The 60,948-nt window shown below is 40.6% G+C and overlaps 2 protein-coding genes across 3 annotated transcripts in view; one reads left to right on the forward strand and one right to left on the reverse strand.

Annotated features, from left to right (window-relative positions):
- CCDC71L (coiled-coil domain containing 71 like) overlaps positions 1-507 on the reverse strand; it is a 3,178-nt gene extending 2,671 nt beyond the window's left edge. The window contains exon 1 of the mRNA XM_050324959.1: positions 1-507. This exon is cut by the window's left edge and continues 2,671 nt beyond it. Within this exon, the coding sequence (XP_050180916.1) occupies positions 1-400 (400 nt within the window). The 5' untranslated portion in view covers positions 401-507.
- A 25,459-nt stretch (positions 508-25,966) lies between these two features.
- PIK3CG (phosphatidylinositol-4,5-bisphosphate 3-kinase catalytic subunit gamma) lies at positions 25,967-60,651 on the forward strand. Of its 2 annotated transcripts, XM_050324144.1 has the most exons (12): positions 26,006-26,118; positions 26,443-26,668; positions 32,031-34,046; positions 38,335-38,400; positions 38,501-38,726; positions 42,590-42,693; positions 44,225-44,371; positions 45,604-45,694; positions 48,761-48,891; positions 49,452-49,563; positions 51,472-51,629; positions 56,796-60,651. In XM_050324144.1, the coding sequence occupies exons 3-12, from the start codon at positions 32,043-32,045 to the stop codon at positions 57,075-57,077; spliced, it is 3,321 nt and encodes a 1,106-aa protein (XP_050180101.1). In that variant the 5' UTR covers positions 26,006-26,118; positions 26,443-26,668; positions 32,031-32,042; the 3' UTR covers positions 57,078-60,651. The 2 variants fall into 2 exon arrangements, with proteins under 2 accessions (XP_050180099.1, XP_050180101.1); XM_050324142.1 differs by lacking the exon at positions 26,443-26,668 and having other exon boundaries at positions 25,967-26,118.
- Positions 60,652-60,948: the final 297 nt, after the last annotated feature.

Genomic DNA, 60,948 nt, shown 5'->3' on the forward strand with positions numbered 1-60,948 from the left:
GGGGCCGCTCCGAGGGCGGCGGCGGGTCGGGGACGACGGCGCGGCAGGAGGAGTATCCGTAGACGTCCTTGCTGCGGAGGATGACCGGGGAGAACTCGTGCTTGAGGCTGCAGAGGAAGTTCCACAGCTCCGAGTCGGAGCTCATGAACTCCGTGGACTTGGGCATGAAGAGCTTGAGGGCGTCGCCCAGCGCCTTGGTGCCGGCGAAGGAGACCTGCGAGCGCGAGTACACAACTTTCTCCGCCTCCCCCTCCAGTCCCCAGGCGGCGGCCGCCGCCGCTTCGCCGCCAGCTACCGCTGCCGACCGGGCTCCCGCAGCCGCCGCCGCGGCGCTCCCCGCCTCGGGGTTCATCTTCCCGGCTTCTCTCTCCAGCGCCGCCTGCTTCCTACTGCGGGTCATGGAGGCAGCGGGACGGGGTGGCGGGACAGACGCCGCGAAGGCAGCGCGGACACAGCGCCGAGGGCAGGCTCCGGCCGCCGCCGGGCGCCGCCGGGTGTGAGCCACGATCGATGTCCTGCGCCCAGCACAAAATGGCGCTTTAAAGTCCCGGGCGGGGCCTGCGCGCGCCCGCCCCCCCCGCGCCGCCCGTTGGCCCGTTCGAAACGCGTCGGGCGGGCCCGGCCCCGCCCCGCACCGCGGGGGGCGGCGGCCGCGGGGGGCCCCGGAGCCTCCGGCCCCCACAGCGAGGGGACCGCGGGGCTCGGCCGACCTGTAACCCAGCGCGACGCCGAGCCCCGAGCCCACCATCCCCAGTAGGGTGTCCCAGCTGGAGTCCACTTCCCTCAGGGAAGGGCGCGGCGGTCCCGCCTGGTGTGGCGAGCGCTGAGCCGTGTGCCGGCGTCGCGCCTCGCTCCGAGGGTGAGGATCCTCTCAGGGAGATCGACGAAGGTGGTTTGGTGACTGAAATGTGTTTGAGTAAGGGTTTGGTTGGACACTTCGATAAGCAAGCTCCCCGGACGAGGAACCATGAATATACTGAGGGAAATGACAAAAATAGGTCGACAGACATGATACAGTGAAGTCCTTCACATGATATTAAATACATCCGTCCTGTTGCAGTGGGGTTTTTTAACATGAACCTGTAGGCTGGTCAGTCAACAACATTGTAAGTCACAGAATCAAAGAACAGTCAAGGCTGGAAGGAACCTCTGGAGGTACCTGGTCCAACCTGTCTGCTCAAGCAGAGCCACCTAAAGCAGGTTATCCAGGATCGTGTCTGAATGGCTTTTGAATATCTCCAAGGATGGAGACTCCTCTCTCTGGTGATGACTGATAGGACATGAGAAGTCCGAATGAAGCTGCGTCAGGGGAAGTTCAGATATGACATCAGGAAAAAGTTCTCTGAGAGGGTAGTTGGTCACTGGAACAGGCTCCCCAGAAAAACGATCACATCACCAACCCTGTCAGAGTTCAAGGAGCATCTCAATTATGGTCTTTCTCATATGGTTTAGTTTTAGGTATTCCTGTGAGGAGCAAAGAGTTGGACTCAATGATCTTTGTGGGTGTTTTCAATATTTCTGAGCAACCTGTGCCAGCGCTTGGTCACCCTCACAGTAAAAAGGTGTTTCCTGATGTGTGAAGGGAACTTCCTGTGTTTCAGTTTGTGCCCATTGTCTCTTGTCCTGTCACTGGACACCATGAGAAGGGTCCAGCTCCACCCTCTCTGCACCCTCTCTTCAGATACCTGTATACACTGATGAGATCCCCCTGAGCCTTCTCTTCTCCAGGCTGAACAGTCCCAGCTCACTCAGCCTTTTCTCACAGGAGAGATGCTTCAGCCTCTTCATCATCTTTGTGGCCCTTTGTTGGACTCCCTCTGGTGGGTCCATGTCTTTCTTGTACCGAGGAACCCAGAACTGGACACAGTATTCCAGGTGTGGCCTCACCAGCACTGAATAAAGTGGAAAGATCACCTCCCTCAGGCTGCAAGCAATACTTTGTGTAATGCAGCCTAGGATACTTTTTTGTGGCAAGGGCACATTGCTGGCTCATGTTCAACCTGGTGTCCACCAAGACCCCCAGGTTCTTTTCTCCCAAGCTGCTTTCTGTCAACACTGAGATATTTACAGCATCAGTGGAATTGGCTTGATATCCCAACAAAGCATGTCCCAAATGAAGCAGTAAAAACTTGCATTGGTCGAGCCCTTTGAGAGTCACCACCTCTCTGAATCCACAGCACCATTTCTTCCTGCATGGCGTTGCTACAATTGCACAATTTTGTCAGCTGTTGTGAAATCCCATGTCCCTCTAGATCATGCTTTCCAATACTTCAGAAATTGCTGTCACAGGGAGAGTGTCTTGTTAGGTTCCTGGATTGTTGCAATTAAACCAGAGCTCTTTCCAGCACCCAGAACAGCAAGGTGTCAGCAAGGATAGCAATGGTTTAACCTTTTGCTACAAATCCTGCTGGGGGTTTGATTAGACCCCTAACTAATTACTTTCTCTCAGCACTGGTAAAGGGTGAGGAATAACATTTTTCTTTGTAGACAGTCTTTGTTCTGTAATTAATCTTTCAGCTTAGAATAGGGAAATCTTTTATTCTCAACTCATCAAGAACTTAAATTGGAATGTCTAGAAATCCAGTCAAGTAGGAGGCAGAAATTCTGTGTAAGAAATTATTCCTTACTGCCAGTGGAAATAATTAATTTTCTTCACAGTATAATTCAACCTGTGTTCATGGGAAACTCAAGAATATTAATCCAAATAACCATTTAAAGTGGATATTAACAAAGCTATTTTAAATCTTCATGGGGACAATCTTGAGGTACAGCCATGTTCTAAAACAGCTTTACAAATGACCTATTTTGTTAAAAGGGAACCTTTTCCAAAATGATGGTGTTAGTGCCATTTTTAATGATTCATTTCACAGCATACTGTGCTGTAAAGCACAGTCATGTAGCCAGATTGATTTAAGTGAAGGAGATGTCCTATGAAGCAGAGCATAAAAGCCCAGAGCTGGAAGCATTAGGGGCAGACATCTCTTGATCCAGCCATGCTGCTGTTAGTCACACTCTGGTGTATGAGGATCGCAGCTACAGGGTCACCACAGCTTATCAAGTGGCTCATCACCTGCTGGACCACAAGAGCTGACCTGTGCTCACGTTCTCAGTGGCAGGAGCTATCGCACTATCCAATTCAGCAGCTCACCTGACAAGTGGGCCCTCATTAAACTGCAGAAATCCAGTTGCCCGTTGGCCATAACCTTTTTCCAGAAATCCCAAACATTTCTGGCATATGACTCAAAAATCATGGACACAGAGATGGGGAATTTTCAGCAAGCAGTAAATGAGTCACTATAAACTACAAGTGAAAAGAGAGGTCAGCACATTTTTGTCTTAATCAGAATTTATTCATTATTCAGATTTTTTTGCTTCCAGGATGGGCAATACCATTTTAAGGCATGGGATAAAGTGTCACTTTTACAACTTCATTATGAGTTTTCTGCAGTGTAACACTCTAGTTTTAATACCCTACACAGTCATCTCAAGAAAATCCACAGTAATTGGCTATCTTTAAGTAATTTCCAATAGCTCAGTACAGTAATAACGATGATAATAAAATTAATAATTCTTTGGAAGTGCATAGCTCTTCATTTCAATCATACTACATCTTATAAGCATTAATTACCACTCACAGTACTCATGAGTTATATAAGTAAATATTGCCTTTCCTTAATAGATGAATAAAGTGAAAAAGTGGATCAAATGGCTTGACTAAGATGTGTAGACTCGATTACTTTAATTTTCTGTAGTTCTTCTAACAATCATTATTCTAAAAATACAGGAAATGTCTACATTGGAACAGAGAAGAGTAAAAAAACCCTGTAATCTTTGTTCTCAATTATTTGTTAGAATTTCTTTTCTTTATAGAATTCTTGAGAATGACAAATGAAGTAGCAATTCAGAAATTGGTACACTAATTGCTACGCAACAAGGACATTTTATTTTCTTTAAAAATTCCTTCCTAGTACCACAAAAAACTCACAGGTAACTGATAATTATTTTAAATGCTAACAATCTTATGATCCCACCATTTTGAGTCCTGCTGATGAATCCTAAAATTCTGGATATTAAGTCGCACCACTTATGCTGCTGGGACTTTTCCTCCAGCATACTCTTGCTCTTCTACCCAGATCAGCAAGAACAGGCTTACTGTCAAATGTCTTCTTCTAGTATCTTTACCTCTGCTGTTGAGAGGTTGCATTAACTGGCAGCCTGCTTCAGTTAATTTGATTCCTAAATGTCTTTAGCATACTTTCAGGAAAGTTTGCCTGGCAGTGCAAACATGACTCCACATCCATTAGCAACTAAACTTCAGATATTACCCATTAGTCATCAGGTTCCTGGGTCTGAGAAGTGCTCAGACAAGCATTGGCAAAATTCCTGAAAATACTTTAAAAACCAGACAAAAGCAAATAATTTACAAGAATAGTTTCTCAAGCAGTTATTTGAGGGAAAAAATGCAGAATCACTGTGTGTAGAAATCACAGCTGCAGTCAAAAAGGGAAATAGGGTGTTAGGAATCACTATGGAAGAGATAGAAAGCAAAACAGAAGAGAGCATTCTGCTGAATGTAAGTCCATTGTGCCTCCACAAACCTTGAATACTGTGCATTTCTAGTCTTACTATCTCTAAAAGAATATAGCAATGATACAAATAAGGGCAATTGGGATGAGTAAAAATATGGAACAGCTTCTCTATGAAAAGAGATTAAATAGGCTAAGACTCTTCAGCTTGAAAAAAACAGATGGCTGAGAATGAATATGATAAAGATTTATAAAACTGTGATAGTACAAAGAAGGCAGATAAGAAATTATTATGTCTTAGTTTTCATAATCTAAGAATGACAGGGAAGCAGATGAAGCTATAAAGCAGAAAACTTTAAACGACCAAAAAGACGTGGTGGTGGTTTTTTTTCTGCTGACTCATGATTCCTCAGTGGAGCTCAGTTTCCAGCTAAGTTGTGGGTCCCAAAATGGAAAAATGTACCCTAGTACCTTTACAGGCATTACAGAGCGCACCATTCAAAATGATTAGACATGACTGAAAGAAAAAAGTCCATCAATAACTGTTGCACATGAAAACCTTGGGCTTAGAAAGACCATAAGCCAAGGGCTAGGAAAGGAAGGAAGAATATATCTGTGGAAGTAACTCTCAGTGTTTGCAACATTCTCACACACTTTCCCTAACCTTCCTCTTCTGGCCTCTAACAGACAGGGAAGCTGGACTAGGTGGACCCTGGAACTGGGCATCAAAGCTTGTTCTACTCTATGGACCTGTTAGAAGGCAGAAGAGGGCATCCACATCAACCACATGCAGTATTTCTTTCCCAGAGCTGTACTGTTTCATCAGCTTGCAGCAACTAAAGAAGATATTCTTGAGCTAAAAAGGAACAAAGCATTTGCAGAGAAAGAAATGCAGAGGTTACAAAATCCACCAGCAGTGTCATGGTTTTGCCCAGCCAGCCAGCCCCTGGGGCTGAGAATGGTTTTGTCCAGATAGATTTCCAGACAAGAAGCCAATTAAAACTCTCAGTAACGCCTTTGCTAATTACATCTTTAAGAAAACAGAAGAGAAGGGTTGTGTCACAGTTGAAATTAAGGGCAGCAGCCATGTAGGAGAAAGGCGGCGGGCCCGAGGAGGGCCAAGGCCCCCTCCTCCCCCAGCTTGGGCCGGGGGGCAGGTGCGGCACTGAAGCCTCCCTTTTCTCTTGTAAGAGAGTGAAGAAAAAAAATTTAAAAGATTGACTGCTTGGATGAAGAACTGCTGTAAAAGAATTTCAGGCAAAGAGATAAGAGACTTCCAAGGCCAGAGTTGCAGCAGTAGAGAAAAGTTAGAAGGGGGGGCTGTTATTCCCCCCTTTTGCTCTCTCCTTTCAGCAGGGAAAAGACTAAAAAATAAAAAACCCTGCCACCTGTGAAAGATTGTTGGGGTGAGGAAACCCCCCATGCGGCTCACAAAGGAGCTTGTGGATGTACCAGAGAATCGAGACTTCATGAGAGGGACTGAAATGAGGCAGAGTCCTGTTGAAAACTCATGACCCTGAAGGGATGAGTCTTACGCTGGAGCGAAAGATGGCTCGAGTAAGCTTGGGATCTGAGTGAGAAATCCATGCTGCTGATACTAAAGATTTGAGACCCTTACACTGGAACAGAGAATGGTGTGGGTGAGACGCTGGAATCCGTGTGTGTATGGGATCCGCGCTGCAGTTGAAAGATTTATGACCCTGAGAGAACCTCACGCTGGAGCAAGAATGGCTTGGGTAAGATGTTGGAATCCGTGTGTGTGTCGAATCCGTGCTAGACCCATGCTGAGAAGTCTATCAAGAACTGTTCTCCCATGGGAAGGGGCCTCCATAGGGAACAGAGGTGGACTTATAAGCCATTATCCCCTGTAACCCTGTGGAAGAAGATCCATAGTAAGCCAGTGTCCCCTTGCAAGCCTATGGAAGAAAAACCTTCAGGACCTGAGTAACCCCACAGCCTCCAGTCTTAACCCAGGAGGGGGGTAAGCCCAGCACTGGAGGCCGACACAAAGAAGGAAAAAGAATTCCAGCTGCAACAAGAGTGCTGCAGAGTTACTGGAGAGAAAGCTGGAACTCCGAGAATGGAGAAAAGGACTGCTTCTCCTCCTTGGACTGATATAAAAGGGGGGAGGAGTATTTCTGTAAATACTTAGTACTTTTACTTAAGTAGAAATTGTTATAGATGTAGTTCTTTAGTAGTTTTTATTTTGATAATAATAAATACTCATACTATTTTCCCCAAATCTTGTCTCTTTAGTCTGCATAAACCTTCTCTCAACTAATAGTAATTGTGTGGGGAGTGTGAAAGCAAATTGACCCAAAGCAAAACCACGACAAGCAGCCAAGAGCCACACTCAGGCAGGGGCACAGCAAGAATGGAGCCCGAGGTAAAGTGTATTCCACTGGCTCTGATCATTACATGCTCATTTTTCACTTTGTTCGTTGCCTCAATACAATTTCAAAATGGTGACTGACTACATCAGAGGGGAAGAAAGGATTTTTTTTTTAAATAAGCTTTTATTTTAATAGCATTCATTGTCAGTAATGTTTGAAAGAGGAAAAATTCTCCAACATATTTCAGCAGAAGACTTTGATACACTCAAAAAAACACTGAAGGAGAAGTAAAAATAAAAATACACAAAGAAGCATGCTTTGTGATACAGAGAGCACTCCTGGAAGGTATTTCAGCAGAGGCTGTTTAACATTTGTTTTCACATTCTGGGAAGTTATCTGTATATGATGAACATAACCATACAAACTCTGCATCACTTGTGATGTCATTGCCCTGCAATTAATAAATGCTGATAATGGCTGTGTTGGTGGTCACTACAGTCTTGAGGGTCAGCAATGGTCTCTTGGTCTAAACATTAGGCCCTTGAGTTTTATATCCAATGTGAAAACTTGTCTTGCAAATCCTGTTATTATTTCATCTTATTTTTCTCTTATTCCTTTCAGTCTACCTAAGCCATCTGTTTTACCTCTCATGTTGGCTTTGACTGTATTATTACCAAATGTTCTATCTTTTTTACTCCTAGAGCAGTTCAGGTGATGTTAACGTTACTGTAGACAAAGTAACATTACTTTAACCACTGTGTCATCTCTGGAAAATCAGTGCAAAAGAGACATGCTGACACATACATCGTATTGTCTTCACCAAGTAAGTTGGTAAGGCAAGTAATCAAACAGTGGGACGTGGTGTAGGTAGAGCATGCAGGTTTTGGAAACTGAGTATGCTAGACCAAGGGGGAAAAGCCCCCCCAATTCTGATTATACAACAAATGCTTCCACAGATTAGATTATTTCACAATACCTATTCTGTTTTCTTTTGTGTTCTTCCCTACTTTGTTCTAGGACAGCTTCCAAACAAAGCTTCAGAAGGCAAAGCCTTTTTTTTTCCTTTTTCTTCTTTTTCTTTTTATCTTCTTTTTTAAATTTCTGGTTTCTGCTGGTATAATTTCTGCTGGAACATTCTCTTTTTTCTATTTCTTCAGTTACTTTCTGTCTAAAATATGTTTCCTACTGTAGATCCTTCAAATGATAATCCTCATTTATAAAACAGAAATATAATCTGGACTACTTTCCAATATGGAACCAAGTGGTATGTTTTTAGTATTATCAAAGGTGTAAAATGAGTCAGTCCAGTACTGCTTTCTGAATATAATTCCATCATAAGAAATACGTTGCTTAAGAACATGGTTCTCACACATCACAGACCACGTCATCTTGTAATATTGATCACACTGTTTCCTGAGGCACCCTATTTAAAGTACCGTCACTGTTGGAACAAATGTGAATTTCATTCACTTGTCTCAAACCAGACATTTTTTAAAGCCTACTAGCAATTATTTAATAACCTTATTAATTAAATCTTATTTCTTGATACCGTGTGGCTGAGCATGTCAGTTCAGGAATTCTTTTCGTGATATCCTCCAGCCTGTGCTGACATTTTTCTTCCTACCAGATTTGTGCATTACCAGATGAGCTGACAGGACAAATTCACTCCATAACAGAGGGAGCTGTAATTGATTTTTTTGTTTTGTTTTGGGGTTTTTTTGGTGGGTTTTTTGTGTTTTGTTTTTTTTTTTCTTGTTTAACTTGCCACAGGATACAATGCAATGTTTATCCTGGATTTATGTTTTATGCTGCCCTAGGGGGGACACAATACATGATCCAGCATAAAGTCCATGGAGAGAAGATACCCTCCAAAATGCTCTGAGTGAATTAGAGAAAGGGAGTTGATACTAGCTCAGCTTTGTATGTCATATGGATACAGCTTTATTAAATAGATACTTACAGCAGTTTTACTGTGTCACTGGACCACGTCTTAGTCAGGTTCACTCTTATTTGTTCTCTTTGTCCCAAATGAATCCTGCAAACCTTACTGCCCGCTGTGTTTGTTTTAATGGGAAGCGACAGAAACTGGTCGTTTTTTCACGTCGCCTCTGGCAGAGGACAGTAAGCTTCAGACACTTTAGGTGGAAAAGGGTCTTGATCTCTCTGTTTCAGTGAAAGTTGTAAGCAGTCAATTATCATGTAGATGTTGGCTGTTAGCATTAACACCTCCTTTTGAATCTCTCTTTTGTTCTCGAAGTTAGGCACGGGCTTCAAAAGCCTGGAAGGCTTATCCCCGAACTGCTCCCTTGCTCCTACCAAGGGCCCCCTGTCCCCGCGGCCCCCGTTTGCAGCGCCGGGAGCCGGCACGGGAGACCTGGAGTAGGGAACGAGGACGTACCACGTCACCTCACATGAGCTGAATTCCTTTACTAAACTGAGATCTTGCCCCGATTTACACCTGCTAGAGTTCCACCCATACTACTTTTAGCTGTATCGCTTTCTATTCCTTGAAAGTATTTTTAATGTTATTCAATGCAGATCCGGTTCAAACCCCTCAACTGTGATTTATAAAAATTTCCAAAAATATTCGAATAATTTATCGTTCTGTAACACTTGGTTGATAGTATTCTTTATAATCCTTTTAAACTTCTTGTGAATTCATGCCAGCACATAATAAATATCAAAATTGGGTAATGTGAACACATCATTTTGACCATTTTTTAATAACATATTTACAAAGAAAGAATAAAAATAGAATGATAATACCTTGAGAACTGGGCTTTTAGATTTTCAAATGAAAGAAAACATTCTCTGTAGCTGTAGATACCCTTCATTTCGATACAGGCACAGTGACTAATACTAGCTGAGGTTCTGACCTTACACATGATCTGCATTATTATGAAGGTTCTCCAAAAAAAGGCGATTTCATTCATACTCATGAACCTGAAATAGCTTCAGGTGGATGAGTAGCTCATTTACTAGTATTTTTAAATTATCTTTAAGAAATACAGTGAATTTCTTAATGTCTTTGTTCTCACAGAGATATGTGTGAGCGTTATGAACCAGCACTTGCATTGAATATTTTTCAAAATATACAGATGCCCCAAACTTTAATTGTAAAGTTAAAAAATGAGTAAACAAATCATGTATATTTGATTCCCACTCCCCTCAGGTACCTTTGGAAGGCTCCTCCAAATAAGAAATTATAGTTATTTAATCTTTTACTGATTTAATTCAACCCATGGTAAGGCCTAGTGTGGTCAGTCACTCCAGTTAGTGTGGCATTTCAGTTTAGTTTATACTGGCTCCTGTTCAGTTTAAGCTCAAAGGGCCATTGTTGTTCACATTTGAGAGTATCCACATACAGGCTACTAATGGTTTAATCAAAGCCATCTAATTAAGACAGAATTTTCACTGTTCATTAGCATTCTTTTACATCTGCATTTTGAGTTGCAAGTTTTTGACACTGGGAGCCTAAAGTTAAAGTCTGAAGTTAATGCATTGTCTGGAGGGAGCTGCTCAGTGCTTGGCATTTGCAATTCATGGCCTGAGCCATTCATTATTCCCTTGCAGGCAGTGAGAACTGCAAATGGTCCATCACTTTGGAAAAAGTGAACATTATTTAGAAGTGTAAATGAAGATGCCAGAGGCTAACCTCAAGTCTTGTCTGAAACAAAGACTGGCGTCTCTGCTCTGTAGCAATGTATTGGACATCTCGTAGCAGAGAAACACTAAATTTATCCTCAGCATTACATGTTATATGCCCCAGGACCATCTTCCCTTTCATATTCCTCATACTCTCCATTCCTTTTCTGGCATTTTTCTAATCTAGATTCTTCCTGGTCGTCCCTCCCTGACTGAAAGCTGAATCACTGAAATTCCTGCCCATTTGCTTCCTGCTAAAATGAGCCGGTATTTCCAAAAGCACCGCTTCCTCCCACTGACTAATCTGGTACAATATCCTACAATACAGGTTTACTTTGCTTGCTGCGTGTTCTGTTTTGTCCCACAATGCTTATAGAATCAAACAACTTAGTTACAAAGTGAATATGCTAATATGTAGATCTTGATATGTATGTGCCATATCATACAATAGCAAAGGAAAAATAAGTTGGGAAAAAAACAATAGAGAAAACTGAGAGTCCAGGACTGATGTAACAATTATTGATAATGAACTGTTGCTGAAAATGGTTGCCAGACGTAATCTCTCTTTCCATAAAATTTGGCCAAACAAAACCAAAACAAATACCCAAAACCAACCAACCAAACCCAAACCAAACCAAAACAAAATAAAAAACCAACCAACAAACAAACAAAAATAAACTTACCTAGGCAGAGATTGTAGAATGGCTTTCCCCAGTGGCAGGCATTTCCTAACAGACAGTTCTTGTGCCAGGAGAGGTTAAAACATGTGAATATGGAGAGCTGTCCAATTATAGAAAAGTGGAAAGATTAGAAAGGGATTAGAAAATGAGCAGAGAAAGACAAGTGGATTGCAAGGAAATGCTTCACCTGATAGCAAACTAAATCAGATGCATTTTAAATCACTGAAGTGTCTGGTGTAGGCTAGCTGTCCGCATGGATATGGGCATTTCAGCCATTTACCTCCATTGATTTTAGAAAAATGTTATGCTTAGTTTAGATGGGAGTCCTCTGGGACTCCTCTGATTAAAGTGAAATTAATTCTGTCACAGTTTTAGATGTATTTGCAGTCAAAACTGGTCATTTCCTCCTACCAGTCTCTTCTTTAAATTAACCTACATCACTTATGTAACACCCAGAGCAGAAGTGGACAGATCTGTGGCAAAAACAAATTGCCCACTGCTAAATCAGTTCAGCTTCTATGCAGCCTTCTCCTATCCCTCCTTATGGACTATCTTCCAGTTCATTAGCTTTCCTAGAAATCACTTACCACTTCATACTTGTGAATCAATCCCTAGTTACTTCCACTTCAAACAGCATCTCCAAGTTCTGATCCAGAGATGCACCACTTAGCTAGGACCAGTAAAAAGGAATTATTTTCAGCAGTATGTCATGTGTTGATATTAAAGATGAACAAACCAAGCAAAACTAGCTTAAAGAGTTTTCACTGGGAAACCCTTTGGATATATAGCTCCTAATACAGACTAGAACTACTGGTTATCTGGCACATGCATGTTACATTTGAACTCTCCTCTTATCACTCAACCCAGTTGTCTCAAACTATGGTTAATAGAGTGTAGAATTTCTTTAGTATAGTTCATTGGCACTACTGCATTTTGTAGACCTGACTAATCATGCACTGGCAGAAAAACATGAGCCATGGTCTCCCCAAAGTGTTGTAAGTCCTGAGATGTTGCTTGCTTTAAATTTATCACCAAAATAACTATTCTGAAAATTCTGAAGTCCACAGCAGGATAAAATATTTTTAAAATTTTTAACATATACATATCTTCAGGACAAACCCCCTCTTTCCTGTCCAAGCTCAGCTGATGTGGAAATATAGTTCACCATATCTAACAGTTTCTGCATTTGAAATGCAGAACTCTGTAAGGTGAAAGAAATGGTGCTGGGGGCAGCACAGGCAGGCTGTTTCACCAGGGAAGGCACGGAGTGCAGGAACTGAGGGTGACAACAACGCTGCCTCATCTATGAGGTGTCAGGAAGTTGAGATGACGAGTCCGGATCAGGAGCAGGTCTGAAGGCAGTGATCAGAGTCAGCCTCAGGCCGCTGATCAGCCAGGAGGTTCTGTCACGTTGAATCAGGTCTGAGGCCAAGTCAGGAAGTCAAGACAAACCAGGGTGTCAAGGTCCAGGTCAGAGGGAGAAGGTCTGAGAGGAGAGGCAGACACAGCTGCAAACCAAAGAGCATTAACATAAAAGCAGCACCAGAGGGAAGGAGGCCCTCTCTTCATTTCCTTTGCAACAGTTTTTACCAGTGAAGAGGCTGAGCTTGACTCAGGTGGCCAAACTCCTTGGAGCTGGGAGAGGCATTGATGGCTCTGACAAGAGCTTATTGGGATAGACTGAAGGTCCATCTGTGACAGTGGCCAGCTGTAGTAGTGGCTTTACCCTCTTTTTTTGTCCTGCAAGCCAGGCACTCTCAATGAACAAGAAGCTCTGCACCTAGCTGTCTTCTATGTTTTCTTCTCCTCTAATACCGAAGTAAAGGGAGGCAGACACAAGTAGAAGAACCAGCACCACTATGGCAGCAGCCCTCCAACACCAATATCAATAGTGTAAGAATTGCCACCACCAATTTCTGAAGTTTCACCTCTCACTATTTTTGAGAAGAGACAAGGACTGCAACTACTGCTGCACCCAACACCTTAGTACAGCAAGCCCCATAAATTGTGACCTGAAGAAATAGCTCCTACCATTCCCAAATTTTCCTCTCTGTTCCCAAGGGCTATGGGTGTTAGCCTTGTTTTGTTATGTGTATCACTGCCTTTCTCAGCTACTACTTCTCCTGTCTGTCCAGCTAATGCCTCATTTTTTTACACACACAAACCCCACTCACCTTTCATTTCCTCTCTCTATAATATTTCTCTTACATGCAGTTCCTTCTGCTCTCAAACTGTTTTCATTTTCTTCTTTGCTCCTTTTTTCCATTTTTCTTTCACCTGTCACCAAACCACGTCCCTCCTTTCCACCTGTCTACAGAAAAAGGGTTAGTTGCATTGTATCAGAGTGCACTGCTTGCCTCCTGCCACTTGACATGGTTAGGCGGTGGCATTGGTGGAGGTTCAGCCAGCAGTGGTAACAGAAGTGCTGTGAATTCAGCTGGAGGGTGGAAATTGTGTTAGTGCCATGGTGGTGCTCCTCTCTTCTTTCCCTGTGCAAGGGTTGTGGTGGTGCAAGAAAAATGCTTCCATTTCCCTCTCATAGTACTGGATACTGAAGGAGAGAAGATCCTGTTACCACGGGTGGTGGTGGCAAGTAGTGGCCAGCAGCTGGGCTAGCATCAGCACTAGGTGAAGTGCTGCTGCTCTGGAGCAACTGAGAGGCCCCAGAGTTCTCCTCCAAGACTGTGCTCAGGCTTCCCCTAACCTATCTGAATTTTTAGCATTCACAACATAATCTGCTCAGGAGCAATGTGGGTGTCCTGTGCAATGAACATGGTCTGGCAACCAGCAGCTGCGGTTTAGATTCTCAGGGCGTTTAGATTCTCTGGAAAGAACTGCAAGGAGAATAGGAACTCTTTTAAGGAGATACACACAGGAAGGCTAAGGGCAATAGTACAGAAGAAACTAATTTTATTAATAAACAGACTGCATTACTAGTACCACAAACTCACAGCCTGTGAAACACAGTTTATGGGAAAGACAAAGGGGGAATGGTTGTGGGCTGTTTCTCATCATACAAGATCTAGAAGACACAAAATCAAATTCTCAGGTGGCAAACAAAAGAGACACTTTTTTGTGCACTGCATAATTCAGCTGTGGAACTAACTGCAAGATGCCATGGGTTTCAAAAGCTTACATGATTCAAAGAATAATTAGACAAATTCATGGCTGAAAATAATCTACCAAGCACTATTAAGAGAAAACACACCACAGGATCAGGCCTTGGCCTGGATGTGCTAGTGACAAGCCTGGTTGTCTCTGCAGGATTAAGCCCAGAGGATAGCCTGGAGATGTCAATCCTCCTCCAGGTACATAAGTGGCAGTTGCTGTACTGATGACAATGCAAATAATAATTAACATTACAGGGCTAAATAAAATTATAGTTCTGAAGGATACTGCAACAAGGTGGCCTAATTTGAGGGTGAGAAGCATGGCACAGACAGGGGCCCAGGGTTCCCCTCTAGCATGTGAAAGCTGAATCCTATAAGGAAACTTGTGATTTTTGTTTACAAACTTTGCACTTCTTAATTTTAGAAGGAATAAATATTGGTAAAAGGCATCTGTCATCACTGAAGTAACCCATAAGCAAGCCTCAGAGACTACAATTAGAGAGGAGGGGGGCAGGAAGAGAAGAAAATTAGATTCTTACCATAACCAGTTTTAACTCAGAATATGTTAATATAAGGTAGTACCTACTGAACCAAGTAATTCACCAAGAGGAAATAGAAACCTATAAGGCAGACAAAAATATCCAACTTGTCTTGTCCTAATGCAGCAAGTGGAGGCTGTAATCATATACTTACTTTAGGTATCTAAGTTAGATACTGCAGATGCCCATGGAAAATGCATGAATCTTTAATTAAAGAAAAAAAAATATGCCCTTCTACTTTCAGATGCTCTGAATCTGTTTTTAAAATACACTTTGGTAGGCAGTGTGTGTGTGCTCCAGGATTACATTCTTGGACTTTTCCAGGCACTGATGTACAGTGTACTCTTCCATTTTCTAAGCCTTAGTTGTACTGAGGTGACACAAAAGAATTCTTCTCTATCCATTACAAGCAGAAAAAAATTATTAAAGGCCAGTAATGAGAGAGTAATCGCACCTCACCCATGACAAATGGACATCAGGATCAACACAAAGCAAAGGGAGAATACAAGAGCTATCACCCTGAAGACACAGATGTCTGTCACTTCCCTAAAGATTTTTTGACAGAACGTGGGCCAACCAGGTTTCAGATGCTGTACAGATGTTCACTCTGGTTACCTGTGGGAAACACTGAAAAATGCTGGAATCAGGCATCCTGTGTGCCAGGACAATCAGATGTGTTCCAGGCCATCCAACTGTGAACAGTCAACCTCTCTATACTGAGTGTTGCTCTGAAAATAAGGCAACCCTTAGGGATCCTGTGCTTCAGTTAATGCCAAACAGCTGCAATCCAGTTTTGAGTTCAGCATACATATTTGTAGATAGTTGTTAGCAGCTGGCTAGCTGTCTGCCTGCAAAGATTTCAATAATATCAAGGTTATTTTATTAACACTGAATTACTTAATGAATGGATTTGGTTATGTGGCACATGGCTGTATGAGCACTTGCAAAAAATGCAAGCCATTGAATCCAAACCATAAAATAGCTACTTATCATAACATAAACGTCAGACAAACAGTAATAACACAACTGACTGAAAGCAAAAGGGAATATGCCATCTTCATTGTACAGAGCTTACTCTTTCACACAGTCTAAAGTGTCCTCATCTGAATTCTTAACATTTTTCACTGCAAGGTGTGAGCACAAGACATTCCCTGTTTATATCCCTACCCACCCCCTCTGAGTCATTTACCTCCTGGGTGTCTGTTGTATATCACTGATGCCTTAATATTACCTCTGTACATAAATTTCTTCCTTCTTCTTACGGATACATTGGAGGTCACTGCATGCAGCAGCAACACAGACGACATTGGCTTCACTGGTGTTGTAAGAACAACCACCCTGCCTTTGGCCCAGCTGTACTGTCTCCCGTCACTGCAGAGTGGCTGAACACAGTAAGACCTTTTTCCCCACATGGGACAGCTGATCTGCCTGTGCTGTCTCCATATCTGGCAGGAAAGGACTGAAGGCAGGAGCATGCCCTTGTGGAAAATCCTTGGCTGAACATGTCAGCAATCTACACCCACTCCAACAAAACCAGGCCAAAAGGCAGGTATTTCCCTATTTCTAGAGGGAAACAACCAGCTTCTCTGCTCTCCTCTCTTTTCTCTAGGAGAAAACAAACTTTACAGCAAGTTTTTCTTCAGCTTAGGTATACTAAGTGAGTGTCCAAGAGTCACATTTCCCAGCAGTCCCCTGCACTGAGGGTCCCTGCTAGAAATAAGTTGTGCCCCCAGTGGTATTTGGGATTTCTTCCTAAACAGTGAAGGGCCAAGACCATCTGCAACTTAGCAAATACAGCCCCTCTTCCATTGCCAGTAGATGAGGACAGAGAGGCAGGGAGGGCTGTCCTACTACCAGCTCCAAAGGGTCTGCTCATGCTTCTACCTACTCACACAGATTTTCTGGAAAATCTTTTAATCCAAGGAGGCTTTTTTTTTTTGCATTTTGGTATTATTCTAAATATATTTTAAACTTATTAATAGAGGTCAAACATTTTAAAATTTCATCTTTCAACTAAAAGCTAGATGTTTCTTAAAACATTCAATTTGCTCCAGAAAATCCTTTTGTTGAGGCTAGTATTGCTTACGGCATACCATTCAACTTCATACTGTTTAGCAGAAACTTCTCTTTTTAAAAGCTCATTTCCCAAGTCAGTATGCAGTTTCACTGATATGTTTTTCTTTCTCTTTTTGGAATAACTTGTTCCCCTTCTCATATTACTGGAAAAGTATTTATATTTCATAACCATTTGACTTCTTTTACTGAACTTGATAATATCTTGACTAGAATCTTTACATCTGAATCTAATAATTTGCCCTGGACTCTGTTTTCCTGTGATAGGGATAACAATTATCTTATGAGCTACAATAGAAGCTGGCTCATCAGTAACCCATCAGATCTGCTGGTGGTGTGAGGGTGCAGAGTTTTACCATGTTCCATGGTGATATTCTGGCAGATAATACTCTGTCATAGATATCCCATTGTGTGCAACAACTGAAGTGACAGCAGCTTTCATTTAAGAGTTTTCAAAGACTTTTACCTGAGAAGCTGGGAAGAGAGAAGATGACTGTAGAAAAGAAGAGGGTTTGAAGAAAAAGGCTAGGCTTCCATTGGATGCCTGACATCACACATGGCTGGGTCGGTATTTCTGATATCACTCATGCAGACTTTCACGCCTGGAATGGCTATCTGGTTCACAAAGCAGCAGAAAGAATGTAAGTTCCTCAAATGTAGCCATTTGAGCAGCTGAGAGAAGGGAAAGTGCAGGGCTTATGGAAAGGTTCAACAAAAGCATGTGCAGTGCTCATGCTCCTGGGTACGTGTATAAGGAAGGTAAATATTTTGCAGAAAATGAAGTCAGGAAGGGATGAAAAAAACCTGAAATTAAAATGGAGTCAGGAAGATTTACATTGCTGGGAGATGACAGTGGCCAGGAGGCCTGAACCAGCCTCAGCATCAGCAGCCACCCTGTCAAGCAACACATATTCCTCAGCGCCAACTTCAGACCAACCCTGTGTGAGAGAGAGACCTACATGTTAATGTCCTTAAGATATCAGAAGCCTCACTGGTCTATGTGGCTCCCCTGGATACATGAGTTTTTCCAGGCACCCCCAGCTGTAACCCCTGGCAGAGGCAAGTTGAAAAGTGTTTGGAGATCCCAGGTCCCCATCTGAGCTCCTTAACCCAAGCTGTCTGTTCAGCTCTAGCAAAGCCCTGGCCCAAAATGTGGTGGGCAGCTGGGAAGCAGCTCTGGCACAGCAGCTGTGACAGACTGAGCTCTCACGTGGAGCCTGTCCTAAGAAAAGAAGTCACTCTCTTTCCCATCCTGCTCCTCTTTGCCAAGAACTGGATTTAGGTGCTTACATGACAAAATTTACCTGATGATTGGGTGGGATGTGAAAGCTCTGCTAACACTCATATTGGATGACACATGCAGTTGCAGCACAGATGTGCCAAAATCACGTGACCAACTCTCTTCCACAAAAACACACAATACTTTCTATTTCCACACCCTAAGGATCTTTAATTACTTCAGATATTCATGACTGGAAAAAAATGAAGTAACTATGGGTTGGGTTAACTATGGGTAACTCTGGTGAGCGACATTATTCTCCACATCCCATGGACGAGCCGGGGAGACGCCGAGGCAGAAATCCAGGACCCTTCTGGCTGTCCCGGTGATGCTGCTGCCGGCCCAGCAGGTGTCCCCACAGCACCAGGGTCTCTGTCCCGGGCCATGACGCAATGCCACCCCGGGCCGCGCGGTGGATGACGTCACACCCGCGGGCGGTGACGCAGGTGGGAAAATGGAAGGGGCAACTCCAAAGAGCAAAAGTTTGTAGGCATAACTTGGCTTTGCGTCCTTTGGCCCGGCCAGCGATGCCACTGTTTTTGGCACCGTGGCAGGGCAGTGATGGCTGGGGAGGGCCAGGTCCACTAAAGGTGACCCACTTAATTGCCTCAGTGGGAAAGTGGGGGCAAAGGACATGTCCCTGGGGGGGATGGCAGGTCAGAGAGGTTTGGTACCAAAGTTCTGGCACAGGGATGTCACAGAGTGCGTTTGTGGTCAGCTGTGAGGTCCAGGTTCATGCCAGCTGTGTACACCTCCAAAGGCTGATCTAAAGCCTCCTTCATGGGCTGAATCTGGACTTGTGTTCAATTTCCTGGCAAGTTACACTGCCAAAAATTGCACATGTATCTCTCCAAGCACATCAGACACAAGACCTTCCCTTGTCCCTGACTGCAGGACCTGTGACTGATTTGCTTATCTCAAATTCCACAGTGTTTCAATATACATAATTTGGTTAAATTAGATTATCAGACTAACTCAGATGCAAACAGCTGGTTTCCTCCCTAATCACTAGCAAAGAGAATCCCTTCTTTTTGTACTCTTTTCATGGAATTAAGGCTGGAAAACAGGGTAATGCCAAGCTCCTTTGAAATTACTGCCATCAAAAACAGTGCCACCATTGCACATGCACCCTGTAGGCACACAATCAATCCCTCCTGGTCCTCCAGCATTCTTGGGTCTGCACTTTTATCCCTTAACTACATGGAACCCTAAAATATATCTTTTTTTCCTCTGCATGTATCACTTAAATAATATTTTTGTTAAAAATGGCTTGTATAGTCATTGGCTTCCATACATTTTATCTGCCCTAAGTTTCAGTAAGGTTAGTTCATGGCAGTTACCTCACTGGTCCTGGAGCATCTTGCAAGCTGAATGTGGGATTTCACATCAATCAGTTTCATGCCTTCATTCTTAGCAGATGGACACTGCTATTAGTATCTTGCTTTTTATCCAAGTGAAACTGAGTTAACTCAGTTAACTCAGCCAACACTGTCTCTTCCTGAGCTATTAACACAGGCAATTCATGTAATGGGCATGCAACAGTCAAACCATGGTCTTCTGGGCTGCTTCCCCTCATTAGCAACCTCCTGGATGCAAACCCTCAACTCCTAAACTCCCAGCAACACCTTTTCAAATGTCCCTTTCATCTATGACTATTGTGATGCCAATTAATTGAAACAGAGGTAAAAATACAGAAAATTATTAATCAAAGTGTGGTTGCCATTTTCAGTGCTCAGCCTGTCAAGACAGAGCAGTCATTAGACTCTTCCAGGCTTCACTTTTAGAGGAAAGTCTGAGAAGCCCCATTCTCTGCAGAGGTGGTGACACCCAAGGGACCATGCAGTCCTGTGCCAGCAGGTCACCCTTCCTCAGGGCCAGCTCAACAGCACTGAGCCTCATTCATAAGGACCAGCTTCCCTAGTATCCTCTTGTGTGTCCCTCATCTCTATATCCTTAGTCATGTCAACCTACCATATATTTGGGGGTACTGTTGAACTTTGGAAAGACTGCAACATCTGGTCTATCCAATACTAGGACACCCTCTTGAAGGAGGAAAATCACACCATCTCAGCCAAAGCATTTTGTTACTGAAGACACATGGGAAAAATACTGGAAAAGAACATCACCTGCGCACAGAACAATTGTCCCCTGCTGGGATGAAACAGAAGGCTCCTGAATGTCAGCCTCATTATGTGAATTTAGGAAGACTTCCCGTAGCTTTTGAAATGCATCAAAGAGACTCTGAATGTTGTTCAGAAGATTATTATTGTGTGCTATGTCTGCTCAGTAGCTGAGAGACAGCCAGGTGAACAACTACGAAGAAACTCAGTGCCATGCCCTGCCTGTTTTCAGCCACGTAGCTGCACACAGGCAAGCTGGCCCAACTCGACCAACATACTTGGGATAGGTGTCCTATGTGCCTTGGAAAGCATGATCTGGCCATCTGACACATTTTAACTGCAGAAATAGGAGATATAATTTCTAGCACACCTAGCAGGTATCCAGCTGCTACCTGAGGTGGTATGACTGCTGGCTGAATCATAGTGCACAGACAGATGTTGCTATGTTCCCTTTGGGCTTCAGGGTGCAGAACTGCAGATCAAGGGAAAGTCATAGCTTACTTTCTGGGCTCAGGAAGGGTGGGAAGAGCAGACCCTGACCAGCACTTGCAGCAGTTACTGCCTTCCACAAGAAACCCAAGCTGGGCTCAACTACTATGTCCTCCCCTGCTGAATAGCTCAGGCTTCATGCTGGGAAATGCAAAAGACTAAAGAGGCTTTGCAAAAGTTTGATGAAGAGGCCTGGCTTTCCACTGCTAGCAGGGAAATATGGGGACATGCATTTTATAGATAATGCAGTATTTGTGATGGTAACTCAGGGAATCCTAAAATACACAGGATGTCTGGCAACACCAGCTGTTCTATCTGGGTGATGTTCCATGTTTGTCTTTAACCATTCCTGGCTGACACAGACAACAGAGGGCCATCTATACAGACCAGACTGACAGGTGATGAAGCCCTAATACCCACAGCATAGTGCTGTCCTCATTTTGTGTGTAAGGGTTGACACTTCCCATGTGGAAGTTTTGGTTCACAGCTTTACTTAGCTTCCATTTCTAGGAACCAAATATGCAAAGCTCAAGGTCTGAAACTGGTATTTTACTCCTCACGGTTGTGTTGGCTGGCTGGGTGTCAAGGCTTTGATTTGTCTCTAAAGAAAGCAGCTCTGTATTCCAGCGTGAGGACAGGTGTTTATTTTAAAAAGCTACCAGCATGATGAGGTACTGTCTCCTGTATATGGAGTGTTGTCACAGATTCAACCCTGACATCCCAATAGGATCCCCAGCTCCCAGGCAGGAGACAGTCCTGCTCACAGGCTTCCTGTACAAGGGATCCAGCATTTTTTAACAAAAGCCTATTATTCAGTCCCATAAAAACCCCAAATGTGGTGATCCAGACACTCTGCTGAGGCCACCTGTTAAAGTTGTTTGAGAAGATTAAGGATGTGATTCCAGAAAAGATCAGGCTGGGAAAGAGCTTTTTCTGAAGCTAAATTTGTATTCAACTAAACTGTGGAACAAATAGATTCCTCCTTGAGTGTCTTTTCCGTATTCCCGAGCATTATGACAGCAGATCAATTAGCCTGTGGGGTGCCTGAAACTCTGGTAAGCAACAGTTTTGTGTTTGAAGGATACATTACTTCAATATACAGGGAAATGCAATGAGGTAGTTTAAAGGGAAAGCACTTTACATTACTCATTTACAACAACAAAACCACAGAAATCCTCTGATAAAAGTCTACCCTTACATAGCTCCTGTGCAATGTAAATATATTTACCTCCTCACAGACAGGGGGATGAACCAACAAATGAGTACACAGCTGAGCAAATTTTTGAAGATTAAGAGCAATAAATATCAGGACAGGAAGATAACACAGCAACACGGTTCAGAGAGCTTGTCTAGAGAAACTTCATAACATATAACCAAATTAGACTAATTATTTTCAGTGTCAGAAACTTTCAGAGACTGAGGAATTCCTGCCTGTACCTTATATTTAACACTACTTAATATACTGATATTAGACTAGAGGACTTGTTGGAAGTGTGAACTCCTTTTCTTTACATTTCTATTTCTGACCTCTTTCATTTCCTCTGTCAAGTCTCAACACCACAAGATGATGCAACATTGCATCAACATCCCCTAATACTGAGACCTCTGTCAGCAGCCACAAAATCTTGTGAGTTTCCCCACCCCTTTAGAATAACCAGTGATCTTAAAGATCTGTTTACACACACTCTGGTACCAGAAGGAGTACCTCGCTCTCCCTGACAACCTCATACACATGTGAACAGACAAAAACAGGCATTCAAGCCAGTAAGATGTATTATGTGAGTTTTACATCTCGGTTGATGTGTGTACATATGTGGTACAGAGGAAACAGCTTGCACTCCCACCCCTGTGCTTTAAATACCTATTCTGAAGCGTAACAGCCTAAATCAATAAAATGGGAGACAAAGTCTTCAGCAGATGTACCTCTGAAGGCTTCTGAACACCTGCTGTTTCCTGTTTGTGAAGCTTAAGGTGCTTGAAGTGAGGGATTTTGTGCAGAATCTCGATCACAGGAGCAACAGTCTATCAGGAGAAAAGGAAAGAGTGGCTATTTCTTGGAGGAGAAGGCAAAGAGATAGACAAAACTCCTCTTTTTCTTGTTAGAGTTTTCCTGACACTGCTCTACCAAAGTTACCATATGATTGTGCATATGGACAAATCAACAGCAATGATGTCAATACAACTGATCACATATTTACAAGATCAGTTTTCACAGCAGAGCTGTAGGATAAAGGGATTCTGTCTATTTATTTTAAATCCTCTACTGAATGCACCATAAACTGTTCACACCCAATTAGAAAATTCCAGCTTATAAATTCTCCAAGAAAGGAGAAAGCTATCTACCACTGCAAGGGGATGCACAATGTATTTCCCATTTTCTTTACATAAAGAAGCAATTACAAAACTGAATGTAGCTATTGCTGGAACTAGGCAAGCAGGCTTTTATTTTGTTGTTAGAAGACCTACAAACTTACTGCATTTAATTTTTTTCTCTGCTGGCAATATAGAAAATAAAATCCAACCCAAACTACTAGATACTATTTCCTAAATTGTAATGAACCCAGTTTGTCAATGACAACGGAACAATCACATCCAGTTCCAGCATATGTCAGTATATAAAGTTGTTGCTGAGCATTTAATGTGGCTGTTACTCTTTATCGCAGTTCTCCATGAAAGAAAGAACATAAAAACTGATGTTTGACTGTGCAGAGGACACAAAAGATACCATCTTACACTTTTTCAACCTCCAAAACTACCATTTAAGATCATGACAGTGATTCCTTGTCATATTTTTATTACAGCTGGAACATAAAGGAAATAATTGCATTTTAACTGCACCCCACAAGATTATATTAGCAAAATGATTGTTTCTTTGCATGACTAATTTTGATTAAATCAGCTTCATTTAAATATCAAATTGTGTTCTTCACCTTCCTTCATTAAGCTATGGTATTCCTGACTGTTCTAAAGTTCCATTTTTGATATGGTAAAATATGCATTTTGATTTATTCTACAGGCTGTTCTTGATTAAAAAACAAACAAGCAAAAAACAAACAAACAAAAAAAACCCACACAAAACCAAACCAACAAATGAACAGATATTTTATGGGAAAAGGTTTAAGTCACATTAGGAAATGAATAGGAATAAAACAATGTTATAATGTGTATTTCCAAAGACTATACAACCTACAAGGAGAGCATCCTTGCTCACAGGAAAATTTGTATTACTTGATTTGCCAAAAAAGGCAATAAAGAAAATTGTGTTATATATAGACAAGATGAAGATTAACAGCAAAAATTTAGTATTTTATTAACTTACTCAACCCTGAAAAGACAAAGATTTTCAGTTTACCAACCTTTCTCAAATATAATAAGCAAAATAATATATTCTTGCATTGTAAATAACATTATGCTGACTTATTTAAAAAACGTTATACAATTCTGGCTGAAATCAACATAAAATGTGTCATTTGCTCTGGCTGTAAATTATTCCCTCTATAATTGCCTTTTGACAAATGACAGTCTTTTTATTCAGCTGCTCAAATTTCCATATGTTTGTGCATCCCCAAATAAAGTCCATGGATTTTAACAGGATTAATTTCCAAACTGGCTACACTTGTGTTCCTGGAGCGATCCATCTGGGGATCCAGCCAACAACAACAAAAAAAAAGACTTCCTATTTTGATAAGGCTTTCAGATGTCTTTTAAAGCATTCAGTAATACACATGCTGTGCAAAGCTGAACTTCTTTGACAGATATTACCCACTGAACCAGGCAAAACCAGGCATGAAGTGAATCTTCACTGTGTTTCCCCTGTGCTGCACACACATCCCATGATAGTTGTAAAAGGCTTTTGATTTGCTTTCATCTTTGTAAAAACTTGAGGAACCTGAGGCCAGCACAGTTATGATTCCTTATAGCCACAGTTCAGTGTAACATATGTTCATTTAGAAACTCCATGTTTATACAGTAGTTCCTCAAATACTTGCTGCTTCAGGCTGGTACTATGATTCTTAATGTCATACAAATGATTTTTTAAGTTGAAAGAATCCATCCATGCTATAACAACAATTATCTGGTTTTTTATAATAGCATCGGTATGTATAGCATACCAGTTATTTCCTTCTGATACTTTCTTTCTGTGGCAGTTAATAATAGTCTTTGTGGCTACCTGTGGTCTTGTGCAGTACTCCCTGAAGATGTGACCTTATGTCAACATGGCTTTCAGGGCGAGTGTGTGCACTCTGTGCCATGCAGGGTTCATCTGTGACACTCACTGCATGATCTGGGTCAAAGAAAATCTCAACATAATCATGGAAAGTTTTCTGTTCACTCCAAAAAAGAGCTGCAGAGACAGAAATGCTCAGCTCCATATTCAGAGCCAAACAGACAGCAGCTAGGGTGGGGAAAGAGTGGTGAGGGGGAGTTGTTTGTTTGTTTGAATTGGATGCGAATGGTTATTCCTGAGCTGCATTTGGAGCCCTGGCACCCTCAGGCTGATGAATTAATCCTCCTGCTGTGGGCAGTCTTGGCAAGGCCTTAGCTGGAATACTACTAGGTCCAGTTCTGGGCAGTGCTTTCCAAAAACAATGTGGCCCATTTGGCAAGAACCTGGAGGCGAGCTACAGGAATCACAGGAAGTCTAAGGAACATGACCTAAAAAGAGAGATCCAGGACTGCCCAGTCTGGAGATGGGAAAATAGTAGAAAAACAGTAACACAGCAACTTCGAAACAAAAAAAGTAGTTTTTTTTTAAAAAATAAGCAAGATGCTTAACCTGCAGAAGCCGTTGAATCAGACAGTATGAAAATCATTCCAAAGGAGAAGGGAAGCTTAGACAAACTGATTTGCCCTTGCCCTGAAGGAGCTGCCCGCACCCCGGGCAGACGGGGGGCACTGCGGGAGTGCCGTGGGCATGCTGGCTGCGGGGCCCTGGGCAAGGAATACCTCAGGAAGCTGCTCCCAGGGGGGTTTGCTGCCTGTACTGACACCAGGACACATCCTGCATGACTTATGCTGACGAGTAAAGCCACACCGCGGCTGTGGTGCTCCCACCCCGCCGGCGGGTCTCTCCGCACTCCGGCTGATGCGGCCGCGCCGGGGGCCGGGGCCAAGGCCGGGTGCCCCAGGGCCGCGGCGGGGCCGGGCGGGGCGGGGAGGCCCCACAGCCGGTTCCCTCTTTGCCCGGCGTGTGATTGGCGGCGGCTCCGGAGCTGCCTCTCCCGCCGGCCATGGAGCCTCCCCGCCGGTCCCCGGCCCGCGCCGCTTCCTGCTAAGGCGAACACCTGTCCGGAGCCCGGGCCGGGGCCGGGGCCGCCGCTGCGGTGAGTAGCTCCGTGCCGGGGGGTCGCGGCGGACCCCGCCCCAGGCCGGCCCTGCCCGAGGCCGGGGCTCGCAGGTGGCTGTGCCGCTCCGCTCCCCGCGGCGGCCACGGGCGGACCCGCCCCGGCCCCGCGCCCGCCGTAGGGCGCCCCCGGCCCCGGCGGCCCTGGGGGTCCGGGCGCGGCGAGGTTCGTCCTCCGGCGGGCGCTGCGGGCGGCGCCGGCCGCCATCTCGGGGCTCGGGCGGTGGGCCGGGGGAGGAAGGGAGGAAGGGAGGCAGCCCCGGCTCCATCCCGCCGTTCCCGAGCCTGGGGCCTCTTCCCGCAGGGCGTGTGCGGCTGGCCGGGGTCGCCCCGCTGTCCCCGGCGCCGCTGAGCCCCGAGCTGCCCGGCCCCGCGCGGCCTCGGTCCCGCCTCACGTCATGGCCCAAACTGGAGTTACGGAGTTTGATGGAAAACTCGCCGAGGAAGCTGTTGGAACGCTGAGTGAAACAATGCGAAGCGAAGGATCACACTAGATAGTGTGGCAGCAGTTCCCTCGGGTCCTACGATCTGTGAGTCAACTCCGCTTTTAAACAGTAAATAACTGTGTTTCCTCATCCAGCAAATAGTAGCCTCTTGTGTCTGTCTGGTACATACAGACCATAAAACCTCACCGCGCTACAAATCGTCTGAAATAATAGCTGAGGGCATTCGGGAGCTGGTTGCTGGTGTCGCTCAGATCACGGCGTTGGGAGTCAGCGTTGGGCACAGACTGGCAGGACAGGCAGTGTCCAAATGGCGAGCCTGTCCCAGCAGGAACCATAGCTGCCATCTCCGTGTTTCCAAATTCCACGTGAAGTGTTGCTTTGAAGGTAGATTGTCCATGGCTTGTGTAACGGCACTTAACTAGACATTGGCTGAAATTCTTACCTAAATTTTCTGAGCCGGACAGAAGTTACTCTTTGTTCCAGAATCGGCCCCAAATAGATAACTCATGTAGAAACCAAAATATGCAAAGGTCTGTAGTGAAGGCAGGGGGAGCCTGAAAGTGCTACAGCTGTAATAGCAGTCTGATTGAGTAACAACCTCCCGACCAAGCTGTATCTGCTGATTTGTATACTTTTTGATGTGGAATGTGACTGCATTACCTGTGAAGTTTACTTGCAAATGGGAACCTGCACTGATTTGATTCCCGTGAGAGCTAGGAATTGCTAGAGGATCTGTCAAACGGAGCAAAGTGGTTTTGTTGTTGTGTTCGTCCTTAACGTGTTAGTGCTGTATCTTACCTGCAGTGTTCAGCACTGGATCACCAGTAGGTGCTGTATCCTGCTGCAGGATAGTGCAGGCAAGTAGATGTAGTATAGTGCTTGGAAAGTTTTGGGTCATGTCATGGTAGTTTTGGTTGGTTTTTTTTTTTTAAACTTATCTTTTAAGTTAACTTTGTCTAAAACTGTGAACATAAAAACCCTGGAGGTGTTTGTGAAGAGACTGGATATGGCACCTAGTGCCATGGTCTACTAGATGAAATGGTGTTGAATCAAAGCTTGGACTCGATGATCTCAGGGGTCTTTTCCAACCTAGTTGATTCTGTGATTATTATATTGGCATAATGTATGCACAAGGTAATTCTTACTCTGGTAGAATGTGCTTATTTTCTTGCAGGTTAAGTTGACTGGGAAGGAGTTCACACTAAAGTGAAAAGAATAATTTTAAAATAAGGTTTCCACATGACGGATTAAACCAGAAGCAGGAGCTAATGTAGAATAAGTATAATAGTAACCAGCAGAACTTTAATGCAGTCCTAACAGAGCAGTGAAGACTGACAGCTGTCCTAAATTTTTTCTAGCTGAATATATGAAGCAATTCATCATAATACTGCATTGTCTTTTCAAAGCGCCTTTTAGCCAGTGTTTTCAAATCATTTAACACGTTTACTCATTAATTTATCTCCTAATTCTGCTGTGAATCATGTTTCAATCTCAACTATGCTGGCTCCATTCCTTTCCCTTCTCTTCTCTCACTGCCCTACCACTTCTGCAAGTGATGAGTCAGATAAAGGATCTGATCCAGCTGAAAATTAACCAAATTTTTTGTTGTTCTTGTTATGGTCAGATTGCTGACTTGGGTGAAGAGATAGGAACAAATTAGAGGCAAAGGCAAGACTGTTTACTTGCCTTGGTTACCTTCTACAGACCCCCCTCCTTGTGCTCCATTGCACCCCATCAGGATTTGTGCACCAGTGGTAGGACAGTTCTCTTAATTCAGGGATATTCAGGGTTGATGAGGCTCATTAGAATTAGAAATAAAAAAGTGATTTTTGCTGTTGCAGTAGACATAAGGAAATGTCAATACTCAAGGTAAAACTTAGGCATGACAAAGGTTTTAGGAACTCATTTTAAATGATTTAACATCAAAGTTTTATGACGCTTATGCGTGAGGCAGTATGGTTTTGCCAACACATAGATTAGCAGAAAATGGATATAGTTAGGTGTCACGTTAAGGATGGGGACACTTTTGTGTCTATCACTGCAGAGATGGATAAGAGACAATCGTCTCTCCAAGAATTGCCTTCTGAAGCTGATGGAAATGGATCAGAGCACAACTGGAGATGGCGATTGGATTGGGCTGGACTAGACATGACAGGTCACAGCGCAAATGAATTCGGAGAAAATACAGCCTTGTATAGGCAGGGCAGCTGCAGAAGTGCCACGCATTTTGTGTTGCATCCTGATGCAATTTGGGGAGGAATATCTGAACCTTTCACTGTGTTGCACTACCTGCCTTTGTAAGTGGATGAGAGCGTGAAACAACTGCATTTGTTGTGCACTGTGCAGCGTAGCTCTCTGCTGCATAAGGTAGAGATGCTGCCTTTGATTGTCTTGATGGTCTTGATCAGTGGAGTAGTGCTAGAAGAGCTTAGCAGAAGATGGACTATTTGTTGTATATGTGTTTGAAAAATTAATCCTTGGGTGTGTAGCACACAGCAGCAAGCTGAGGACATTTTAAATCTGGAAGCTTTCTTAGATTTGCAGAACCTAATGAAACGGAAATGAGTCCAGATTTACTTATGTAGGGGCAGAATAATTACTTTAGAACAAGGGCTATTTGCAAAAAATCTACGCAGCCTGTTGGCATGAAAAAACCCTTGATGCCAGTTGCTTATGTTTAAATGAAGAAAAATACGTGACTACATTGCATTTTAAAAATTATACAATGTGAGAGAGGAAAGCAGTGTGTAGTGCTGAGATGCCACAGAGACTGTGGCTGATGAATGCTGACAGGCTGCACATGGGTGGAGGATGAGTGTTGGAGGTGTCTTGGCCAAGATGAGTAGATTTCATGTCAGCAACAAAATGTTCAGGGTAACTTCGCCACTGCCATGAGAAAATTCAAATACTGACTTTAAAAGATAGAAGGAGCTAGGACAAAGTGTGTTTCCCCCAAACTCACTTTTTGAGAAAAATATCCTCTAAAAAGAAATCAGTCTTGGTTGCCAAGCAGAATGATGCTCTGAGAAAGAAGAACTGTGTGTATGGGGGAGGGCATTTTTCTGAGGTTGAGAATGGCTCATTGGAGACAGGTAAGAGGCTGTCAGACTTTTCACCAATACAGAGGGAGGGTTATTTTTCACTTTTTAATAAAAAATGTCTTACGAATAGGAAGTGTGAATATGTTAAAGAAAAAGGCACCACCATTTCATTGTTGTTAAAAGACCTTTCAGCTGTTTCATATGTTTTTCTTTCTTCTCAAGAGCCATAATTTTTGTAGGATATGTACCACTGTAGGATGTGTACTGCTTGTTGCTCTTCAAAAGGGTCAGTATTTCACTGGAAGAGTCATAAGGAAAAAGGATACAATTAGAGTTTTTTCTGTCTTTTCTTTCTGTTTTGAACATGTTTTCCCAAATATTTTTTTCTGTGAGCGTTTTTTTTAGTAAAGGAACAGCTGTTCAGGTTGTAGTTAACCACAAGAATTTAGAGTTGGAAGTATATGGTTTATTTTCTTCCTGAGTCATAAGTCATCATTTCTAGTAGATTGCACTATGTTTGTAATCATAAATGAATGAGTTAAAAATACTAGGGATAAGATTGCCCAGCAGTTCTACTGCTGAGGTTACCATGTAAGGTCCTTGGCAGATACAATATCCATGTGATGCCTGTACAGAGACTGGCTTAAAAATCTAGTGAATTTAAGTTGATTGATAACCTGAAACAGCTGTCACCGTGAAAATAAAAGTAATGAAACATTGCAGATGTAGTTGTCTTTTATCTAGTATTGGTATTTAACTCTTTTATAGTAATCTCTCAAAAATGTATTAGTTTTAAATATTTTATATGAATTCATTAAATTTATTTCCAAGATTATTCTTTGCTATTTTTAAAAGACTTCTTAAGCATGTCTTCTATGTGTGTATGTTAAATTGGTGTACTGTTGGTGTATTTTTACTGTTATAACAGGAAAAGCATTCTGACTTCTTTTAAAATGAGCAATCATATGTATAATCGACTTGGTTAAAACTTCCTTCCTGGTAAGTGCAGCACTTCCTTTGCATCTGGATATGAGGGCAAGCAAGAAAAGCAGAACAGCTTAAACAAAGAAACTTTTTGTGTGAATGATCTTCCTTTAAAAAAATAGGAACTTCAAAAATTAAACAAATGAGTCGTCTTCGGCAATTCAGCCTTTGTTTTATAAGCAGGTAATATTTCCTTCTACTTTGTCAATTATAGATGTGGTATGACCACAGTCACTGCTTTCCGGAACTTGAAAAAGAATTTTAGTTAACATGCTGTGTTGCTTCAGTTTAAACTTTTACATTTGTATCTGCTTGTTTTGTTATCTGCTAAGGAATCATTACACTGATTTTACTTTTCTCCAGCAGTTAGAGACAGATCTTCCTTGTAGAAAGTGTTGTTTGGAAAGGAACTTCACTATGCTATGGCAGTTTGGCTTGTGCGAGTGTGCTCAATCAGCACTGCCTTCCGCTTTCCAGGCTCTTGGTGAATAATTTCCACTTTAATATTGTTCAATGGAGATTGACTGAGAGCAAGAATATATTTTGTTTACTGAATGCTGATAAGGTAGACTACTTATGTCTGATATTGTTTCACCGGTGGTTTAGGTGTAATTTGATGTATAGGGTAATAAATTGCCGTCAGCTTGGGAGACTTTTCTTCTGTAGTAAACTATTAGTTCATATTGAAAGTGCATACTTTGAAAATGGATGGATGTTATTGGTCTGGTGAATTGAGTTATTCAAAAGAAGCACATGTAAGGACACTAGCCTTGAATTTAGATGCATGTTAAATACCTGTCTTCAGAAATAGTTTCTGACTTTTGAATCCTAAGAGCTGTTTTTAGGTGGAAGTCCTGATTCCTCATCAGTTAAAAGAGGCAGAGGAAACTGGGAAAAAGCTCATGTCTGTCTTAGTCTGCAAATATTGCTCTTTTTTTGTTACTTTCTACCATTCCTGGAGCTCAGTGGGATTGTATTCTGCTCATACACAGGAGTGTGTCTTTTGATTTCTATGTAAATCCACTTGTGTTAAATCAGCATCATCAAAACAGATGAGGCAGGAGAAGAATCAGTGTTAGATCAAACAGAAGCAAGAACAAATCAATGTGGAGGGTGTACACTCAGATTGCTTATCCTCAGTTAAATATGGGAAGGATGTCTAAAAGCTCCATTAATGATTTAATCACTGTAGGGTTGGTTTGGGGGTTTTTAATTTATATTTGGTATTGAATAGACTACATCTGAGTTGATCCATGTAAATCAAGTATTTGTGACTAGAAATTATGGGGAAGCAGAAATATGAAAAGTGTATACATGGCAGGATTCTGACTGGCCTATGATCTTAATTAGCAAGACTTAAAAAATTAGAGTAAAGATAAGTGTAAATGAAAAAGTAATCAAGAATTTTTATGTTTTGCTAGATTTCTTCTGGCATGGAGCTGGGGGATCATGAACAGCCTGTTGTTATGAGAGAGGAAAACAAACGAAGGAGAAGAAGAATGAAACCTCATTGTACATCCAGTAGTTTTTCTTCAATGGAACTGATATCTATTGAGTTCATTTTACCTACAAGCAATAAACATACTAAAGTACCAGAAATGATGTTACTTGAAATAGCTGGCAACTGTACGGTTGAGCAAATGAAGGCACAGATTTGGATGCGTGCAATAGAGATGAGTCAAACCACAGACTTCTACCATGCGTTCACCCCGGATCAGTTTGTCCTGCAGTATCAGAAGAAAGGGCAGTGGTATGAAATTTATGATAAACATCAAGTATTGCAGACACTGGACTGCATACTGTACTGGAAAGTGTTACAGAAAAAGGTAGGCAAGATCTATGTTGTCCAGAAACAAAAACCATCGGAAGAAGTTCAGGAATTTCAGCGGCAGCTTAACGATTTGATTGGTTATGATGTCACTGATGTAAGCAACATGCATGATGATGAGCTAGAGTTTACCCGTCGCAGATTAGTCACTCCACGAATGATAGAGGTAGCCTGCAGAGATCCTAAATTGTATGCAATGCACCCATGGACTACATCTAAGCCACTCCCAGAATATTTATTTAAAAAGATCACTAATAATAATATTTTCATAATCATACATAGAGGAACAACTAGTCAAAAAATTAAAGTGTCAATAGATGACACTCCAGATATGATTCTTCACAGCTTTTTCACAAAAATGGCAAAGAAAAAATCTTTGATGGACATTCCTGAAGATCATAGTGAGCTGGATTTTGTTCTCAGGGTTTGTGGCAGAGATGAGTACATTATTGGAGAGACACCAATCAAAGACTTTCATTGGATAAGACAGTGCCTTAAGAATGGGGAAGAAATACACCTTGTCCTAGACAATCCCCCTAACCCAAGTGAGGATGAGGTTCAGAAGGAAGAATGGCCCTTGGTGGATGACTGTACAGGAGTTACAGGGTATCATGAACAGCTGACAATAGATGGAAAAGACCACGAGAGAGTCTTCACTATCTCATTGTGGGATTGTAATAGGAAATTTAGGGTGAAAATAATTGGCATTGATATCCCAGTGTTACCAAGAAATACTGATCTTACTGTGTTTGTGGAAGCTAACATTCAACATGGACAGCAGCTCCTTTCACAGAGAAGAACTTCATCAAAGCCTTTTACTGAGGAGGTTCTGTGGAATATTTGGTTGGAGTTTGATATCAAAATCAAGGATTTGCCTAAAGGAGCTCTTCTGAATCTTCAGATATACTGTGGCAAAGCACAGGGTCCCTCCACGAAGACAAACCTTCAGTCACATGAATCCTCCAACTCGGATACAAAATGCAAAACCCAGCTTCTCTATTATGTAAATCTTCTGTTGATCGATCACCGTTTCTTGCTACGAAGTGGGGAGTATGTCCTCCACATGTGGAAAATTCCAGGCAAGGGGGAAGAACAAGGAAGTATCAATGCAGACAAACTCACATCAGCAACTAACCCAGATAAAGAAAACTCAATGGCTATCTCTATTGTGCTGGACAAATATTGTCACCCAATTGCCTTGCCCAAGCACAGGATAGCATCAGATCCCCAAGGGGACAGGACCCGAGCTGAAATGCCCAATCAGCTTCGCAAACAACTTGAAGAGATCATAGCAACTGACCCACTTAATCCACTTTCTCCCGAGGACAAAGAACTGTTGTGGCACTTTAGATATGAAAGCATAAAGCACCCCAAGGCATATCCTAAGCTGCTTAGCTCTGTGAAATGGGGACAACAAGAAATAGTGGCCAAAACATACCAGTTGCTAGCTAAAAAAGAAGTTTGGGATCAGAGCACTTTAGATGTTGGACTCACGATGCAACTTCTGGACTGTAACTTTTCAGATGAAAATGTCCGAGCAATGGCAGTTCAAAAACTGGAAAGTTTAGAAGATGATGATGTTCTTCATTATCTTTTACAGCTTGTGCAGGTAAGGTGTATTTGCATTCTTGAGCTCTGCCTTGCAGGAATTTTTGCATTACCCCATCACCATTCTCATTTTAGTAGATCTTATTAGTAATCCCTAGGTTTGAAGTCTTCAGTGTTTAGTCAAAGCAGTGGTAGTAACCAGGTTAACACAAAACCACACTTTTCTACTTTTTGTGTTTTGCTTGTGTCATTGTTTCTGTGTTAACATTGCCTTGTGTCTTACAATTTGCATCTTGTGTTTACAGTAGTAAGTTTTTCTGAAAATTGTAAATGCCAGCACAGCTGTGGTGGGAGTAAATCCTAGCTGTGCTGTGTTTAATCCTGTTCATATCAGGTCTGAATCACACAGCACTGAAGAGTTGTTAACTGACTTTATCAGAAGAGTGTAGACAGAAAGAAAGTAGGGGTAGGTTGATGTGGGCAAGGCCTGAAGAAAAATCCTGGGGTTGAGTTTTAGGTCGAGAACACCAGTGTAGTTACATAGTATGTTGCAGACTTCAGTCTTGTAGTGTTAAGGGGACCAAATTTATGTAGAAGCTTCCAAAAAATTTTTTGAAAGTAACTAAAGAGTTGCTAGGACGACATAATAAGATTAAGGCATTCAGGGAACTTGGGTGAGAAATTGTGGGTTTAATGGCAGTGAATCACTTCTGTATCGATTTGAAGCACTTTGTATGGGGATCTGCCAGATGAAACATTGGGAAGGTTTATATCAGTTATACATGAAAATTGGTTTGGTTGCTTTTTCTGAACATGGTGCTGTCACTGGGCAGCAGCAAAGTCTCCTCTGGTGGCTGATGGGAGCTGTAACCCTGTGTTCTTCCTGGTGAGCGTGGCCCCTGCAGCCACGCCACTCCACAGGCTTTCTGCACCTGGCAGGGCTCTGGTTTGCGTGGAAAGGCTGTCGTCCCTCAGAGCGGGAAATACTTCTTTCAGAGAGTCAGAGGATAAAGTTGGCATTCAAAATTCAAAATTCAAAAGAAAATAGAAATGGAACGGCTACGGCTGGGGAAGCTGCAGGATGGGGCTTTCAATTTCTGTGGTTTCAGAGAACACCTGGGTTCCCAGGAAAATGGAAGTTAGTATTTCAGATTTTGCTGCACATCAGTAGTGTTTAAACAAAACCTTTCTAGCCTTGTCTTTGCTTGTCTGCAGATTAGGCAGAATTTATGCACTTCTACATTAACCAAACGGGTCGCTACGGTTACCTCATTGGGCCTCCCACGTAGTTGCTGCTATATATATCTGCTTGGCTTGTGAGCTCTTGCTATCTACATGTGGCTCAGCAATTTTATTCACTTTTTTTGGTATCCAAATTAGGAGTTTGGAATGGTGATTGGTTGCTATCCAAATGCCTGAGAGAATGGAGGAAATACTGGGGGTTTTTTTCCATTTGTTTTTGAAATTGTTTGTTTTCAGGAAGTACAAATCTGGTAAGTTTTAAAAAGAATAAATCTCTCTAACACTTAAATAAAATACATAACATCATAGTGGCTTAACTTAGCTGTCTCATTTTTAGTAAGAGATGTTGTAAGAAATTACAAGATTACTATCCTTAAAAAGGAAAAAATATGCTAGATTCCAACTTTCACCTCTCTACTGCTTTCCTTGTCTTTGTTTCTCAGCTAACAGTGGAATGTAGGCTGTCAGCATCCTGCAGCAAAGCTTTGGTACCACAATGTATTTAAAAATCTACATTTTTCAGAGAATGGATGTCAGCTGTTCTTTTACTTGAGTGGACACATCTGAAATGTCTCTTCTGCAAGTGGTCATCACCTTTCAAATGCATGCCTTTATGAAAGCTCTCTGGCTTATTGCCCTCTTTTTACCTCCATTTTACCTCCCCTTAGAGTTAGAAATCAAGCAAGCATTTTATTTCCCCCCAGGTTTATCCCAAATACAAGCAGCCACACTATAAATAAACCTATTTATCTTCCTATAATGGTCTGTCCTTCTCTATACAGTTGATAGAACATGGATAGGATAGTTAAAATGCAACAGAATCCTTTGTAAGATGAACACCAATGACTGCAGTGCATGCATATGGCAGTGGCTAAAGCTCTTCTGCTGAATTGACAAGGCAAAGGTATGTGCAGGGACCTGATGAAGGGCCAGCAGACATCTTTTAGTGGCTAGATTTTATTGTTGCTGTGCAAAAGCTGATGTTTGACTTTGTGAGGAAAAAAGAAAAATGGGCTTGACTTTTTAAAGTAATTATTTCTAAACCATCAGCTCGATAAGGATGCTCATAATACATTTTTAATATTATTTTATGAAAATATATTTGCAACTTTAATGAGGAGGCTTTGTTTTGAAGCAATGTTGGATGTTTGGCTGTATTTCAGTCTTAAATTGTTTTTCAAGGATATACACTGAGAACATTAAGCACAGTGTATACCAGAATGAGGGGTTTAATAGGCTTCCTTGGAACTGTAAGCAAATCCATTTGAATTTATGTGATAGTTATTGCTGTTGGGCACCTTACTGCAGTGAAAATTAATTTTTATTAAAAACCCCTTATACCTCCTAATGTCATACACAAAGTAAAAGCATCTATATATCATAAAATCAGTTTATAGTTGTGAATTCTTATTATCTTTCCTAAATAAGATGAAGTTGTTTGGGGAAATAGAACAGTACTGCAGAGACAGTCAAGACAGTTCTTGCAGGATTATGATATAGGAGAAAGGCAAGTCTGGTGCTTGACTTTCTTGTCTGTCTCTTAGCCAGCAGCTGGAAAGAACGTGTCTTTGTGACCTTTTTCTAAGTTGGTTCATTCTAGAAGGTTGACTGAAAAAACTTGATTTTTTCCCTATTGAATAAACCCACAGGAAGATTTACTTTTCGGAAATCATGTTGATATTTTAATAAAAAAGCAACTGTGTGCCACAGCACTTTTAAGAGTTTATAAAACTATAATTTGTTTGATGAATTTAGCAGACCTTTGCTGATGGCTTGGTTGCTTCTTTGCAAGCTGCAAACTGCAACGATCTTGAAAGAGCCATTATATTCTGTTGAATAACTACTGCTAGAGGTTTGCATACTTAGTTGCTTCTGAAAGCTGAGCATACTACATGCACCCAGCTCTCTGCACATCCCTTTGTTTTCCCTTAATCTCCCTACAGGCTGCTTCCTGGCACTCTGTTTCCAGTACCTGAAGCCATTCACCAACCCCCTCAGTCCATGACAGGATTTTGTGACTCTGTTTCAGAGATTGTATGCTTCTTATTTCTTTTTTCTTGCCATGGGATATACATGCATACTTTTTTTCCACCATTAATCTTAATACAAAGCTCCTATAAACTTGAGTTCCTGAAGCAACAGGAAAGAAGCTGCTGGAAAAATGAGTTGAAGTGGAGAAGTTCCCTGGCACAGTCCAGTACCTGAAAGTGCAATAGTTTTCTGGAAGACCAATTCACTTGGTTATTGGGTTGAAGAAGAGAATAACAGCAAAAAAGTTCCAATGCTGACACTTGAAAAGAATTGGTGACTTTTTTTCCACACTCTTTTTGGCAGTAGCTTGGAAATGTCTGTGGGTTTGGGTGGAGGGGAGCAGCTTTTGGAAGAGAAAAAATGCATCTGTTCTCACAGAGTCATTAAAAATAAACCTCTGGTGAAGTCTTCCTCTTAATTGTACTCCATTAGTACAGAATGTGTATCAAAGCCTTTATTCCGTTATCAAGGGTTGGAATTGATGATCTCGGAGGTCTTTTCCCGCCCAGTTGATTCTATGATTCTATGATTCTATGATTCATTTAGGGGTTAAAGGCCAGATAGGTGCCCTGAGAAGACACTCCCGTATCCCATGCTTTCTGGAGAAGCAGCACTGAACCCTGGGGCCTTACTCCCAAAGTAGCAGATGTTGTCCAAAACCAGTACTTTATTATTGATATTTTTATTGAAGAATGATTACAAATATGTTATTTCATCTGGCAGTAATAAATTCAAGCATTCTCAGTGTCAGTCAGACTGCAGACTGTTTCCTGATCTTGCTAGCTTTTGCTACAGCCTGGGAGTGATGTTTTGTTCCCCTTTCTTCATGTACTCAGGTTGACCTCACTGGTTAGATACTCCATGCCTTGCTTTGTCACATCAATAATAAACCTGAAAAGAACGTATTGCAGAGAAAAAGTGCTTCTTGAATGAGACACAGAGAAGCTTCAAAAAGACCTGCTTTGTTATACATTTCCTACTGCAGCAATGTGTTCTGTAGATGTCAGTGGTGAAGTGTAAGTGCATTGGGATCTTAAATGTGTTCATAAGATGCCTTCTATGTTTTTATTGCTCAGGCTGTGAAATTTGAGCCTTATCATGACAGCGCATTAGCCAGATTTCTGCTCAAACGTGGTTTGAGGGTAAGTACTTCAAAATACAGCCAAGTTACACTGAAGTTGCTGGCGTAAAACCCTTTGCCAAGAAATGTGTGCTCATTGCAGTATTTTTCTTCACCTCCAGAACAAAAGAATTGGTCACTTCTTGTTTTGGTTCTTGAGAAGCGAGATTGCCCAGTCCATGCATTACCAGCAGAGGTTTGCTGTCATCCTCGAGGCCTATCTCAGGGGCTGTGGGAAGGCCATGCTGCATGACTTCATGAAGCAGGTTCAAGTCATTGAATTGCTGCACAAAGTCACAATGGAGATAAAATCAGTTTCTGCAGAAAAGTATGATGTTACTTCTCAAGGTATTTGCTAACAGGCATTTCTTTGTTGGTAATATTACTGTTTTTTTCTCTTTGGGTATGAAAAACTAGGCAGCAAATGGTACTGTTTATTTAGAAAATTTGTGGATAAATTACTGTCAAAGGGCGTAATTTTCTTGTAAAATGTGTGTAAGCTAATAATGGTTGAACCAGTAATAGTTTGCTCATTCCACTCCAGAAGAGGGAGAATATCAGTGTTCTAGACAGCCAGTGCTTTCCCATGGTTTGGCTTATCTTCTTGAACCTCACACCATGCAAATGGCAAACAGCTAAGTTCTTGTACGTAACCCTTAGCTGAATACCAACACCAATACCAATACCAAGAAAGAAACAACCCAGGACACAAATATCAACTGGAAATAAAGAGTGACACTTGCCAAGAAACACGGCCTTACCCTAAGCTCTCACTAAAAGGCTCTTGTCAAGAAGATGGTGGAGGAGCCCAGTACAGCTTCTGCTATGCCGTGAAAGAAGCTGGTGGAGGATCAGGGCTGAATCTACTGAGCATGTCTTTGAGGAGCATTTGTCCTGGGAGACATGGATGTGGTATTGTTATTTCCAGCTCTTGTAAGCACTGCTTTGGAAGCCACAGTAGGGTTATGCAGTGCCTGTTTACCTCTGGGTTTTGCCTGCCTTTTTTTTTTTTTTTTTCTCCCAACTTCCTTAAAAACTTGTCTGTCATCATCCTTGTTGCTTGCTTGGTGATGGGGGTAAGTGTGAGAAGACATATGATAATATTAAAGCTCTAAAAACTGTAGAGAGACCACTTCTTCCTGTGTGTTCAGCCTGGGATGTTCCAACCAGGAATTCCTTGGATTGGAGAGCCTTTCCACTCTGGCTATGCAGAAGTGGCTGTGGTGGTGTTTCAAAAGAAAATTGAAGGAAATATGCATTTATTCTTCAGTAAAATATGTAATATCTGTTATGTTACCCTATAGTGTGAGTTAAAGGGCTTACTGAAGCCCATATAAAACATTGTTTCTAAACAACTTCCTAAATTTGTCTTAAAATACTCTATAACCTATTTATTCAGTCAGAATTCCATATTTTGGAAAGAAACTTTATATCCTTGCAGATTACATGTCTATAACAGCAGTGGATTCCATAATACATTATCCTTGAAGGATATGTGGGCAAAGAAGAAAAGTTTCAAGAGAAAGCAATCACATTAACACCCACCAGGATTTGAAGTTAAAGAATTTTTGTATGTAATGTACAGCAGAACATTGAAAGATGACTTATATAATTGACATTTTCACTGAATAAGTCTTCCTGAAAATGTGGAGTGTCCTACTAATGCTATAGCTAATGTAATTTATTCTCAGATTATTGAGGACATAATTTTCCCTACAGGCACCCTCTACTTCTTATGTTTTTAAAAAATGTATATCCTAAAATTTATTCTTTAGGTTATTGCTTCCTTTTTGCCCTGTCATTTCTATGTTCATCGTTGTTCATATTTTCAGTCTGAATGTTTTGTTCTGTTTCATTTCATTCTGTCGTGCAGTCTAATCTAATTCTTATATATATGTTTCTTCCTCCAGTGTTTATGGATTTTAAGGATGAATTCCTTCCTGTTAGGTCCATCCTATTCCAGTAGCAATCATGCTGTCAAACTGTTTCTTTAACTTTTCAAGTAATCTCTTTGCTTATATTTGAACATAGGCAGTAATAATAAATAAATAAATTCTTAAGATCATAATACATGTTTCATGGGATTATCTACTTTCATCACCACTGTGCTAGATAATTTGTTTCCCAGAAATGTGTCTGTGCAGCTGTTTCATCTCTTAAAATGCATAGCACCTTGTTCTTAAACCAGATCAACTTGAAAATTGTTTTAGCAAGTGCCTTTACATGTGTTTTAAAATCAGTTAATTCCTTATCTTTGCTTGCTTCAATTGGTTGGCCTACAGTTTTCAAATTATATTAATTACAATGAGGAGACTTACTGAACTAAAGCTACATTTTTCTAGGAAATCTATAGTTCTGGTTTAGATAGCTATTTCATGACCCAAGTTACTACAACCTAGGTGGGGTTTTTTTGGAGGGGAGGGGATTTTGTTAGTTAGTTAGTTTGTTTGTTTTTTGTTAATTGGCTTGATTTTGGTTTTATTTTGTGTTATTGTGGGTTTGGGTGTTTTGTTTTTTTTTTTTAAAAGAGTCTAATTATAAAGTCTACTTAGTATCTCCTGTGTATTGCTGTCAAATTTATTTTTACAAGAAATTGGTCACCAGGCACTGCTAGGTAGTTCTTTTCTAAAACCCTGTAGTTTATGTGTAACATTTGTGTTCTGTGAGTTCTTTGCTAATTCTTTTGGCTTCACTTTCTTAATTTGATAGCAGCTTTTAAACTGTCTTCATTTTCTGTCAGTGTGTGCTCACAGCCCAAAAAGCCAAAGTATCCTGGGCTGCATCAAAAGCAGTGTGGGCAGCAGGTTGAGGGAGGTGATTCTACCCCTCTTCTCTGCCCTTGTGACACCCCACCTGGATCACTGTGTCCAGATCTGGGTCCCTCAGGACAGGACAGACATGGACCTGCTGGAATGAGTCCAGAGGAGGGTCACAAAAATGATCAGAGGGCTGGAGCATCTCTCCTATGAGGAAAGGCTGGGAGAAAAGAGAAAAGGCTCTGGGGAGACTTTACAGCAGCCTTCCAGTACTTACAGGGAGTTTATAAAAAAAGGTGGAGACAAACGTTTTAGTAGGGCCTGCAGCAATAGGACAAGGGTTAATGGCTTTAAACTAAAGCAGGGTAGATTTGATTATGCATAGGGAAGACATTTTTTATGATGAGGGTGTTGGAACACTGGAATAGGTTGCCCAGGGAGGTGGAGATGTCCCATGCCTGGAAATACTCAAGGTCAGGTTGGACAGGGCTCTGAGCAAGTTTCGTTGAAGATGTCCTTGCTTGTTGCAGAGAAGCTGGACTAGATGGCCTTTCAAGGTCCCATCCAACCCAAACTAATCCATGATTCTATGATTATGATCCTGTTTTAAGTATCCAGGTCCATGTCTAGTTTTCTCAGTAAAGTTTTTTTTGCTCTTTAATTTTTATCTCCAAAATTACTCAAACATGTATGTATGTAGTTTAGCTACTGCTGTGTAGCTACAATTTGTTTTAGAACAGTTTTAAGGTCTTTGTCCTAATGCAGGGTAATAACCAGTGTATTGCCTATGCTGCTAACACCTGCTAGCTGAGATGAACAAAGTATGTCATATGTTGTGTGATCTGTACTGTTCTGAGCTGAAGATTCAGAGGCTTGAAGTTTTATGAATTAAAAGATTGAGTTCAGATATGAACAGTAAAATTTTTGTTCATATAAATATACAGCAAATTTTCTTCTTACTGGAATGTGAGATTAACAGGGCTGCAATATGAAACCAGTTTCAGAGGTTAGGAAATTCAGTACCTCTGTATTGTCTCTTAAAAATTCAAAAGCCATGAGTCTCTCTGCATTTCTTGTCAATTATAAGGACAAAGTATTTTTGTGTGTTCTACTGTGGTGTTTTTTTTTTTTTAATGAAAGCTGACATTTTAATGTAATCTCTTGAGTTTTCAGAAGGACACCAAGCACTATGCAGTGCTTCTAACACTGCAGAGAAATCACTGACTTGTGTGGTGCTTGAAGACTTCAGGTGTCTGAAACAGCCCTGACCATTGATACTGCAAGTTAAAGTCTTCCCCCATTCCTCAAATCAGGAGATCCATGAGGAAAGCAATTTAAAAAGTAGCTAAGCAGAGCTTTTTAACCAAATCACGATGCTTAACAAGTTTGATTACCTGTAAGCTTTTTGCCTTCCAGCTTTTTATTTCATTGTGGTTTTTTACTGTGTGATTGCAGTTATTGCACAACTGAGGCAAAAGCTGGAAAAATTACAGAGCAGCAAACTTCCAGAAAGTTTTAGAGTTCCGTATGATCCTGGGCTAAGAGCAGGAGCCCTAGTGGTAAGTATATTCTGAGTTTCTGAAAATCCTTTTCAAAAAAAAGTCTATTTGCAAGTATCTGTCATTTGGTAAAAAATCTTGCTAATATGTCTGAAAGTCTTATTTCAGTGTGAATATGATGACATTTCATAGACTCAGTAAGTTTTTGGTCCCAGAGCTATTACAATTTTTCTAAGTGTAATGATATGCCACCATGTGCTACAAAAAATGCAACAACCCGTGAAATTCTAATCATTAAATGGAAATTATAATTTTTCTATTAGTTTAAGCCAGGATGTGTAGTGAAAGGAAATTGGATCATGCATTTGCTATGCAATGTGAGGTGTGGGTAGAGAGGCACAGTGAAGATCCTTGGAGGCACTTGATGTGCAGCAAGGACCCCACAAGAAAAGAATCCCTTGATTTTTCTCTTAGCCAAGGACCATCCAACTTAAGGAATTGCTGAACAGCCAGATATTCATTTGGATGTTAGGTATCATCAGGTCTAGATATGGCCATGTTTCTGTTAAATAAACCTGTGCCTTGGTAAACAGGCTATAAGCTCGTCTATCTTCAAGCTGAGAAAATTAAGCACTTCCCAGTTGTGCAATGCTGAGGTACTATATAAACAAAATACTAGAAGCAAAATCAGTGTGTTTCTAGTAAGTTCAAAGATTGGAAAACTTCTTTCCTTTTTGAAACCAAGGATGGTAAAAACTGTTTTGCTTTAAACTACAGGCTCAGAACTTCAGTTTATGAAATGTGAATATTCTAAAATACTCGTCTCCTGTGTCATCTCTCTCTGTCAGCTCTCGAACACTAATGTGCAGTTGCTTTTTTTTTATTATTTTAGATGGCTTTATTGTACATAGAAATGTTTAACCGTGAATCAGGAATTCCAGAATAAAAAGTGTTGCATACTACAGTTGTGGTAGCCATAATTACTGGAGAAAACATTTGAAGTAATGCAGTTTCAGTCATTGGAATGCTAAATTTATCAAGATTAAAAATGTAATAAAACTAGGGAATTAATTTTCTTATTTTGTGAACAATTATGTTAAATTAGTTTCAAAAATGTCATTTTCTCCATGAATTTGAACAATTTGCTAAGGGAATTGAGTCAGGCAATATGGAATGTAGTTGCTAGAAGTCACAGGGGTGGATGATGTGCTAAATTGCATTGGACAATGATTATGTTCTGGTTTTGCAAAGCACCTGTTGAAGTGCTGTTGTGAGGGTCCATATTTGCCAGTTTTGTCAGATTCTCTGTTCCTGGTTTAAATCTGTCTGAAGCAGATTTACATGCTAAATCCAGTTTTGGAGAGTCAAGATACACTTTTTCCTTTATTATGGGCAGTGGTTAAAAGTTGTGCAGGTTCAGTGAGGCTTTCTATGGCAATTGAACACTGTTCCTTACATTTACTTTCAGTGTGTTTTTTGTGGTATAACTGATTGGAAGTTGCTAAACTATTCTGTAGCTGCTGTGTAAAAAGGTTAGTTGTGTTGATGTTGTAGTACAATGGCTAGCAAGCAATAAATGTGTCTTTCACAGATAGAGAAATGTAAAGTAATGGCATCTAAGAAGAAGCCCCTCTGGCTTGAGTTTAAATGTGCAGATCCAACAGCTCTGTCAAATGAAACCATAGGCATAATCTTCAAACACGGAGATGACCTCCGTCAAGACATGCTTATTTTACAGGTAAGATAGCTAAAACATATAAGGTGAATAATGTGAATATTTTAAAATATTTAACATGGGTTTCCTTTTCAAAAGTGTATGTACCTTATCTTTACTGTTCATATGAAATATGAGGTTGTCTTTTGTTTTTTAAACTGTGTATGGCAAGGCTCACATGGACATTGGATGTTTCTTGTACTACAGTTTCTTATGTTACTGTTTTGTGGATTAACTCCAGTGGGATGGGAAAATAGGAAAGGAAGAGTAAAAGCGAGAAAACTTGTGGGTTGAGTTGAAAATTGTTTAGTAAGCAAAGGAGAAGTGGAAGAAGAGAGAAAGAAAACAAAACAAGTGATGCTAAAGCAGTCACTCACCACATCCCATGGGTAGACCAATATCCAGCCAGTTCCTCCATAGGGGATGGTTAACCTACATAACCCTCTTCCTCTCTCTTGTATTGCTGAGCATGGAGTATTACTTTGGTTGGTTTGGATCATCTGCCTGGCTGTGTCCCCTCCCAACCTCTTGTGCCCTCCCTGATGTAGTCACAGTGAGGCAGATGAGGAACAGGCCGCACTGATGCTCAGCCAACACTGTTCAGCAATAGCTGGGACATCAGTGTGTTCCCAGCGTTGCTTTGGTCACCAGCCTGAACCTCAGCACCGTACAAGCTGCTCTGAAATGAGCTTCATCCCAGCCAGGCTCAGTACATACTGTAACCCTGGTTTTTTCCTACCATATGCCATACATCACATTTGGGTGTTCTAGAGATGGAATCTTACTTAGTGAAAGATGACCTGTTTTTCTGATGAAGCATTTTTATTATTTATTTATGCAGTGGGTGAAGTTACATGAAAAAGAAATTGATAGGTAGCATTACTGTAGTAATATTTCAGTGATTGTTATGAAAACTGGTTTGTTAGTACTTTTGGGGATGTTTACAGGGAAAAATGGACATACTTGCTAATGTATTCAACCTCACAACATATGTGGAAATTATAGAATGTATTTATTAATACTTTATAAAGGGTAGAGATTGCCCAGTCACAGGACAGATGAGGAAATACAAACCCTGGTTCTGTAACTGATAATCTTGAGTGGCTGCACACTTTCTGTATTTGTCTCTTAATTTGTCCCATAACCTTGTAAGTTCAGCCCCATCTCAGAAATCTAGATAGCGTTATTTGTATGAGTAATACGTAACATTCAAATAATTTGAAATAACTTGGCATATACTTTTTTTTTTTTAATAGATTCTTCGAATTATGGAATCCATTTGGGAAGCAGAATCCTTGGATCTCTGTTTGTTACCGTATGGTTGTATTTCTACAGGGAACAAAATAGGTATGTGATCACACTATGATTAGAAATTCAATATATCATATTTACAGAAGCTGTGTATGGGAGAACTATTCTAATATGTACTGTGGTCCTGAGATAAATAGAACTTTATTACATTTTCTGTGAGTAGCCTTTGTTTGCATCTTGTCAGTGGTTTCTGCCCTTCTGATGAATGTCCAGCTTAACTGTGGTTAGCTGGACTCTCCTGTGCAAGTCCAACTGCTTGGGTGGTGCTGCAAGTTTCTCTTTAATAACAGTAGTTAGTAGGAAACAGCGGTGGAAGTGAGTGACTTACTCAAGATGTGTTTTAATGTGTTGATAAGAATGAAATAGAGAAAAGAGCAAAACATCTACATTCTTTTCCTGACCTAAAGCTTCATACTCTATACTACATAGAAGCAGCAACGTGATGATCTATTTTTCAGGATTCATAGTGAGGGAAATCATGTAAGAAATCCCAGTAACATGAAGAACTCTTTTTAATATACATCTGTAATGCACTTGCTCTCTAAAACCCATTGGCAAATAAGATCTCAGCATATCTCAGCAATGCAGGAAACCCAAACGCACTAATAAAATACCTGGTAGTGTGACATAAGAGGGTTTCCTTTCTGCTAATATTAATGTTTTACAATTGAATAATATATATTGATAGAATTTTAGTAATAAAGGAAATGGAACATTAGAAATCAAAATACTATCTAAATATAAGGAGGATTGGTTTTTTTTCCTCTTTTAGATGTGTTAAAATAAACCTAATATTTTAGAGAGATTTTTAGGACTTTGTATGATTTTGTTTAAAATCATCTTAAGATGATGTAATTTATTGAAAAAATGGAGCAAGAAGGAGAAATTCTGCTAGTGATCCCAGCATTCTCATATTCAAGCTACAGACTTAATTATTCTTTCACAAATTCTTAGTTGATTCCCCGTTCCTTTGTCTCTTTAAGGAAATAAATTTTTATTTTCCTATATGCATGGAAGAGATGTAAGAATTTAGCATCCATTTAGCTCCACAGTAGGGGCATGGATAATCATATAAACACTCGTGCTCGGTTTCTGAGAATACCTGCAGCCTAAATTAGTAATACCCAGTGTGGGATACTTTGATACAGAGCTTATGCTTGTTTGGAACAAAACCAAAGAGTAGTGGCATGCAAATGTTCTTTCACAATATTCACACTCAGTCTTCTTACAAGCTTCTTCTTCCCTCCCTCCTAATACTTCCATGGGACGTGGGCAGTTTTCTGTGTATTGACACAAGGACAGTATCCTATTCTGCACTGAGCACAGGGTGAAACAGGTGTCTTACACCTGGGGCTGGCATCCCTTTCCTTGCAGGGCTTTCTCAGTCTGTTAAAGACATCTGCATGTCAATTTTGGAAACATGCATCCTCTCCACTGCTGCTGCCAAGTAGACTTCTGCTCTATAGGAGGAATTTTCTGTGTGTCACTAATAAAAGTCACACACAGAAACCCTTTTCTCCCTCCCTTTGACATGTCTGTATGTTCCCAGCTCTGCGAGACAATTATCACTACTTACTGTGCTGCATCCCTGATGAATTTCAGGGGAGTTCAAGCTGGTTCTTAAAAAGTCACCTGCTTTAGTACCACAGATCCCCAGAAACCCATTGCATACTGCATTTACTGCTGCACTTCCTCCCAGCAGAAAGCCACCCAGCTGAGAACCTCTGTCCTAGTTAGAGAAAATGCCTCCTGTGCCAGCTCTGCGCCCCCGGAATCAAGGAGCTGTTGGCCGGTAGAGGGAGATTTGTGAGCACAGGCAGGGAAAACCTTTTCAACAGCTGGAATATGATCTGGAGCTCACTCCCGGGAGAAAAACATCACCTTGACAAGCACAGATCAAAATGCAGAGCTTTTTAATTTGGTGGTCTTGACCGTGGGTTTCAGAGGTCATGTTTCCACAATAATTTTATTACAAACAAATCCAAACCACTGTCAAGACAGAAGAAATAACCCCAGGGGGCATTCAGTCATGAGTGGAAGGCAGGAGGAGATTACTGCGTTGTTATTCTGTGACTGAAAAATTTGCACGTAATGCAGTAATTGCAAAAGGAAAAAGGTCTGTGAATAGAAATAAAATTATCTGTTTCAGAGAGTCCAACTGAAACTAAGTCAGAAACTGCTTTAAATTACTTTGAGGAGAAAGGGATATTTTTCTTTGCTTGCTCATCTCTGAGCTGGAGCTGAAGCTAGAAGACACCATTGAACTTGAACCACAGGAGGAAAATAAAATATTTCCAATTACCTAATAAGCTCAACTAAAATCTGACTCCCCCCATACACATATGCCCGGTCCAAGAGCAGACTGCATTTGCTAACCTTGGCTGGAGTGTAGAGTTGTGTTGTGGCCTCTGGTCCTGCGTTTCCCTCTAACTTCCCCTCCATCACATGCCGTGTTGGCACGGACAGTACAAGGCCTTGTTTCTGCACCACCTTACTGTGATGTGCCAATTCGCCTTGGCGAGGGTCTGTTCAGTTTTGGGACGGACCCCTGGACCCTGACAAGCCAGAGCTTTCCACCAGCAATCCCATTGCCATACCTCACTGTGTACTGGTATTTCTGAACTTTTCTGTGTATATGAACACTGAAGCTTAAATTGGATTTACTGCAGGATGGCCAGCTCTGTTCCTCTGCCACTGCCCTGGCAACACTTCCATCCCCAGACTGCTGCAACACTGAAGCTTGTCTTCAGCTCCTCATGTTTGTGAAGTTGGAGAGAAGCTGGGGAGAATGTGAATGGTGCTCAGGACAGGAGTAGTTCCTCTCCTGGGAAAAAGCCTTATGCAGAGGGTCCCCACTCATCATGTGATGCTTTCCATTTTTAAAGAGGAGGATTTTAGGATGCCAGGCTATTTACAAGCTCTGGCCAGTTTCAGCTGGAAATGAACAAGAACCGTTTTTGCTTGTGAAATGAATCTCTGCTCACAACCTATGAAGTTCTGTATCAATTTTAAACCCCAGTTTAAACTTTAAATTTTGCATATTTTAATATGCTTTGATATAAATTCAATAACTTCTTCTAACTTCTTCCTTACTTTCTCTAGGAATGATTGAAATTGTGAAAGATGCTACAACAATTGCCAAAATTCAACAGAGCACAGTTGGGAACACTGGTGCATTTAAGGATGAGATACTAAGCCAGTGGCTCAAGGAGAGGTGTATGATTGAAGAGAAGGTGAGTTCTTTGAATTTTTAAGTAGGACTTTCAGATGCACCCTACTAATTTAGGAGCATAGAACTCCTATGTTTGTGTTTGTTACTTATGGAAATGTGAAAAATCCATTTGTTTTCCCTGCACTCAGCTGCAGGTGTGTGTGATGCTTTTGGAATGACTTTTTTGTCAATGGAAGTTAGAAGTGATACATGAGGAGAAGACTGAAAGGACATTTAAGAACACTGAAAGTGTGGTTTTAGAGGATTTAGATACAGTTTTGGGTATTCACAACTCCTTTGCTTGGGCAGGTCCACTGACCAACTAGAGCTTTCTGCCAGCTTTTCTTCCTCAGAATGTGTGAGCAGCTATATGCTGCTTTCAGGGATAGAGTCTGCTCACACAGCACAGGGAGTGCAGTGCAGGGCTGTGATCGTGATCGCTGCTGTGCAGTAGTGTATTTTATAAGACAGTTTGTCTAACTGCTGATAGATACATGTCAACAGAAAGATACATAACTCTGAGAATTACTGCATTTAGTGTCTAGCATTGAAGCATTTGTCAACCCTAAGATTTATTTTTAGTTTCAGGCAGCTGTGGAAAGATTTGTTTACTCTTGTGCTGGATACTGTGTGGCAACCTTCGTACTTGGAATAGGTGACAGGCACAATGACAACATCATGATTACAGAAACAGGTGGGTTGTTTCGTGAGAATTTCATAGAAGTGTGGACTGTCTATGCTTAACTAAATTTATTTTTCATTTTAATAAATAACGCATTTATCAGTGAATGAAGAGACACAGTCAAGTTCTGTCAATGTTGTTCAGGTCCTCCTGTGACATTGAATTGTATTGTCACCCCTGTTGGCCTTCATACAGGCTCTAGATATTATCATTATCATATTATCATTAATAATTACATTATTTTTCAAGGAGCAGTTTGATATAAACTGTAATGATTAATGTAAAACAGTGGGTTTTAGTGTCTACATCTAAGATCTAAACACCAGAAAAACTTCATAAAGCAGACAGCTATTCACCTGCTGATGGATGTGGTTCTGACAGAGTTCAGTGGAACTGTATGTCAGAATTCAGATGTTTTCACTTCTGAGGAACGTAATTGCATTATGTATTGTAAAAAAATCATTGGAAATAAGTGTACATAGAGTGTATTGGTTTTGCTACTAAAGTCTGGGGAGATAGTTGCAATCCTTCTGAAGAAACTCACAATTTTTTTGTACTATGAACTTTGGGAATTACTTCTGTAGCTGCACGTGGTTTCATACTTAATTTTACTTACCTAGGGAAGTCCTGGAAAGGACACCAGAACAAGCAGTACATATGGAGAAGTTTTATTTAGTCTAAGGAATTCACTTTTCATTTCTTGATCCTCTTACTTCATAGTTAGTCTTTAGGAAAATTAGGAAAATACTTTAGGGCTTAGTTAGAAGGCTGGATATGTAATATTCATCATATTATAGTTAAAATTTTAGCAGTTGAAGGATAGAGAGAAGTACCTTGAAGGCAGAAATTAACTAATTGAAGACTAGAGTAAAAAAGTTTAGCAGAAGTCCTTGAGGAAAAGACAACAAAAGAAAGCTTTAATTTCAGCATTATATATAATATAATGCAGTGTTAATTCCCACAGAGAGAACATGAGGCACAGGTCAGTAGACAAGGAAGTAGAGAAGTGTTACTGCTGTGGTCAGGAGCAGGTTTGCCTTTGAGTCTTTAATGAGGGCTATTTTAAAGCCTAAGAAGCCAGAAGGATGTCAGTCTGAGAGGTCTGCAGGGAGTCAGATTTGGTAGGTTGGGGAAACTTGGAAGCTGGCTTAAAATAAGGATGTTCCACCTACAGATCACTCCTAAGTATCATCTTACATAATTTGGTGGGTTTATCTTTTTTTATACATGTGCCACTATTACAAATCTGTGTTTTTAAGTAACCATTTTCTTTTATCCTTAACCTGTCTGCCAGGGAAAGTAATAAAGTAATCTGAAGAGTAGCAACAAATTCCAGTCCTGTAGGTGTAGAGATCCTTAAAAGGGAAGTTTTTCATTGCTTCATTGTGGGAATTGATACCCTACTGCTCTCTGAAAGCTATCAAAAGGGTGACAGTGCGGACTTACTCTGCATGTACAGAGTGGTTTAGAAATTGCTAATGCAGGTCTGTGAGGAAGAAGCACGTTCTAGTCAATGACGTATGCCAAGGAGGTGGGTAGTGCCAGAATCCCATGGGTATTTGAAAGATAACCCTCAAGCCTTTTCCATGTAGTGATGCCCTGATTGTTATGGATCTGAGGCACAGGCTTTCCTTGGTTGATTTTTGAAAAGCTGTGAGTGTATGTGTAGAAAACACAACAGCTCTGCTGAGTTTTTAACAACTGCCAAAGATAAATAAGAAGTAATTTTGCCAAGAGGACAGAATTATCTATTTCAAGAAAAAAAAAAAAAAGGGAGAGAAAATAGTCTTTTCTGCTGAACTAAAGAGTGATCATATATACCAAAAAAAAGAGCATTTAGAACTACTGTAAATACAAGTAAGTGTTCTTGCAGTTTACTGTATTTGAGTGTAACTGTGACTTCTTCTTCTCTTTATGAAGGTAACCTTTTCCATATTGATTTTGGCCATATTCTTGGGAATTATAAAAGCTTCCTTGGAATTAATAAGGAGAGAGTTCCTTTTGTGCTGACTCCAGATTTTCTGTATGTCATGGGGACTTCCGGAAAGAAGACAAGTCTACATTTCCATAAATTTCAGGTAAAAGAATGAGTATCTAACTGCAAATAAATTAAGCAATATTTTTTTTTATGCTGTGAAATGAACATTAGTGCCTTGGTTTTCAAAGGTCTAGGCTCCTGGGCATTATGTTAGTAAAATGTAATGACTCATAATACAATTCTGGGATATTTTAGGCCCAACTGAGAGCAAAAATTATCTGTAGGATTATGGGAAATAGAATTCAAACATCCACAAAGCTGCATTGAAAAGCTTGTTAGCAGCAGACCAGATAAGCAGCGCTTTCATTGTTTCTTTTCTCAACTGAAAATACTTTGCAGAGGGCTTCAGTGTTTGTGAAATTAGAGGAAACTCATGGCACTAAGCAGAGCCTCTGTGTAGTGTGAGCAGGTGTGAGGCATTCCTCAGCTGGCTTTGCCAGTGATTCCCTACTGATTCTGCCCTCGAGTTTCAGTGCTCAGACTGCTGCATCTGAATAAAAATCTGTAGTGACCCTAAGCTATGTCAGGTGCTGGTTTTGTGAAGTGGACGGATAGATTTTAACTCTGAAAGAAAAGTATGGTGTTAAAAATCTATTCAATTGCAGCTTTTATTTGAAATTGAGTGCTTCCAAAACAGTTGTGATTATTCAAACTACTGTAGGACCTGGGCAAAGAGGGAGCAAAGCAAAACGCTGTTCAGCATGTTTAATGAAGTGGTTAAGAGCATGGCTAGTCTGAGGTAAATGTATGTCTGGGGTGTTATTCCTGTGTTCATCTTTAGAGGCTTCAAGTAAGTGCCTGATTTAGAAAGCAAGTTCCTTACAATATCAAAAGAAAACTCTCCTGAAGGATGTGAGTCAAAGCAAAAGCCTAACTTTTATGTTCTGGATTTGCTGTGAGTGAACCAGTCCGAGTCAGGAGTCTGGTTTTCTAACCTGAGTACCTCATTAAGGTTCTCACTGTTTGATGGTGACTGTGTACCTTTGAACATATGCACGACTGTACAGCAAATCTACGTCCCCACACACACAGCCTCTCCCTTGCAATTGTCTGTGATGAACAATGTGAACTGTCCTAAGATAAGAACGCAGGTGAGTCCTCTCTGTAACTGTTCTAGCATTGTATCTCCTTATGTGACCAGATCTCAGCACTTTTACTCACTCATACAAAAGTGAGCGTTGCCCATTTTCCAGCTGGACATAGCCTGCAGGTGTCCCTGCCAGGGTGGAAGCTGCCTGCAGCCTCAGGAGACCAGTTTGTCCTGGTGGGCCCAGTTTTTATACCCTTTGTCAGGACGATGTGTACCAAAATCGGAGGATGTGTACCAAAGTCAATCAGAGTCATCGCTGCTCCCCCATCTCTGGAATGCATTCATTATATGAGCATCCAGACAGTTCCTTCTGCAATTCCCAGCTGATATTCTTATCTTGGGACAATTCCCTTCTGGTATTCTTATCTTAGGACAAATCACATTGTCCAGCAGAGACAGTTACAAGGGAGGAAGAGGGGGTGTGTGTGGGCTTTCAGACAGACTTGAAAGACCTGTTGATGTCTGCAATGAAGTAAAGTTGTGTTCATATATATGGATCATCTGTCTCTTTAGTGAATATCTGACCTTTACTTCAGCAGCCCAAATGCCAAAAGCAATTGGAGGTGATTTTGGTCTCATCCCACTAATGCAGACATTTTAGGAATGGGGTGATAGCAACACTGTCATTTCCATTAGTGTCATTAACCAGATAAAAGGGGATTAATGTGCCTTGCCTTTGTGAACTGTGACCATGATATGTGACCTGGGCATTTTAAGTGAGATCATTTAGACATAAACAACAATAAACTCACCAAAAAATAAAAGTTCATGTATAGTTTGGCTGCAATAGCTAGTGTTTATAAACCACTATGGTAGTAGTACATTAAAAGGCTTTTCTGTCTCAAAGACTAGTAAAAAGAAAGGTAAAATACTTTCATACAAGCAAAATAATAACACAGGGCAAGATCTGCATCACATATTTTACTCTAAAAAAGGTATGTTTTACTTACATGACCAAAGTTAAAAAAAAAAATAAAAATTACAGTTTCACTTTTCAACTAACTTGTTTCATTGTATTTCCTAATATTGAGGGATTCATTCAGCGTGACTGCTGACTCATTCATGTATTAATGGAAAAGTCTCAGCATTTATCCTTCATTAATTTTTAAGAGCATCTCTCATTATTTTGTACTTCAACTACATTAAAATAGGGTGTACTTCAGAAGAATCCATTTTTTTAAAGGCTTTGGTGTTTTTAATAACTTAAAATATCTACTTTTTAAAAAGTTTATTTCTCTGTTACTGATTAGACACAGTCCATACAGATGTGTTAGCCATAGCTCATATTGCAGGTGCCAGAGGAGGTTAAAATGACAAGTAATTTTGTCTGGAGTTCACTGCAAAGAGTATAGTTTGTTATTAGTGAACTTCTGAGGCTGTTAATGGCCTGGCAACCTTTCTGGAATTAGCAACAAAGCTCCTTTCAATAACAAGTTCTTAATCTAAATTTTGCTTCCCTTTTTGTTTGTGTCCATTGTGATGGCTTAATGAAAATTAGAGGCCAGAGGTTATTAATGACATCACAGAAATGCTTAGTAGGAAGCACTATTTGATGGGTTTTTGTCCTCATTGCAAACATATATTTAAGCATAACTTAATCCAAGAATGTAAGTATTTTTCTCTTTTGTCTGTGAATTTTTCAGCTTTCTTAGTACTGCCCAGATTTCTCTCGCTGTGTCATATGTGATGGCATTTCCTTTCCAGCCTTTGGCTGAAACCCATCAACTCTCTTACTCCCCTGAACATGAAACTTTTTCACTTCGTACTTATATAAACCCTGGAGAAAGCCTCATCTGCATTAAATTTTTTGCATTAAATTATGCATTTTTATTCATTATATTTCATTTACTTAATTAATTATTTTTTTCATTGCTCTGCTGACTTGGTAGTACAGAGATCTGTATTTTCAGTACTAACCAAATTCTTCTATTTCTTTTTAAAATCTCTTGTATTTGATTGTCAATCAAAGGTGATAGGAAACTGAAGGGTAGACAATTCATCATTGAAAAATTTTTACTTGGAGTGTACAGTACAGGGAAGGGATGTAACAGAATTTGGGCACTTTATACTACAAAAATGTCTGAATTTTAGGATAGTACTATATAGGACAGTTTCAAGCTCTGAGAATAATTATTCTTTATCGTTTATTGGACAATGGGATTTTGGTTTCTCCTCAGCTCCTCTTATTTTACCTATGGCTTTAGATTAGTTAGCAGCTTTCTTCTTAGTCCCAGGGTAAACTTGTACATATCCTTGACACATACAGACTGACTGTGTTATTTTTGGTCCTCTCTTCCTCTCCCAGAAGTGTAAAAACTCGTTTTCTTGGAAGATACTAATTCAAAACTACATTCAGTTCTTGTCTGAATAAAGAAGTGTAACAGGCAGATGCAGATTTTTTAAATCTTTTGAATTCCTGGAAGGACTGCCTGTGAGATGCAGTGATGCCAGGTTCTTCTTGACTGCATAATTGTTTTTCTGTCTCAGACACCCGGAGCAGTGAGACGCATCATCCATACAGAAATGTAAAACCTTCTTTGATATAACTACAAAGAGCTTTCTTCTCTTTCAAAGGGAACAAAACACAGACTAGCTCTTGTGACAAGATTTCCTGTTTGAAGTTGATAATACATAAGTAAAATTTCTTCTTTTTTTGTCTTATTTTTCCCCTGGTGCCATGGAGAGAAACTACTCCCTGTGATAAGATGATGGTGTTTTCTGCTGTAAACTGTGCTTTGACCGTTGCAATTTATCTTCTACTTTGCTAGAACTAAACTAGCACTGGAGTTCATAAATATGATCTTATTTCAGGACAGAATTTATTTGGAAACAGTGAAAAATCTATGTTCCCAGGCGATAGGAAAAAAAAAAGAAATTGTACAGACAGTTCTTCAATATATCATCTTACTTCCTTAATATCTTCCTGACCTGTCTGGTTGGGTGTCCTGGTGTTGCTAATGTGAACAATGATAGATGTTAAGATTATTTGTGCACATCTTCCTGTTTTAGAGGAAGAAAAAACCCACACATCTTGTTAAAAAAAAAAAAAAAGGCATTCTAGAGGGCTGATGGGATTTGATGGAAGTTTACATTAAAATATTTAGATTTCCTAAGAATTCTTCAATAAATTAATATACAGTTGTGGAAAGGCTAAGTTGAATATTTAATTGGGTAAAAATTAGCATTGCTTCAGCTTTGGTTTTAATAATAATAACCCTCTTGGAGATATTTTTCGTGTTTTTACATTACTGCATTGCAGGCCTAGTTTTTAGTTGATTGATGATTGATGTCTTCCATTGCATTGCTCTTATTTCTAATAGTAAATGAGTAATAAATTTAATAAAAGAAATAATGTCAGTTTATATGTTAGTCACTTATCATTAAATATTATTTTTAAAAAGCATTGCATGTTTTTCCAAGCTGTAGATATTTCATTCTTCTAAAGCGTATGTTGTTAAGCACAGATTATTTATACATGGAAATGAAAAAGCTATAAAAAAGTGTGTGGAATCCAGTTTGACAGTACATAAAGATAGAAGTCCTACAGCAAGGCAGAGTGCCTGAAGACTAGAGCTGTCAGCTGGAAATATTTCTTAGAACACCAGGCCTGAAAAATCTTCCTCGTTAAATAAACCGTCACCACTGCGACGTTAATAGACATCTATACAAAATGAGGAGCAGTCCCCTGGAGGTGCTGCTTTATCCAGTATCACTTCCCAGCCATGGTCTTTAAATGTCAACATCCCGATTGGAAAGGAAGACAATGACTTATTGCTGTCTCTTTTAACAGCCACGGGAGATATTATGGCAAGGAAATTAATCTGAGGTCTTGGTGAAGCTGAGGTTTTTAGTGGTTAATGTATGGTTAGGAAGAGCTGTTGGTTTGTACACCAAAACAGCACTCGTTGCCCCAGTGTGGGGTGATGAATGAAGTCACACTGAGCACCAGATGCAGAAGTTCAGGTCACTTCTCTGCTCAGGTGAATGGCTCTGTTGGGTCTCCTCCCCCTGACATGAGTGATAGAATAGTGTTGGTTAATGGGAGTTCTGTGAAGTTCCTGCCCCATCCCTCTCCGTTCTTCTCATTAATTAACAAAAAACTCTTCTCTCTTGTAGGACGTATGTGTGAGGGCTTACTTAGCTCTTCGACACCACACAAACCTGCTGATCATCCTGTTCTCCATGATGCTAATGACTGGAATGCCGCAATTAACCAGCAAAGAAGATATTGAATATATCAGGGATGCACTGACAGTAGGAAAAAGCGAAGAAGATGCCAAAAAGCATTTCCTTGATCAGATAGAAGTTTGCAGAGATAAGGGCTGGACTGTGCAATTTAACTGGTTTTTACATCTTGTGCTTGGAATCAAACAAGGAGTAGAAAAGCATTCTGCTTAATATTTTATGTAAATTAGCTGTGGGTGTGAATAGGAGCTTAGTGAATCTACATGTTATTTATGAATTCTGAATAAATGAGCAATCAAAATTGCCTTTACTTTGCTGGCAGCTTAAATGGATCTTCTAAAAAGGCAAGGACTTTGCTCTGCCCCTCCAGAAGATCTTCCTGCAGTCAAGATTATTTTTTTTTATTAATTTTTAATGACACTTCAAGTTGCTGGATGGATTCTATTAACTAGTTGCTTTACTGATGTGGCCTGCATTTTTCTTGTTTTCTTTAGTAATAATTTCAGGTAAATATGAGGAGCTTGAGTAAGATGATAACCTACAAATCCCCTGTGACGTTTCCTTAACTGATCATGACAGTCAAGTCCTTCAAAACCAGAAGAATTTATTTAAAATCTATGGTTATAGTAAAATCCCTGTAGGCAGTCCATGCCTGTCTCAGGATGGCTTACACTCAAGTGTTCTTAACCCCCATCCTTCTCTTGTCCCTTCCTCAACATTTGTCCTTTCTGGACTTTTAGTATGCTGTCAGTAGAAAAGAGCTTTGGCTCTGCCGTTGGAGGAAATTGCCTTACTCCTACTGTAGCCTCCTGACACAGACAACTGAGCTTGACTGTCCTGCCAGAAGAACTTCATAGTTACCTGGAAGTTCCTCAGGTTAGAACATGAAATTCTGAAAGTTTAATTTTGAAAGATTTTTATATTGTGCTTTTTAATGGTGAACATCCATATTATATTGCAGATTATAATTTTACTGTAAAGTTATTAAAATTCCACCTGTATAGTAAAAGCTTTGTAGGAAAAGCAGTGGTACTTCCTTATCCCTCAGAGAAAACTCCTTATGTAAGAGTAATTGACATTTTACCAAATATTTGAGAAACCCAAAGTTATTTATTCTTTGGTGATATATTTTCAGGATATACCTAGAAGGAATTAAATGTAATCTTTGAAATTGTGTATATTTTGCTATTTATTTTTCAGTTCCTTAAGAGACTATACTACTGAAAAGCTATTTATGAAAGAAAAAAATCCTTATCTTTAATTTCAATATTTAAACTTAAAAGAGGAGAAAATGGGCAGTGTTAAGTTGAATTTTAACTTCTTCACTGTAGGATGCCTGCAAATCATCAAGTCTGCCTATGGTAGGAAAGGAAAAAAAATATAGCCTGAATTAGTCTTTGACTTGAATTATTATGGTATACTTCCTGCTAATTGATTTTTACCAAAGAGAGAAGATGGCTTACAATATTGCTTTTTTGCACTTGTGCCCATGTAATTTCTTTCTTTGTTGTAGTGTTACATGGGCTTTACATTACATATAAATGATTAACTGAATTTTTTTAATTCTGTTATCATTTGCTTTGATCATTTCACAGAACATTTATGATTTTAACTACTGTTACTACTGAGTGCGTTCTTGAAGGATTTTTAATAAATGTACTGTAATTGGTGTCTCAGTTATGAGATGTAGCCAATCTATTCTTGAAATGTAGATGTTTAATTGGTTACTGTGCACAACTATTTTTGATGTATATGGTAGAGTCTAGTTAAGGAAATCTATAAAGTTAAAATGTAGACTATTTTGTTGTTCTGCTACATTATTATTCCATGCAAGGCTTAAGACCCTACTAAAATGTAAACTAAATGGTGAATATTGTCTGTAAAACGATATTTTTAGATTTGTATTTTATAGATCTGAAATAAATGAACATGTTCTATTCATTTGATTATTATTTATGAACAAGCAGCTTAGCCCAAAATACATTTAAATATTTTTTATCCAGTTTCTTAAAGACTATTTAATCTCAGTTAGAAATCGTATTCAAAGTCCCACTCAGAGGAATTTAGTTCCATATTAATAACTCTGTATGACGTCAGATAAATTTTAATAGTGTATAGTATTAGAATTGCATTTATTGTTATTGTAAAATTTGAATAGAATATTGCCACTTTCTAAGACCATTTTATGAATTCCTGGTTTGTTCTATAAAGAAAGATCAGAAGATTTTAGTAAGTTCCTAGTTTCAAAAAGTAAGTAGATCTACTGCTAAATTTAACTCTAGCATGGGGAAATAAATGCTAATCACAACTTCAAGGGAAATGGCACTCTTGAAGCAGCCTGCATTTGCAGGAAAAAGTCTATGAGAGATCTGTACCCAGAGGAAAGCAGTTTAGTGCAGGACTAAACTTAGGCTGATGATTTTTATCAGCAGTTGACAATGAATTGTATACAATGTTTTTACACACATCTGGAGCACCTCAGTGCTCTGAGCTAATTCGCAGACTCTTCATTGCTTTCCTCGCCCATGAAGCCTGTGGTTGTGCTGCCTAGGCAGTGCTAGGCTGCCTTGTGTCTTCTGGGTGCTGGGTGTTTTCCAGCCTGACTTCTGGGAGATCAAAAGTAGCCAAATCTCCTTTTTTACCTGCAGAGCAAGCCCTGGGCACCGGCCCTGTGCTGTACACATCTGTGCATTCATACGGCTGGTATCAGCTGGATTTCCTGTCCCTCTGGAAACCTCCACCACAACTAACTTTGTTTCTGGCAAGCCCTGACACAAGGGAGAAGGAGTGCAGAGATGTGGTTTGAGCCAGTGAAGTCTCCAGGTGGAGTGGAACTGCTTTTCAGGTGAGGAGGTGGGCATGAGTACCCATCTGAGTGTCCCGGTGCAGAATGTGGCCGTCCCTGTCTGCAGTGGCACCTACATACCCAAGGCCTGGAGAGCTGGAGCTTTAGCACAGATGCCACTGCCAGAACAGGAGGGTGAACCACAATTTCCTGAGTCTTCCAGTGCATAAACACACTGACCCTTCAGAATAGCTGAGTTTTAAGGAATTACTGTAAATCATGAAATGTAAATTCATGACTAACCACATTTTTCAGAGACTCTAACGCAGCATGCAGAGAGGTCTCAATTATCACCATTGTCTCCTGTGAGTATTAAGATTATTTTTTGAAAATTACTTTTAATGGCTACTTTGTCTAATTTAAGATGTGTTATATTTTCTTGGTAGTCTAATTCATGTTACTACTGCACCTAACTGTGGAAATTTGAATCCCTTCTTTGAGTCAGTGCCTCAGACTTGGTTGTGACTTAACATATGCTTTGGCTCCAGCAAGGTCATCAAGATGTTGGTTAACGATGAGTGTGTCCACCCTAATTATATTCCAGGACAGGAAGAGAAGTTGAAATGGAGCTAAGGTGTACAGCATGATTATATTTAGATCTTCATTGAAGACACTGTTTGCACTTCTTAGAAGTATTTAATCATCATTACCAGAGTAGTTAACCTCATTTAACATGCTTAGCAGGGTTTGTTTGTTTTTTCTAAAATGTGATCAATGATACAGAAATACAGATGTGAACAACTGATTGAGAAAAATATCAATGGAAATTATGACTCTTGTATTAAAAACCTTTTTCCTGTCTACCAGCAGCATTTTGCAAATCCACATGAGTGCCAGGGATTACATAGATTACAGACTCTGTGCTGATGACTTTATAATGTAGTTTGTGTAAAGAAGCCTTGAAAATAAGAAATTAATAAAATTAAAATCTGGGATACCAAACCATCTGCAGAGTTCAGTGTACTCTTCGAGCATCCCAGTAACACTAAAGTTTCTGAAAAACACTGATGTGCTTTCATGAATCTTCTAGTTGCAACTTACACAATGTATGTTCGAAACAACACTCCAGATTTTCCAGATAGAGGTCTGCAGGAAAAGAGTCCTGCTGTGCTCACCCCACTCTGCATTTTGGAGGCAGAACAGACCAGAAAAGGTACTAATACATTTCTAAACTTTGTGGCACACTAACAGAAAATAAGATTTATGCTGGAGAAGAGAAAGCAGAGAGAGAAACTGTTT

Source organism: Myiozetetes cayanensis, unplaced genomic scaffold (genome assembly GCF_022539395.1).
Source record: "Myiozetetes cayanensis isolate MyiCay16 unplaced genomic scaffold, myiCay2020 scf3, whole genome shotgun sequence".
In the NCBI taxonomy this organism is placed as follows: Eukaryota; Metazoa; Chordata; class Aves; order Passeriformes; family Tyrannidae; genus Myiozetetes; species Myiozetetes cayanensis.

Excerpts from the sequence above, each read along its gene's own strand:
- PIK3CG (XM_050324142.1), top strand. The coding sequence starts at position 32,043 with ATGGAGCTGGGGGATCATGAACAGCCTGTTGTTATGAGAGAGGAAAAC. Across the intron at positions 38,401-38,500 it reads TGCTCAAACGTGGTTTGAGG|AACAAAAGAATTGGTCACTT; the intron begins GTAAGTACTTCA and ends CTTCACCTCCAG. Across the intron at positions 38,727-42,589 it reads GTATGATGTTACTTCTCAAG|TTATTGCACAACTGAGGCAA; the intron begins GTATTTGCTAAC and ends GTGTGATTGCAG.